At 40.7% G+C, this 71,936-nt stretch overlaps 3 protein-coding genes and 1 long non-coding RNA gene across 7 annotated transcripts; 2 read left to right on the forward strand and 2 right to left on the reverse strand.

Moving 5' to 3' along the window:
* Positions 1-545: 545 nt before the first annotated feature.
* On the forward strand, positions 546-6,000 carry LOC130417954 (uncharacterized). 2 transcript variants are annotated; one of them, XM_056743833.1, is made up of 7 exons: positions 546-673; positions 2,099-3,016; positions 3,219-3,315; positions 3,810-3,911; positions 4,375-4,550; positions 4,666-4,767; positions 5,229-6,000. In XM_056743833.1, the coding sequence occupies exons 2-7, from the start codon at positions 2,103-2,105 to the stop codon at positions 5,998-6,000; spliced, it is 2,163 nt and encodes a 720-aa protein (XP_056599811.1). In that variant the 5' UTR covers positions 546-673; positions 2,099-2,102. The 2 variants fall into 2 exon arrangements, with proteins under 2 accessions (XP_056599811.1, XP_056599812.1); XM_056743834.1 differs by having other exon boundaries at positions 4,375-4,505.
* Positions 6,001-6,498: 498 nt separating this feature from the next.
* On the reverse strand, positions 6,499-13,452 carry LOC130417956 (uncharacterized). The gene is made up of 17 exons (XM_056743835.1): positions 13,430-13,452; positions 11,174-11,201; positions 10,928-11,049; positions 10,765-10,797; positions 10,561-10,650; positions 10,319-10,390; positions 10,065-10,153; positions 9,876-9,978; positions 9,337-9,436; positions 9,198-9,247; positions 9,034-9,118; positions 8,897-8,947; positions 7,865-7,903; positions 7,524-7,578; positions 6,959-7,149; positions 6,750-6,879; positions 6,499-6,676 (listed from the first exon to the last, which is right to left on the reverse strand). The coding sequence occupies exons 2-17, from the start codon at positions 11,178-11,180 to the stop codon at positions 6,502-6,504; spliced, it is 1,392 nt and encodes a 463-aa protein (XP_056599813.1). The 5' UTR covers positions 11,181-11,201; positions 13,430-13,452; the 3' UTR covers positions 6,499-6,501.
* A 27,740-nt stretch (positions 13,453-41,192) lies between these two features.
* LOC130417804 (uncharacterized) lies at positions 41,193-43,473 on the reverse strand. Its single transcript, XR_008906222.1, has 2 exons — positions 42,821-43,473; positions 41,193-42,624 (listed from the first exon to the last, which is right to left on the reverse strand). It is a non-coding gene; the product is annotated as an uncharacterized LOC130417804 (long non-coding RNA).
* A 5,447-nt stretch (positions 43,474-48,920) lies between these two features.
* LOC130418047 (uncharacterized) lies at positions 48,921-70,321 on the forward strand. Of its 3 annotated transcripts, XM_056743986.1 has the most exons (11): positions 48,921-49,024; positions 49,784-49,864; positions 59,299-59,426; positions 61,001-61,303; positions 61,576-61,833; positions 61,937-62,065; positions 62,247-62,386; positions 64,289-64,331; positions 64,522-66,925; positions 67,469-67,509; positions 68,060-70,321. In XM_056743986.1, exons 3-9 carry the CDS (start codon positions 59,375-59,377, stop codon positions 64,614-64,616), a joined length of 1,020 nt encoding a protein of 339 aa, XP_056599964.1. In that variant the 5' UTR covers positions 48,921-49,024; positions 49,784-49,864; positions 59,299-59,374; the 3' UTR covers positions 64,617-66,925; positions 67,469-67,509; positions 68,060-70,321. The 3 variants fall into 3 exon arrangements, with proteins under 3 accessions (XP_056599964.1, XP_056599967.1, XP_056599965.1); XM_056743989.1 differs by lacking the exon at positions 62,247-62,386; XM_056743987.1 differs by lacking the exons at positions 62,247-62,386; positions 64,289-64,331; positions 64,522-66,925.
* The last annotated feature ends 1,615 nt before the right edge of the window (positions 70,322-71,936 follow it).

Below are 71,936 nucleotides of genomic sequence, written 5' to 3' on the forward strand. Positions count from 1 at the left end.
GAGGACGCCTCTTACGTCATCTCACTGGGAAACAGAAGTAAACAAAGCGACATCGCCGTTCATTTCACGTGATCTATTTGTCCTATTATGAAAATTATCGTCAAATTTCCACGATAGATGAAGGAAATGCAGCGGCTATGCAGCAGGTCTAGAGCGTGTAACTGTACCGTTTTAACTGTCCTACGGCGTATCCGCGGTGAAAAGCAAATGTTTCTGTAGCAAGTAGTAGCAAAGGATTTATACTTTATTGTAGCAAAACTGTAGCAAGGTGTGTAACATTCAATACTGGAATTCTGAGTCTTTGTCGCTCTGAATGATTCTCTGTCTGTCAGTCTAAAGCCGCGGGGTCGTATTTTGAGCAGATGGTGCTATATGATTTTTTATTAGGGCTGAAGTTATGACATGTGCTCTGGGCGAGCAGCTTACCCACCCAGCAAAAAGTCGTCGAAAAGACGTCGAAATGTGGTTGAAAAGTGAAAGGTGAAACGACGTCTTTTTCGCACATAGGAGTTTTACTTACTCAAAGGTGTTCTGAGGGCAGAAAGAAAAATCATTGGTTCGCGGAATCAACCAATGAAATCGCAGAGGAGGCGGGACCCAATATTTTGCGGGCATATTTGAAAAGAACCATCAACGGATATTAGCGATAGCGAGGCGGAAGACATTTGCAAAGGTAAGTACTGTATCTTTTGTTAATTGATTACAAAGATTATCAGTAGTTACATAACATGTTATATGATAATGATCACCTTTAAACTAGAAACGCCTTATTAACTAGCCAGTAGAGTTTATTATCTAAACTTTATTTGCTTTGTTTTGCACAACTCTGACACTTCCGCTATTGCGCGCCATTATTTCATCGAGTGCATTTATTAAACGATTGTTTTATCCGTCCGCCGCGCTTATGTTGATAATAGTAGTCATAGTCATAGTTTAACACTGCGAGCTCTGAAATCATACGAACCTGCGGTTTCATTTATCCGCAGAGAGCACGTGCGTTATTTCGTAAGCCCTGGCAAATCAGTCAGTTATCAGGACGGGTATTCCTGTAATGTCTAAATTTCTATGTTGATACGTGAATATAAAACAGTCTGCTGCTCTCAGGGCAGGAGGAGTCTATAGGCCAGTTTTACAGTACAGTGTGCTGCTCTCAGGTCAGGAGGAGTCTATAGGCCAGTTTTACAGTACAGTGTGCTCGCTCTCAGGTCAGGAGGAGTCTATAGGCCAGTTTTACAGTACAGTCTGCTGCTCTCAGGGCAGGAGGAGTCTATAGGCCAGTTTTACAGTACAGTCTGCTGCTCTCAGGGCAGGAGGAGTCTATAGGCCAGTTTTACAGTACAGTCTGCTGCTCTCAGGGCAGGAGGAGTCTATAGGCCAGTTTTACAGTACAGTGTGCTGCTCTCAGGTCAGGAGGAGTCTATAGGCCAGTTTTACAGTACAGTGTGCTCGCTCTCAGGTCAGGAGGAGTCTATAGGCCAGTTTTACAGTACAGTCTGCTGCTCTCAGGGCAGGAGGAGTCTATAGGCCAGTTTTACAGTACAGTCTGCTGCTCTCAGGGCAGGAGGAGTCTATAGGCCAGTTTTACAGTACAGTCTGCTGCTCTCAGGGCAGGAGGAGTCTATAGGCCAGTTTTACAGTACAGTCTGCTGCTCTCAGGGCAGGAGGAGTCTATAGGCCAGTTTTACAGTACAGTGTGCTGGTCTCAGGGCAGGAGGAGTCTATAGGCCAGTTTTACAGTACAGTCTGTTGCTCTCAGGTCAGGAGGAGTCTATAGGTCAGTTTTACAGTACAGTCTGCTGCTCTCAGGTCAGGAGGAGTCTATAGGCCAGTTTTAAAGGACAGTCTGCTGCTCTCAGGTCAGGAGGAGACTATAGGCCAGTTTTACAGTACAGTCTGCTGCTCTCAGGGCAGGAGGAGTCTCTAGGGCAGTTTTACAGTACAGTCTGCTGCTCTCAGGCAGGAGGAGTCTATAGGCCAGTTTTACAGTACAGTCTGCTGCTCTCAGGTCAGGACGAGTCTATAGGCCAGTCTTACAGTACAGTGCTCTTGTATGTGGAACATTTATGCATATCATATCTTATTTTTTTTACTTTTCCAGGGTAATGGAGAGTATTTGGCTTGAAGGTTTGAAAAGGAATTTAAAGAAAATAAAGGATGCCAGAGTCATTCAAGAGGTCATACCTTTTTCTGGAGAGGAGACTGATTTCATGCAGTGTTACATTAAGAAACTGGAAGAGGAAACAAAGAGCATCTTCAGGTCCCCTGTGTCTACTCATAAAGACTACTTTTATATTGCATGTGAAAGATCTTCCAAAGCAAGTGGGAAAAGCAAAGGCGAACCAACAAAGACAAGAGCTTATTCTTGCAATGCTTATGTGTCATTCAAAATAATCAAAGATGGAAGTTTCACAGGTGCCGTGGTCAACAAAATGCTTCATCACAACGGACATGATGTGTGCTTGAAAGAAGAGGGGGTAAAAAATCGCATTGACGCAGAGTTATTAACCTTCATTGAAATATGGCTTGATCAAGGAAAGTCAATTTCAGAAACGCTTTTAAAATGTGTTGAATGGGCAGAGCGCCATGGACATGTGGACAAATACAATCGGAGATATTACGTTACACCTGAAGATATAAGATTAATCAAGAAGACAAATATTGCTCTTAGTTTTCCTGATGCCAAAGACTGCATTAGTGTGGACAAGCTAGTCACATCAGAGCTGGAGGAAAACATTCGCTACTATCAGCCTTTGAGTGAAGTTCAACCACTAATAATTGTAGTTCAGACCCCCTGGCAAAAAGATATACTTAAAGAACACCCCCATACCATGGTATTCATGGACGCTACTTACAAGGCCATGACATCGTATGGTTATGCATTTTATGAACTTCTCTTGACCAACTCTATTGGAAGAGCAGTCCCATTCGCTTACTTCATTATTAGTGAAGAATCGGCAGACATACTTGCTCTTTGTTTGGAAAAGCTTGCAGAACACAACCCCGGATTTCTTCCCAGGTCAGAAGTTTAGGGTAGTAAAATTTTGGTGGCAAAGCTTTTCATGTTTGATTTATTTCTATGTACAATACAAACATGGCTGTTGAATGGAAAACGTTCATAAAGACAGTAAATTGTAAACTACCTTTTTACACAAGCTGTTCATTTTGACAAACTACAGATGTTGACCTATTTATTTCCTTCTCATTTCCTCATCCTGTAGGTCGATAATGATTGACCGTGACCTTAAGGAACTCAATGCCATCAGAAGAGTTTTTCCAACTGCCAAGGTTCTCCTTTGTTGGTTTCATGTACTCCAGGTGGGTCTAAGGGGATAGTTCACCCAAAAATGAATATTCTGTAATCTTTTACTGACCTTTGAGTTGTTCCAAATCCCTATACATTTCTGTTGAACACAAAAGAAGACATTTGAAGAATGTAAGACAGCAAACAGTTTTGGGGCACTTTTGACTTCCATTGTATTATCCTACTTTGAAAGTCAATGGATTGCAAAATCTGTCTGCTAATAAGCATTCTTACAAATATCTTTCTCTGTGTTAATCAGAACAAATAGATGTTTGTAGAGTTGGAATAACTATAAGGTGAATAAATGATTGCAGAATTTTCATTTTTGAGTGAAGTATAACTTTAATACATCTTTTGTTCTGTAAATATCTTGGGCCTTTAATTAGGAAAATGGAGTTAAAATTAAGCAATTCATCACTAGTCACAGACCTATTCATTTAAAAAATTTGATTTAAAATCTCATTATAAGCATCATAACATCATGGCTAGCTTTTGAATGTTTTCTTAGGCCGTGCATAGATGGATGGTTAGAAGAGATGGAGGGAACATGCCAGTGAATCAAAGAAATACTGTGATTCAAGCATTGGTGTCAATGAAATCATGTTTGACGGTAAATTTTTTTAATCATAAATAACTTTATTTCTTTAGAAATCACTTCAGTACATGGAAATAAATCCTTAGTTGTATACTAATATTTTTTGTTTCACTTTGTTGTGTAATTGAATATTGTGCTTTTTATCAATTGTCTATCAATCAATAATGTTCCCACAGAAATCACTCTTCACTAACAGTAATGTCATTCCAAATTCATGTTGTTTTTCCTTCCGTAATAGAATGTTTCATTTTCCCCAATAGAATATGGAAGTCAATAGGGTATGATGTTGTTTTGGACCCCATAAAGATTCATTACATGTAATTAAGAAAAATTATTCAAAATGTCTCAATATCTATGGTGTTCTACTGAAGTCATTGGTTTGGAGTGACATGGACAATTTAAGTACATTTTCCCACCTTTGAATGCGTGTTAACATAAGGTGGCATACCTTGACAATGTTTGACTGTTTTCTTCACAGGAAGAGGAGTTTAACAGCATGTCAGCCAAAAAGTGTGAAGAGCTTGATGCATGTCTGGGTACTTCACATGTATCGACCTACCTTAAGAATCACTGGATTTCTTTAGGAGATTTGTGGTCCAATTTTGGCAGGTCATTCTATCACGACAACAGCGAAACCAACAACAAGGCAGAGAGGTCACCTTTTAACAATTTTTTAACAACACAAGGGCCTCACATTACATTTTAATATATAGTATAAAATATATTTATGACAAATATTCATTAAGGATGTTCTAACATTTGTACACAGATTTTTTCTCACAATGAAGTACCAGTTTCTTAAGGGAAGGATGAACAGCAGGATTGATCAGCTTCTTCGCTTGCTTTGTGGTGATGTACAGAAATATTACAGGTAAATTGAAGTTCATGGTAATATTTTTGTCATGGTGCTAAATTGTAATTACCAATTGCAGAAATCAAATTGCGGTACCCTAATTATATATTGCGTGGATATTATTTCTGGCCACTACCTGTTACCATTACTTGTTTGAATACAGGAAGCTCTTAAGTAAACTTGAACTATTCTCTATGATGTTATCTGCATTAATTCCTTTAAACAGCACATACCACTCATAAACACATTTAGTAAAAAAGCTGTTAGCTTCTAGGACATTGTTTATAAAACTCGATCACATAATGCACAGTATATAGAGTTTCCCCCCTTTGTTCTATATAGTATAGGTTTTCCCAATGGTTTATTTTTTTTCGTTTATAAAATCTACATATTTCTAAAGATATTTTTGCTTTTTTAAGTCATTGCATTCTTACAACTGTGTACCATTCCCTAACTTTTTCTTTCATTTATTTGTTCAGTTACCTAGATGAACTGACAGAAAATGGACGGATCAAAGGAGCGAACACTGACGAGACCACTATTGCAGCCCATTCTATGATTGCAAAAGGCCTGGATGCAAAAGTGGAGATGTATGAAAATGGAGTGTGTTTGATTCCACCCGATACAAGGACACAATCTCACAGAGTTGACTTGGTGATGCATAAATGCGATTGCAAAAGATTCCAATGTGGATGTGTGTGCAAACACTTAATTTTCTCACGGAACATTGCAGAAAAACAAGGACTTATAATTCAAGATCTCAGGGCAGAAGTAGCAAGAAAAATTGTTGAGAGTGAATCCTACTTAACAGATGATGAAAACCTTACTGTCTATCACTTTGATGGGAGTGTAGGAATTGTAAGTCGTAAAGGGACAAACTTTTGCACATGCACTGCAAATAGCTATGGAGAGGTATGTGTATGTATATTAGTTCACAATTTTCTCTACAAAACATCTCGTGAAAACGAATCTGATAATTCACACCGTTTCAAATTCAGTGAGAAAAAAAAAGTTACACTGCAAGACATGCTCACAGATCTTCATGAATGGAGCAAATCGGAAAAATTTCACGAGGATAATGAAGTGTACAGTTTAGTACAGAGAGCACACAAATTAGTTTTTTCACAGTTTAGCAAACTGTCAAGAAAGCGTAAAGTGACTGCACTTCATAATTACCGTAAAAGTGTCAAAAAGGCAAAAAATGCAATCACTGTGACTTACACAGTCAAAAAGAAGAAAAAACGTGGTTGATCTTGTAGAAAGATAAATGTTTCATTCATGATTTATGATTATGAAATGATTCATGGTTAGACTTAAGCTATCCAAAATAGTATTTTTTTCACTTGCTCCAACTGTCTTTGTTGTCAACGAGTGTTTTACAGATGCTTTGTATAAAAACAAATTGAAGAAACAAATGTTGATTGTACATAATGCTTTTATTAAATGGTCTTTGGTTTTAACATAACAAAAATTATGACTATTTTCACTTTTTGTAATAAGGATCAAGGCCAAATTACAAAACAATTGACTAAAAGTGTATTATAGGTATTTAATATGAAACAGCAACATATTACAACACATAGGTATCTTATGGACCTTATATGTACCTTAACTAGTTAAGTGCTTGGAACAAAATCTAATTACAGATTCAAATATACATTTCAAAAATGATTGCAAAGTGCAGTTGAGAAGCTTTCTTTTCAACACAGCATACAACATTCTACCACAAAGGTATCAATAAACTGCTGTACCTTAAGTTGTTCTCATATGTGTTGTAGAGGATTTAAGTGCTTTAATTTTTTCTTTGAGGCACGAGTCAATAAAGTCAAATGTGCCCCCTATTAAACCAGGCCCAAGGCCATGGGTTGCCAGTCCAAATATCTCCCAGATTCTCCTTAAAGTTGCCAGAAGTGTTTGTAAGGTCTTCCTGAAATTGAATCACATGAACTTTTGGTTTTGGTTTACAAAGTCATTAAAAACAATCATAAAATATACTTTACCTGCAGGATTCAGCTTTGGAAATTGAATCATGAATATCCTCGTTTTCACACATTTCCTGGACCACTTTCTTTTGGGGCATAAACTTGGCTGCCAGGAACATCACATCACTGACAAGCTCACTGCATTCATCTGAAATTGAACATTGTAAACAGTGATTAGAAAAAAGATATTAAGTAAATTAAAAAGACACTTGTTTTAAAAATATTACCTTCACACAGTTTAGTGCACAGTGAGGTCAGTTTGGTCCGCTTTTTGGGTTGCACACCCAAACCAGTAAGCTTTTCCTCTATGTTTCTCTTCTTTGCCTTTGCTTTTCGCAAATAAGAAACCACAGTGTTGTTGGAATAACACTCAGGTGGTGAACATCTCCTCTGTAACTCACTTGTAGAGACTAGATATCTGTAATAATAAATGAGAAAATGCTCAAGTATTTTGATCAGGGCTACAGGACTAAAGCATAACTCAAACAAGTAAGCAATGCACCTAATCAGACATGCCAACACCGTTTTATTGAATGTACATTGTGAACCCACAACAGTTCATAATTCAGCCTCAGTTAGGTAACCTGTTCTCTACCGATTGAAGGTCCATCACCCTACAGTTGATAAAAAGCAAAGGAAGCCTTGCCAACATCTAAACATGTTACAATATTTCATTATCAGAAATTCTTTAGATATTTTAATCCGGTACAGTTTTATGACTGAAAGTAGTCTGCAAGACGTGATGTACAATGTTACGTTAATTTCAGCTATACACTAATCATTTCGCATTACCTCTTCGCCTGGTGAAAGTCTGAAACTTTCAGTACGCTTTCTACAAGGAAGCCATCTGTAAAAGATGACAAGAGCTACAAAAAAACTATTTCAGGGAATGTAGATGAACAACATTTCCTTTAAATAATTTAGATATTAGGTGTTGAAAATCTTCAAAACACATGGTAATCATTGTTATACAAGCATACAGAATATATCATAAGCCTAATATAAAATCAATGGGAGTCTAAGGAATGTCCCCATAAAACATGTAATACAGTGTGCGCATAGCCAAACAGCAAAAGAAAAAAATGTAACCGTGTCAAAAATAAATGAATAAAAGAAGAGACTATTTGCTTAACCTCTCTCCACCACTTCCTCATCTATGCATTTGGCAGTCTCTGCAAAGATAATTTAGAAAAAATACAAGTAACTCAATTTTTGGAATATATACTGTAAATAAATAGCCATGGAAACAATTAAGAGACCCTTTCAAAGCACCATTTCAGTTTTACTGAATTAACCATTTATAAATTTGTGTTTAGGTACAATTATAATTTTGTTTTGTTCTGTGAACTTCTAAAAATATTTCTCCCAAATTTCAAATGAAAATATTGTGTCTATATGCATTTATTTGCAGAATACACAAAGAAATGCTGATTTGAAATGGTCTCTTCTTTTTTTGCATGGCTGTGTATACAGTACATACATACAAATATACACAGTATGCATATGTTATGTCTATAACTGGGCTCTCAACTGCTTTCTTTAAAAGGTCAGATTATCTCAATGAAAATAATAGTGGGGTGTCGAGATTTTTACTTATTATTATATTTAATTCTGTAGGGAAATAGACCTTGTTATGAGCAGCGCCATAACAGGTATGAAAGCGTGGCTGTGACGAATAGACTTTTTTTCAATGGCATACGTTGCAGAATACTGTATATAGCACCTAGATCTCTTAGCATTTTCCAAAACTGATGTTGTCTGAAGATTTGTCACTAAAATGTATTGGAAATATTTTTTTTGCAGTGTTTCGTCCGCAGAACAGTCCAAAAACACATAAAATGTCAATACTGCCAACTGACGAGATGGATGTGTATCCCTTTAAAGCTTCAAAGATGGTACTGCTAGGAATATGGTCTATTATATTTATATATGGGATGTTCAACATTTCCGCTTAAACCAAAGGAGTTTTGCATACATCTACATACTGTGAAAGTGACCAGACATTTTAAACATTCTCACTTGTAAGAGTGAGTTTTAAGAAAAGATGGATAGAATTAAATGAATTTGAACCATGGCGGGTTGGTTGAGGAACACTTGTCTAAACACTGCTAAAAAATGCAACTTGACTTATAAGTAAAGTATAAGTATAATTTAATAAGACTCACCTGCTTGTTTGTTTCCTTCATGTTCTGATGTTGTTTCAGTTTGTACTAAAACTGTATAAACACATGCATTAGGGCTACACAAAATATAATTAAGTCAGTGTTCAAATTCAACTTTTACATAATGAAAGGTGCCTTACCTTTGCACAGAAAACAAATGGCAGTCTCCTGGTTGTTTTCCACACATTTCTGATGTATGCTCACGCCACATGTTAAACATTTGCCCTATATGTTTTTTTAAAAGAGACTCATTTGTAATGGTAATTTTTTTATACAAAACATAATTTGAGACTTGATAACTTGCCTTGCTCTTAGCAACAGCTTTATGGCAGACACCACAAATGCCTGACCTTTCTAAAGAAAGCAAGAACAATTTGTTGTACTTGCAGTTTTATAACCCAAACCAAAAGAAAAATGTAGCCATAAACTTGTATTGTACCTACCAAGGGAAGTGAAGAGCAGAATTGCTAGTCTTTCTCTTTCTTCATGAACTGAAGGGAAGTTAATATACCCCTGGTCCCCACGGAGAAAGGCATCTGCAAACTTACAAAAAGGTGACAAAAAGTTTTATGTTCGATTTAAAGGGTTAATCAGCCCCAAAATGAAAATTCTGTCATCATTAACTCACCCTCAAGTTGTTTCAAACCTGTATAGTTTTTGTTGTTCTGTAGAACACAAATTAATGTTTTGAAGAATGTTTGTAACCAAACAGTTGTATGGCACCATTGATTTAAATAGTATTTTTTTTCCTACAACGGAACTCAAAGGTTCCCAAAAACACTTGGTTACAAATATTCTTATAATCCTCTGTTCAACAAAGTTGGAACAACTTGGTTGAGAATTTGATGACAGAATTTCCATATTTATTTTTACAGACATGCACTTTAACAGGCTTTTTAAAATAGCAACAATATTTCTATACTATTGTACTACTATATATTACATATATAGTATAATATCCAAATATTTATAAATTTGGTACCACAGCTGTGAAGATGCCACAAGAAATGAGATCTCTCTGAATGTCATGCTCCCTTGTGCAAAGTTCCCATGTTCCCTGGCAACCCTTTGCTGTGGCAAATATCCTGTGAGGATGGTACGATATGTAGAGGACTGGTTAGATGAAATAGAGTTAAAAAGTTAAATAGAGAAGCCTTTCATATGTACATACCCCCAATTGTCAGCTATTTTCTGACAACTCTCTTTCCGCTCACCAAAAGAATTGAGGTAGGTTATGGTTCTACCAGCAATGTTGCAGTGCTAAACAAAAAAAAAAGGAAATAGATGGGAAAAAATTTGTATCAAACTCTGCAAGATGATGTTTGCATGTGTATCACTTTAAAGTTTGCAATGCTCTGGTATTTCAAACATTGCCACTCATGACTATAATACTTAATATTCTTAACTTAGAACAAGAGAACTTACAAAGAAAGTCCAGTGATTCCCTCCCTCCAGGTATGGACCAATTACCACTTCTGCTTTTTTAAGAATGTTATTCTTATGACAGAATGACAGAAAGGCTACAGGAATCACTGACATTATGGATAGGAAATATACATTTTTGTAAACCATGTGCACTTCAATTTAATGGAATTAAACATTGCTTTGTATATTTAGTAATAAATGCTAGATCCAATTCAAATTAACATTATAAAAGTAATTCTTACTTTGACAAAACTATGACTTCTTGCTCTGACCTTCCCATCAAGAATATTGTTCAAGGTGTGGTTGTTGATTGCCATTAAGCCTGGTGTCTTCTAAATTACAAATTAAATTTTTTGTTTTCCAAAACTGAGGTTAGGTCAAATATTTAACTTCATCAGTTTAATTAACTGAAATAATATATGTATAGTTAGATAATATTATATTACCGTGCTGAACAGGTGAAATATGGCATCCATGATCTGCCCAGGTTATAAATAATAATAATAAATAAAAAAATAAAAATGGTAAAATGGAAAACATTAATAAAGAAATGATTACATTTATAAATATGCATTATGTGAAATTTATAAAATATAATCGATTTTTGACCTCATCAGGAAGTTCCTGGTTTCCCAGAAGGGACTGAAAGCTGCTTACATATAGGGGATATGGCCCTATTTTCCCAATTTTGGTATCAGAGCTTAACTGTCCCGAAATTAAAAAGTGCAGAGCTATATGGGTACAGAATATAAACATAACATTATGTTTATTCCTCTACAGTACATACACACATCCAAACTGTTTATTAATTGTTTACAGTTTAAATACAGAAAGAAAATAATTGTATTTGCTTACCATTCATTGTGTTTGTACTCAGTGGTTCCTAGTTTGAAGAAAAAAAAGTATATTAGTCCAGTCCTACCCTAAGAGAAGCGGTACAGTAGAAATTCCACACTGATTTGATTATATTAAGTAATCCTGCCCCAACTGAATCACATAGCCTGTAGAACAAACCTATAGAATAGACGACTCCTGCCCTGAGAGCAGCAGACTGTACTGTAAAACTGGCCTATAGACTCCTCCTGACCTGAGAGCAGCACACTGTACTGTAAAACTGGCCTATAGACTCCTCCTGCCCTGAGAGCAGCACAATGTACTGTAAAACTGGCCTATAGACTCCTCCTGCCCTGAGAGCAGCAGACTGTACTGTAAAACTGACCTATAGACTCCTCCTGCCCTGAGAGCAGCACAATGTACTGTAAAACTGGCCTATAGACTCCTCCTGACCTGAGAGCAGCACAATGTACTGTAAAACTGGCCTTTAGACTCCTCCTGCCCTGAGAGCAGCAGACTGTACGGTAAAACTGGCCTATAGACTCCTACTGCCCTGAGAGCAGCACAATGTACTGTAAAACTGGCCTATAGACTCCTACTGCCTTGAGAGCAGCACAATGTACTGTAAAACTGGCCTATAGACTCCTACTGCCCTGAGAGCAGCACAATGTACTGTAAAACTGGCCTATAGACTCCTCCTGCCCTGAGAGCAGCACAATGTACTGTAAAACTGGCCTATAGACTCCTCCTGCCATGAGAGCAGCAGACTGCACTGTAAAACTGGCCTATACTCCTCCTGCCCTGAGAGCAGCAGACTGTACTGTAAAACTGGCCTATAGTCTCCTCCTGACCTGAGAGCAGCAGACTGTACTGTAAAACTGGCCTATAGACTCCTCCTGCCCTGAGAGCAGCACAATGTACTGTAAAACTGGCCTTTAGACTCCTCATGCCCTGAGAGCAGCAGACTGTACTGTAAAACTGGCCTATAGACTCCTACTGCCCTGAGAGCAGCACAATGTACTGTAAAACTGGCCTATAGACTCCTCCTGCCCTGAGAGCAGCACAATGTACTGTAAAACTGGCCTATAGACTCCTCCTGCCCTGAGAGCAGCACAATGTACTGTAAAACTGGCCTATAGACTCCTCCTGCCATGAGAGCAGCAGACTGTACTGTAAAACTGGCCTATAGTCTCCTCCTGACCTGAGAGCAGCAGACTGTACTGTAAAACTGACCTATAGACTCCTCCTGCCCTGAGAGCAGCACAATGTACTGTAAAACTGGCCTATAGACTCCTCCTGCCCTGAGAGCAGCAGACTGTACTGTAAAACTGGCCTATAGACTCCTCCTGACCTAAGAGCAGCACAATGTACTGTAAAACTGGCCTTTAGACTCCTCCTGCCCTGAGAGCAGCACACTGTCCTTTAAAACTGGCCTATAGACTCCTCCTGACCTGAGAGCAGCACAATGTACTGTAAAACTGGCCTATAGACTCCTCCTGCCCTGAGAGCAGCAGACTGTACTGTAAAACTGGCCTATAGTCTCCTCCTGACCTGAGAGCAGCACACTGTACTGTAAACTGGCCTAGACTCCTCCTGCCCTGAGCAGCACACTGTACTGTAAAACTGGCCTATAGACTCCTCCTGCCCTGAGAGCAGCACACTGTACTGTAAAACTGGCCTATAGACTCCTCCTGCCCTGAGAGCAGCACACTGTACTGTAAAACTGGCCTATAGACTCCTCCTGACCTGAGAGCAGCACACTGTACTGTAAAACTGGCCTATAGACTCCTCCTGACCTGAGAGCAGCACACTGTACTGTAAAACTGGCCTATAGACTCCTCCTGCCCTGAGAGCAGCAGACTGTTTTATATTCACGTATCAACATAGAAATTTAGACATTACAGGAATACCCGTCCTGATAACTGACTGATTTGCCAGGGCTTACGAAATAACGCACGTGCTCTCTGCGGATAAATGAAACCGCAGGTTCGTATGATTTCAGAGCTCGCAGTGTTAAACTATGACTATGACTACTATTATCAATATAATCGCGGCGGACGGATAAAACAATCGTTTAATAAATGCACTCGATGAAATAATGGCGCGCAATAGCGGAAGTGTCAGAGTTGTGCAAAACAAAGCAACTAAAGTTTAGATAATAAACTCTACTGGCTAGTTAATAAGGCATTTCTAGTTTAAAGGTGATCATTATCATATAACATGTTATGTAACTACTGATAATCTTGGTAATCAATTAACAAAAGATACAGTACTTACCTTTGCAAATGTCTTCCGCCTCGCTATCGCTAATATCCGTTGATGGTTCTTTTCAAATATGCCCGCAAAATATTGGGTCCCGCCTCCTCTGCGATTTCATTGGTTGATTCCGCGAACCAATGATTTTTCTTTCTGCCCTCAGAACACCTTTGAGTAAGTAAAACTCCTATCTGCAAATATTACTGGCTAGACATACTTTTAACTTGATAGCTAATGTAATTGACTTCTTATTTATTTTGCTTGTTTTTTAGAAATAATGCATATGGAATTTTTTGTGGATGTGTGCTGGAAGTTAGGTTTGGACCACTAAAGCCTGCATGTGCAGTAATGTTTGTTTATATTGTTGCTTTGAAACCGTCTATATAATACAATTACGGAGATCATTCAAAAATTTAGTTGAAATGTGTTGGAAAAATGTTTAAAAATGTATTTCATCTATGGTACTATAAACCAGTTCTTGTCTTTGCATTTTGAAATGAATATCTTAATGCTGTTATAATGACTGGTGACTAAATTCAACTGTTGCTTGTCTTGTCTGAATGGCAGCATCCTCAACCTCTCACTTTAAATAATGTTTTGAAGGTTTTAACTCATTCGCTGCCAGCCTCTTTAAAAAAAATTGCCAGCCTACGCCAGCGATTTTTAACATTTTCACCCATTTTCACATTTTCATGGCATTCTGTACTTTTTCCCAAAGGTGTGTAATAGCGCCACCTGCTGTAAAACAGTACTAACACTGATTGCCTTAAAAACTCGTCTTTGGCTGGGAATTGTTTTTTTTTAAATGACGAGATAACTACTCAATGACTGTGAAAGAGTCATCCAACACATGTACCTCACACAAATTCTTCTAATACTTTAGGTCTGATATTCGACGTAAATGACTTTGAAGAACTGGTGGGCTGTCAACTAATGTTCAGGATTTGCAAGAAATTCTTGTACCTCAATGTATTAATGCATTGAATTGCCCTTTCTATTTAGATTTTAATGGTTCGTGATACGCTCTTGAAAGACTTATTAGCGTCGGAATCACAGCCTGGTTTGAAACTTGTCTGTTTAACGGCTGTTGCTTGACTGTCCACAAAACAGCAATACAGATCGTTAAAATAAATCATATGAGTACATGAAAACTTTATATGAATGGCAGTGATGAGAAAAGCGAATATCAGAACAGATTCTGAACAAACCATTTTAGCGAGTACCAGCTGCTGCCATCAGGAAAGAGATTGACAATGCTGTTTAAAATAATAGACATAAATATTCGTTCCTGCCTTTATAAAATAGTGAATTTTATTAAGGACAAAGGGGTGTAAGATCTTACTATCTTAAATCACGATTGATCGATATTGAAGCATTGATCCTCAATCCACTTTTAACAGAATCACGAGGATCATGATCTTGTCCGTCGTCTAAACAAGTGATGTGTTCTTATCATTCGACGCATAGACCCATTGCGTATGACATTTAATCACCCCGAGGACTTTGTATGCTTTCAAATCACTCTCGCCGTGCTGCAGTTCTCACTAGTGCGATACAGTTTGCAAGAGCACTAGACAGAGCGGTTTGTTTGTGTGAAGTCTACTTGTCCTTCTGCTTGTTTGTGCGTGACGGCAATCGAAAGTGCACCGCCCATTCACTTAGTTTTAGTCTATTTTGTGATTGAAACTTGTTCTGGGCTGCATTGAGTTCACGTATCCAAAGGGCCACATGACGTCCTTGAGGCGGACTTGGAATCCTGCCTTTTCAAGGGGTCACATGGCACGCATATATGTTTTTTCTGTGTCTTTGGAGTGTTATAAGTTGCCCATGCATATATTGGACACAAAAAATTGAAGGAAATGCTCACCCAGACCTGCCTGAAACACCTTGTGTAACCACACCCCCACAAATCTACATCAGTTCGTGGTATGATTTGACTTAGACCGCCAAATGTAAATGCAAGTAAGGTGGGCATACCTGTCATTACAATTGCTTTGAAACCTAATGTTCCAAAAGGGTAAGAGCCGTTACCTTTCAGTCACAAGCTTGCAGTATTGCACCAATGACTACTTACTGGTTAACAGGCCAACCATAGCACTCCTTGCTTTTCAGAGCAATTAGCTTTGTAAAAAAAATCCATGCGTTTCAGGATTTTGCTCTCGTAACTGCTCAACACTTGCCCGCTCTTCGAGTTGACTTCTGAGACTTTGGAGCCGGGACAATGGCAGACTTTTCCGATCCTTTGATTGGTCACTTTTAACCAATTATGTCCTACATAGTGGCTGGTGTCTCGTTTCTTATTAATACTCTTCAATCGCAATCTTTTCCTAGTTACAGTAGTCTCCCGAAAGTGGTTACTAAGGCTTCATCTCCATGTCACGGCCTATCCAGACCTTCGTCTCAATATTGTGGCCTATCGAGGCCTTAATGTCAATGTTGTGGCCTATCAGACTCAGAAAGAGCTTAATCGCCAAGTGTCCTTGGTCACAAAAAAAATGGGTCTTAGTGACAGAAGCTTCCAGTGCAAATACAGGTTAAAAAAGTGACAAGACACAGGTAACAAAATGTAAAAAAAAATATATATGAGAGACAATACACATATTAGAGACAGGACAACATTAGACAGAAGGCCAATAGACAGTATATTGTATGTACAGATGTGCTATACAAATTATACTGTGTTATATACAAGTTTTGCTGGGGAATGTGAATAGCTGAATATTATATCAACAACATATGTTTAATAATTATGAGTATATAGTTGTGTATTGTACGTGTTTTTATTGTACAGTAGAACATATAACTGTTCATGAGTTAGATGGCCTGAGAAAAGAAACTTTTCCTATGTCTGCTGTTTTGGCACTCAGTGCCATGTAGCGCCAACCAGACAACAGCAGATAAAACTCATCTCTGACATTAGGACATGTGCCTAAAGCATTTAAGGTGGCTGTTATAAGGCCTCTTTTAAAAAAAAAAACTTGACCCTAAAGAACTAGGGAATTACAGGCCTATATCGAATTTACCTTTTATATCTAAAGTTCTGGAAAAAGTAGTTTCAACTCAATTATGCTCCTTCCTCCGAAGGAATGACATTAATGATGAATTCCAGTCTGGACTTCGAGCATGTCACAGTACAGAGACTGCTTTGATCAGAGTTACAAATTATCTGCTTTTAGTGTCTGACCGTGGCTGTATTTCGTTATTGGTGTTGCTAGACCTCAGTGCTGCACTTGACACCATTGACCACAGCATACTTCTACATAGACTCGAAAATTACGTCGGCATTAACGGAATAGCATTGAAATGGTTTAAGTATTATTTATCCGATCGTTTTCAATTTGTAGCAATAAACAATGAGGTGTCCCGCAAATCACAAGTCCAGTACGGTGTACCACAGGGCTCAGTCTTGGGGCCTCTGCTCTTCGCATTATACATGCTACCTCTAGGAGATATAATAAAGCGACACGGAATTAGCTTTCACTGTTATGCTGGAGATACTCAACTTTATATTTCCTCGAAGCCTCATGAAACCCAGCAGTTTCATGAATAAAGGATTGCATAGTTGACTTAGAAATGTGGATGAGTACCAATTTTTAACCACTAAACTCGGACAAAACAGAAGTGTTACTTACTGGACCGAAAACTGCTATGTGTAACAACCAAGAAAACTGCTTAACGATTGACGGATGCTCCATAAAATCCTCGTCATCAGCTAAGAATCTTGGCGTTCTATTCGATAGTACTCTGTCATTTGAAAGCCATGTCGCCAACACCTGTAAAATTGCATTTTTCCATTTTAAGAATATATCTAAATTACGTCATATGCTGTCACTGTTGGATGCAGAGAAATGAATTCTTGACATCAAGACCAGATTACTGTAATGCACTTCTAGGTGGTTGCCCGGCAGGTCTATTACAAAAACTGCAACTGGTTCAAAACGCGGCAGCTCGAGTTCTTACACGTACAAAAAAGCATATAACCCCGGTTATGTCAACCTTGCACTGGTTACCTATAAAGCATCGCATTAACTTTAAGATCTTGCTTATTACCTATAAAGCCCTCAAGTGCAGGTACAGATCCTTTTCTTATCTAGCGCCTAAACTTTGGAATATTCTTCCCTGCACGGTCCGGGAGGCAGACACACTCTGTCAGTTTAAATCTATACTAAAGTCCACAGGTTTTCGCGAGTCCACAGGTTTCGACTAAAAAGCGACGGGCCCCACAACCACCAAAGCCTCTGGGTCAACCTCAAAGAGCTCTCCGGCCTCTGCCACAACGAAAGGGATCACACAAACCCCCATCTGCTGGAGATGGACTAAACAAGACTGCAAAGAGCACTGGTAACTGATATGAATTGGGTCCCTGCTATGATAACAGCAACCATCTCAGATATTTACAGAACAAGTGGGAACCCAGTGTTCCTTTAGTTTTCCCTATATCTGTCCTGATAAGTGAACGCAAAACCAAGGCCCTTTCCAGTCGTATGGCAAAGCTATCTAATCTAATACCTTTTAGATGTCATTCTGAGAATGACAGGGGTAAAAATCCTAAAACAGTTACTATTCAATTAGCACTTTTAAACATCCGTTCACTAAAAAACAAATCCTATTTGGTCAATGACCTCATCACCAGTAACAAACTGGACTTCATGTTTCTAAATTAAACTTGGTTAGATGATAGTTGTAGTGCTACAATCCTCAATGAATCGGCCCCCCCAAACTTTACTTTTATAAATGTTTGCAGAGCTGTTAGGAGAGGTGGAGGAATAGCTGCTCTATTTAAAGATCTCTATGACTGCAAGCAAGTTTTACTTGGTGACTACCTGTCCTTTGAATACTTGAGTATTGCTTTAAAAGGTGCACCACGCATTCTGTTTACAATTATTTACAGACCTCCCAAATACTCCCCAGTCTCTGTTGATGATTTTTCAGAACTGCTATCAGCTATTTCCTCAGAATTTGACTGCTTTGTTATTGCTGGAGATTTTAATATTCATGTAGACAAGACAGAAAACAACACTGCAAATGAACTTTTAAATGTTTTTAACACTTTTGATCCAGCATGTACACGGTCCCACACACAATCGTGGACACTGTCATGGTCAATACACAGGCGAGACCCAATTCCGGGGTGAACAAAAGATTTTATTGGAGAGACAAAGTCAATAGCACAGGGAAAGTCCAAAAACTCGGGGCTTTATCACAGCGAGATGAGGCCGACTTCCGGGTACCGGTAGAATGGTAGTAGAGGCGCAGCTCAATTCCGTGCGAGACAGAATCCCGGGTACCGGTAGGTTGGTAGTAGAGGCGCAGCTCAATCCCGTGCGGGGTTTCGTGAAACACGGAAGAGTAGTCCCGGGGCGTCAGATCGAGCTGTAGGAAAAAGCCCCACAGATTAGACGAGGAAGGCAGATGCCACCGGTTGGTGTACTCACAGGCAGGCGTGGAAGCGTGGAGAGAAGCTCGAGAAAAACTGTGACAAGGTAGTACACGACAGACTAGGCAGGAACAAAATAAAGACTTCTTTAGACGAGCCGCAGCTACGTCTAGGGCAGTCTGAACTGGCAAGATACAATGCAACGGTCAGACAACGGACAACAGATACAGAGGGGTAATATAGGAAACTTAACGAGATAACATGGTTAACAGGTGCGATGGAGTTAATGAGCTAGAAGTGAGATTCTAAACAGGTGTGTGAGCATGAGTGGAAAATCACCCGTGTTGGGGAATCCTAAGGAAACACGGGGGCGGGGAGAGAGACGTAGACACTGAGCACGCGGTTAGCGGGTAGCCAGCCTCGTGCTCAACAAACAACAACACACCCACGTGCAGAAGAAGTCCCGATCCGACCTGGGTCGTGACAGTACCCCCCTCCCCACCAGCGCCACAGGGCGATCAGGGAGGGGGCTTACCTTGCCTCCGGTGGAACTCCACTATCAACGACCGGTCCAACACATCTCGCGAGGGAACCCACGACCTTTCTTCTGTGCCATAACCCTCCCAGTCCACTAGGTATTGGAAACCCCTACCCCGACGGCGGACATCAAGTAACTTCTTGACGGTATAAACGGGGACGCCATCCACCAGACGAGGCGGGGGGTGGGTGGGTTGGGAACTGGCCGGATTAAGGGGGGAGGTGACAAAAGGCTTGACCCTGGAAACGTGGAATACAGGGTGAACTCGACCAAGAGTCGGAGGGAGCTTGAGTCGTAAGGCTACCGGATTAACCACCTTGGTGATCCGGAATGGCCCTATGAACCTGGGCGCCAGCTTACGAGAAGGCGTCCGGAGAGGCAGATCCTTGGTAGAAAGCCATACCCGTTGACCACACACATAGGCAGGAGGAGAGATCCGGTGGCGATCGGCCGCTGACTTGGTTCTCAGATTGGTTTGGGCCAAAACCTCTCTGGCCCTCGTCCAGGTCCGATGGCAACGCCGGACGAACGCCAGAGCTGAGGGAACCGCAGCATCGAGTTCCTGGGAGGGAAACAGAGGTGGTTGATAACCGAGTGCACATTCAAAAGGGGACATACCTGAGGCAGAGGCAGGGAGGGAGTTGTGAGCGTATTCCACCCAAGAGAGCTGTTGACTCCAGGAATTAGGGTTGTTAGATGACAGACAGCGGAGTCTCCGTCCGAGATCCTGGTTGGCTCGCTCACATTGTCCATTGGTCTGATGATGAAAACCTGAAGACAGACTCGCTGAGGCCCCGATCTGTCGACAGAACTCCTTCCAAAACCGAGAGGTAAACTGAGGACCCCTATCGGAAACGACATCTACAGGAAGACCGTGTAGCCGGAAGATGTGATCCACCATCAGTTGAGCCATCTCTCGGGCCGAAGGAAGTTTGGGGAGAGGGACGAAATGAGCCGCTTTGGAGAAACGGTCCACCACCGTGAGAATCACAGTGCACCCTCTGGACGGGGGAAGACCAGTGACAAAATCCAGGGCTATGTGAGACCATGGCCGGGAGGGAATAGGAAGGGGGCGGAGCAGACCTGTGGGTGGACGACGGGTGGTCTTACTTTGTGCACAGACCGGGCAAGCCAACACGAACTGTCTGACATCGTTGGTGGTTGATGGCCACCAAAACCGCTGGAGTACGGAAGCCAGGGTCCCCTTAATTCCTGGATGGCCGACCAGCTTTGAAGAGTGACACCACTGGAGGACTGCAGAACGTAGTGGAGCGGGCACGAACAACCGACCCGCTGGGCAACCTTCCGGCACTTGCACCCCACGGCCGGCCTCCTCTACTCGCCGTTCGATGTCCCAGGCAAGAGCCCCGACGACCATCTCCCTAGGCAGGATGGGATCGACGGGATTCTCTCTACCTGGTTCCTCGAACAGGCGAGAGAGGGCGTCTGGCTTGATGTTTTTAGAGCCAGGCCGGTACGAGAGGGTGAAGTGGAATCTGCCAAAAAACAGTGCCCAGCGAGCCTGACGTGAATTCAACCTTTTGGCTGAACGGACGTATTCCAAATTCTTATGGTCCGTCCAGACCAAAAATGGTTGTGTTGCACCTTCCAGCCAGTGACGCCACTCCCCCAATGCTAGTCGAACCGCCAGCAGCTCTCTGTTACCGATATATATAATTCCGTTCGGCAGGGCTGAGGCGATGGGAGAAGAAGGCACAGGGGTGCACCTTCTCATCATGGCCGGCACGTTGGGACAAGACTGCGCCTACCCCGACGTCGGATGCATCGACCTCGACAATAAATTGGCGATCCGGGTCTGGAAAACAGAGCACAGGTGCAGAGACAAAACGGGACTTAAGTTTATCAAAGGCTACCTGAGCAAGAGAGTTCCAACCAAACGGGATCTTAGAGGAGGTTAATGCAGTGAGCGGTGCAGCCACTTGGCCGAAACCCCGGATGAAGCGCCTATAGAAATTGGCGAACCCCAGGAACCGCTGCAACGCTTTACGAGAGTCGGGAACTGGCCATGTAGCGACAGCCTTGACCTTGGAGTCGTCCGGTCCAATGCCCCGAGGAGAGATCACATGGCCGAGGAACGAAACCGTATCGGAGTGGAACTCGCACTTCTCCGCCTTGACAAATAATTGGTTCTCAAGAAGACGCCGGAGGACCTCACGAACATGCTGGGTGTGCTCCTGTAGAGAAGGGGAAAAAATCAAAATGTCGTCCAGGTAGACGAAGACGAATCGATTAATCATATCACCCAGCACGTCATTAATGAGACCCTGGAAGACGGCAGGAGCATTGGTTAGACCAAACGGAAGAACCAAGTACTCGTAGTGTCCCGATGGTGTATTAAACGCCGTCTTCCACTCATCCCCCTCGCGGATGCGAACCAGATGATACGCATTGCGGAGGTCTAGCTTGGTAAAGACCCGAGCCCCCTGTAACAATTCGAAGGCAGACGACATCAAAGGTAAGGGGAATTTATTCTTTACCGTAATCTCGTTCAAACCCCGATAGTCAATACAAGGGCGCAGGGAGCCGTCCTTCTTCTCTACGAAGAAGAAACCCGCACCGGCTGGCGAGGAGGAAGGGCGAATGAGCCCGGCATTGAGTGATGTACGTATATACTTCTCCATGGCCTCTCTTTCAGGAGCAGATAGAGAAAATAGTCGACCCCTGGGCGGAGAAGTGCCTGGGAGAAGATCAATGGCACAGTCGTAAGGTCGATGAGGAGGGAGAGACATGGCACGGGACTTGCAGAACACGGTACGAAGATCATGGTATTCCCCCGGGACCCCGGTAAGATCGGCAACATCAACCTGCAACACAGGAAACACAGAAACAGGCGAGGGAGCAGGACCAAGACAAGACACATGACATGCAGGGCTCCACGCTAAGACAGAAGTGTTTACCCAATCAATGTGAGGATTATGCTGTGTCAACCACGGATGCCCTAATACCAGTGGGGTTGTGGGGGAATCGAGGATGAACAGCCTAATCTTTTCACAATGATTTCCCGAAAGGAAGAGACTTACGTGAGGAGTGGTGTGAGTGACAGTGAACAGTGGCATGCCCGTCAGAGTCACGGCTGAGATGGGCGGGTGAAGAGGAACGGCAGGGATACCCCACTTCCGAGCCGTGGTAGCATCCAGGAAGTTTCCCTCAGCACCCGAGTCAATCAAAGCCTTCCCGATGTAGGTAGAGTGACCGAAGGTAAGACGAAAAGGTAGCATGGTGCGTAGGGATGGAGAGGTTCTTTCGATGACGCCCACCCGGACTCTCCTTTCTACGGGTGAGCGCTGGCTTTTACCGGACAGTGTGTAACGATGTGATCCGGTTTGCCACAATAGAAGCAGAGACCATCCACTAACCGCTGATGTTTCTGGGCGGGCGTCAGACGGGAACGGCCGACCTGCATAGGCTCTGCATCCGTCGACGGACGATGTATGACACTGGTCTCCCGGACGGGCTCCCGTCCGGACTCCCCGTCAGTCTGCTGGTGGTGGTCTCGACGTCGCCAGGAGGTGGGAGAAGGACGTCTTCGACGACGAGCATTGACCCGATTTTCGATTCTCAGACATAGGCATATCAGGTCCTCCAAGTCTCTGGGTGGGTCCAGTGCGGCGATCTCGTCAGCAATAGAGTGGTTGAGACCGTCCAAGAAACGTGCTCGTAGGGCTTCACTATTCCACTCACATTCCCTGCTAGGGTCTTGAATTGAATGGCATAATCTGTGATGGATAATTTACCCTGGGAAGTGCGAGAGAGTTGAGCCGCCGCCTCATCACCGCGAACGGACCTGTCGAACAGTCTGGTCATCTCCTCACGGAACTCCTGGAAAGAACGGCAGCAGGGGTCCTGGGACTCCCAGACCGCAACTCCCCACTGACGGGCTTTCCCGGTGAGCAAGGTGAGTATGTAGGCGATCCGAACTTCCTCAGAGCCATACCGACGGGGCTGGAGAGCGAATACCAGGGCGCACTGGGAGAGAAATGCTCGGCACGAATTGGGGTCTCCGTCGTACAGTGGAGGACTGTTGGCATGTGGCTCAGGGTGAAGCGGAGTTCCCTGGGTCGACGAGTGATGAGCTCCAGCCGACTGTAAGGAACCTTGCAGGACATCGGCGACCTGGTGTTTCAGTGCTGCCATCTGTCCTTGGAGTAAGTCCATCTCCTGAGCGGTTGCGGCGAGACGAGACGCTTGCTGTCCAAGCAGAATTCCTTGCTGCACTAACGCCGCTCGCAGTGGATCTTGTCCCGCTGGGTCATGAGTTTGGTCTGATCGTGACAGGACACACTCTGAATCTGCTCATTAGCAAAGGTCTAAACATTTCATCCACTATTATTAGAGATGTGGCACTTTCTGTTCATTTCTGTATTTTCTTTGATATATCAATCAGTCCTGCCACTGAAGACAGACCCGTCTCTATAGAAAAGAGATTTATAAATGAGAACACCAGTAAGCTATTTATGAATGCTATGTCTTTGTCACCAAGTATATCTGCAGACTCTATGGATGTTCTCCTCGATAGCTTTAATGCAAAAGTCAAAAATGCAATATATGCCATTGCTCCAGTAAAGGTCAAGGCGATAACTGGCAGGCGTAAAGCACCCTGGAGAAACACACCAGAAGTAAAAAGCATGAAAAGAACATGCAGAAAAGCAGAGCGTATGTGGCGAAAAACCAAACTTGAAGTTCACTATAACATCTATGAAGACAGTCTGCATGCCTTCAATGTTGACTTAGGCAAAGCTAGACAAACTTTTTTCTCTAACATTATAAACTCCAAAATAAATAACACTCGCACCCTTTTTGCTACTGTAGAGAGACTAACAAATCCCCCTAGTCAAGTTCCGAGGGAAATGCTGTCTGATGACAAATGCAATGAGTTTGCAACATTTTTCCTTCAAAAGATCAGTAATATCAGAATGGAAATTGCCAAAGCTACATGCGCCAGTCAGGTCAGTCTGACTTCAGTACATCAGAAATTAGTGACTCTGTCTGAATTTCAGACAATTGATCTCAAAACCCTGGAGGAAACGGTACAGCATCTTAAGGCATCAACTTGCAGCCTTGACACACTTCCCACATCCTTTTTCAAAAGAGTGTTTAACTGTTTGGAAGCAGATCTCCTAAAAATAGTTAATACCTCACTGCTCTCAGGAACTTTCCCAGAGTCCCTAAAAAATGCAGTTGTCAAACCTCTTCTAAAAAAGGGCAATCTAGACAAAACCTTTCTGTCTAACTACAGACCAATATCAAATCTTCCTTTTATAGGCAAGATCATTGAAAAGGTTGTCTTCAATCAGCTGACCAAATTCTTGAACTTAAATGGCTACCTGGACAATTATCAGTCTGGCTTCCGTCAGCATCATAGCACAGAGACAGTGCTCATAAAGATAATTAATGATATTCGATTGAATTCTGATTCAGGCAAAATATCAGTTCTGGTTTTACTAGATCTCAGTGCTGCTTTTGACACGGTATATCACACCATACTCCTACAAAGGCTGGAAAACTGGGTAGGGCTTTCTGGATTGGTACTTAAATGGTGTGGGTCATACCTTAAAGGGAGAGGTTACTATGTGAACATAGGCAACCATAAATCTGACTGGGCACCAATGACTTGTGGTGTTCCACAGGGCTCAATTCTTGCTCCGCTCCTCTTACACTTGTATATGCTCCCACTTGGCCAAATAATCAAAAAGTACCAAATTGCCTACCACAGCTATGCAGATGACACTCATATCTATCTAGCCCTCTCACCCAATGACTACAGGCCTATTGACTCTCTTTGCCAGTGCATTGATGAAATTAAAGGCTGGATGTGTCAAAACTTCCTTCAGTTAAATAAAAACAAAACTGAAGTCATTGTTTTTGGTAACAAGGATGAAACTAACAAGGTAAACACATACCTTGACTTAAGAGGTCTAAAGACACAAACTAAGGTAAAAAATCTTGGGGTCATTTTGGAGTCTGACCTTAGTTTCAGCAGTCATGTCAAAGCTATAAGCAGATCAGCCTACTACCATCTCAGAAACATAGCCAGAATCAGATGTTTTGTCTCAAGCCAAGATTTAGAGAAACTAGTCCATGCCTTCATCACCAGCAGGGTGGATTACTGTAATGGACTCCTTACAGGTCTTCCCAAAAAGACCATCAGACAGCTGCAGCTCATACAGAACGCTGCTGCCAGGATTCTGACCAGAACCAGAAAATCTGAGCATATCACTCCAATCCTCAGGTCCTTACACTGGTTACCAGTTACTTTTAGAATCAACTTCAAAGTATTATTAATTGTCTACAAATCACTTAATGATCTAGGACCTAAATACATCTCAGATATGCTCATTGAATATAAACCAAACAGACTTCTCAGATCATCAGGATCAAGTCAGTTATAGATAACAAGGGTTCACTAAAAAACAGAGCGAGTCAGCGTTTAGCCATTACGCCACCCGTAGCTGGAATCTGCTTCCAGAAGATATCAGACATTCACCAACAGCAGCTACTTTTAAATCCAGATTAAAAACACACTTGTTTAGCTGTGCATTCACAACCTGAGCACTGTGCTGGTTAACATCAATTGAACTTTTATTTCTTATTTATTTTTATTTAGCTCTTATTCTTTTAACATTTTTTTAATCAATTTTATTGCTGTTTTACTGTTTCTTAAAAATCTAAAGTTTGCCTTGCCTTGCCTTGCCTTGCCTAAAGAATCATCTTTTTAATCTTGCATACACTACACTTCCATAATATTAATCCTCAGAGGATTTAGGCTGCATTATTTAGATCAACCGGAACACATCCAACAACAAATGATGTTCTTGTTGCATCAAAGAGTGCAGAACAGTACTCTACTCTCAGCCAGTCTTTTCTCTTTGTTCCAAGGTTACCGCAGGATGCAGTTCATGCCCAGACCTGATGGCAGAACTGAGAATGGGAAGCGGTGACCTGACAAGAGCTAAGAGGATAGAGCTGGATAAAGGACGCGACAACTTTGTTTTTCCTACAACATTTCAAATGCTATTAGATTGTTAATGATAATCTTAAATCCTTAATTTTTATACTTTTATTAAGCCTTGTTGTGCAAGCACTGTTGAGCTTGTGCAGAGGCAGCAGCTTTTGACAGAGGGGAACTGGAATCCCCTGGTTGGGCCTGGGTTCCCCTGAGGTTTTTTATCTCGATGGGAGTTTTGGGTTCCTCACCTCCGTTTGCATATTGTTTTGCACTATCTGCCTGGCCGGGGGGGCTGCTTTAGAATTCATACTTGTATTCAATGTGTCTCATGTACAGCTGCTTTGTAACAATGAAAATTGTAAAAAGCGCTATATAAATAAACTTGAGTTGAGTTAAAAGAAGAAGTTTGCAGGACGTAAGGGGTCCAGAGTGATTTTGCGTGATATTTTACTCATTCTGGATGAGTATTGTTCTTGTAGATTGGGTAGGTGTAATGAAAGTCATTATGGTAATCATTGCACGTCATGTACTGCCCGTTTAAGACGGGGACTATGGTAGTAGTACAGGGGTTCGCCTGTAATGCCATTGCATGAGAGATGCTAATAAAGACGACTAAGAGTTAACACAGACGTGCAGGTGTATAGTCCTTATTCACACACAGTAGGGTTGTGCCAGTGATTCGCTAATAATGCAGTAATTTTTAACTGCTGAGCCGAACCAGACAGTTATGGAAGTGCAGAGGACGGATTCATGAGCAGAAGACTACCGGCATGTCAACACAACACACGTGTAGTACTTCCATGGCAATGGTTTAGCTAAATTATATTTCCTGAACTCCTCTGCGGTTAGTTTTGTTTTAATCGTCTCAAATCATTTGTTCGCAGACTAAAAAATCAGTCACAGCAAACAGCGCTCACGTTGTGCGTGTATGATTGCCTTAAATCCACGGAATGCACAGTCTTGGTCCTGTCCTTCTTGCCTCGAAATTTCTAGTTTTGTGGACAGGGTACCATGTCTTGTTTGTGTTATGTCTTGTGTGGAGATACATGGCTGTTTGTTACGACATTGCGCCACGTGTCTTGTCTTGTGCCTTGGCCCTGCCTCCTTGTTTTCCCGGTATTCTCCCTATTAGTGTTCATTCCTCTCACCTGCGTAATGCAATCTTCCTGCTAGTGTTTCATTCCCTTGACCTGCCCCATGTAATCTTCCTGTTAGTGTTTCATTCTCCTCATCTGCCCGATTCTAACTTCAATTGTTAATGTTCCCCTATATCTAGCCCCAGTTACCTCTGTCCTTTATCGTTTCGTTAATCATGATTGATTCTTCAGCTTTGCGCCATCATCTGTTTAGCACCGAGAGTTCCCCTTCGTCGAGTTATAGTCTTGTCTGCCTTTTTGGATTATTTGTTCATCTTTTGGACTTCCGCTGTTTTGTATCCCCCCAGTGGAAAGTGTTTGTTTTGATCTCATTTAGTAAGAAGTTTTTCCCCATCGTGGGTTTTTGTTTCTGTTTTATAAATAAAGTATTTTGTGTTCCCTGACTCTGTCTGCACTTGGATTATGCATGCGCACCTGCAGATCTCAGTGTATTCCTTTTTTTTTACCACTTGTCCTTGACAAGTTATAATGTTACACACCTAACGTGAAAGCATAACTAGTATGCTTTGACATATTTTTGAGCGTAAGGACCAACAATTTGAGATGTTTAAAATTAAACTAACCGCAGTGTTTGTTTAATAATCCCCTGTTCTTTTGAAAAATTAAACAAATATGCAAACAAAAATGCTACCTCTAGGAGATATAATAAAGCGACACGGAATTAGCCTTCACTGTTATGCTGATGATACTCAACTTTATATTTCCTCGAAGCCTGCGAATACTGCTGTAGCTGAACATATTAACGCACATAATGTATTAACATTCAAATAGCTAAACTTATAGTGCCCACTTGCCAAATAACATACAAATATAGAGTAAATTAAACACTGGCTTTGAATGTACTATTTAGCCTATCATTGACTTAGCTCCATCTGCTATCATATGCTAATGTTATCATCCTATATATATGGTACATGTACCCAGGGATGGGCAGTATTTCAAATACATGTATTTAAAATACGTATTTGAAATACAAAATTGTATTTTGTATTTTGTATTTTAAAGCCTTTGGAAAAATCTAATGTAATTTGTATTTAAATACATTTAAGATGAGTATTTTTGTATTTTCAAAATACTCAAAATACTTTGAGCCAGTCAAGCTTTTTTTTAGGGTGTTTTCGTGCATCAACCAACATAATTCAGGCCAGACACGCCCTTCCCCCAACATTCATGCACGTGAGCTTCAGCTGTAGCTACAACCCAGTATTGGATCTGCGACTTTTCTGGAATAATGTGAGGATTTCATGGTCAATTTTATTTGTGTTTAAAATATTAACGTTACTGCGTGTTAGGTATGGGTGATGTCATGTGCAGTGTTGGGTGTAACTAGTTACTAAGTAATTAGTTACTGTATTTTAATTACTTTCCCCTTGAAAAAGTAAAGTAAGGGATTACTCATAGGTTTTCTGTAATTTAATTACAGTTACTTTTGATATACTTAAACTAAATACTTTGTGAAATATATGCGTGTGCAATAGCGTAATTGACATCAAAATTCAAAGTCTTACTTTAAAATCTGTGCTCAAATTTGTAATACTTTGGTCAGTTGATAATATGATTTATTTGAATGAATTAAATAAGCCGTTTCATGTCTATCCTTGAATCACTTATCTAATCAAGGTTGATGTAGGATAAAGAAAGTAATTAGTAATGAGTAACTAAATACTTTTTGGACAGAGTAATTTGGACAGTAATCTAATTACACTATTGAATATGTAATGAGTAACTAGTAATTAATTACTTTTTCAGAGTAACTTACCCAACACTGGTCATGTGTTGGACATAAGCTGTCCTGCGTGTCCAAAAATTGGACTCAAGGACTTCGGTTGAACAAAAGTTGAAGTTTATTAATCTGAAATACAGCGCGCTGGGCCTCCTCAGTCTACAGAGTCTACACAGAGAGTCAGCCCCGCCTCAGTGGTTTACAACAATTTTATATGTGTATGTGTGGGTGTGTCTTCAAGCTTGCTTCAGACAGTGGCCAACCCCTGAGCGCCTTGACCTCTGCTACTTTCTTTGTGTCCAATGGAGTGATGCTTCATCTCATATTTTCGTAGACTACGTCCTTCTTCTTTTACTATCTGCAACACAAAATACTTCCCCCACCTGCCTCCACATAAACTTAGGACCCCGCACTATTAGGGTATGTGTGTTTGGATGTGCAGCACACATCTCTTATCTTCTCCCCTGAATGGAATGCTGCCCACACATACTCAACCCCCACATCCTGTTGAAAATACCTCTTTGCCCTCTAATATTCTCTCTTAACTCTGAGGCCCTTCTCAACACAGTAAAATAATGTAATGTTATATAAGGTAAGCAGTAATAAGTAATAATCATATAAAAACACACACAGAAAATGTAATTGATATAAACCCTTAGATAAAACATATAGAACCCAGATAAAATATATAAAACCCTTCACATGACAACATCAACATGTCGTAGATTCGTAGCGATTATATAAATTGATTTAACTTTTTTTAAATAGTTTATAGAGCAATAGGGGTAAGTAAATATATATGGGCACCTTTTAGTGGGCAGGAATAATTGGAACATGAGAATGGAAAAAGAAACAAGTGTGAATGAGTAATTGTGATTTGTTATTATAACTGCCGCTAAAGGAAATTCAATTCTCACTTTGCACGTTGTCAGGCAGTTTTTTTTGTGCACGTGCCGAGACGGAGTGTCACGTGTGACGCGGTAAGTGTTGGAATAAGCGCACAGTTGCCGCTTTCTCTTGTTGCTTTTTTTGCAGTTGAAGCCTTGTTTATACTTTACAATTCACATAGATACGCCTCGAAACTGTTTACTGTCATTTGTTTGCCGAATAATTTGTGAAACACTCCTCTCGTGATTAATGGATTTCTTCACATATAAATTGATTAGGTTTCGGGTCAATTTTAGGTCATTATGTGAAAAAGGTTTTGAGTACACTTCTTAAACCCTCAGTAAAACCCAGTTAACTTCAAATTGTGACATTATAACAAAACATATCAATATATGATAACATTAAACACACTAAATTGAAAAATACTGTCTTATACATTTTTTAAAGCATTAATTTCTTTTAATGGACGATTGTATTAAACAAAATAATCTCCATCAGTTTAGTGTATTGATTGTGTGCATCTGTGATGACACTGATGAATGATACACCACACAAAATCTTTAGCTTTTAGTAGAAAAAAAAACAACCTTTGGGTGAATAATGCCAAATTCTAATTTTATTTATTTTTTATTTTAGACAAACTTTCTATTTTCTATATTTGAAGCAAATGACTTTACATTAAATTAATATAAAAAATGCTATTCTTAAAAGGCATTGGACCACTTGCCTAAAAAAACATCAAAATTGTTTGAATTTCTTTTCTTTGCTGTGGTATCATAACGTATTGATAATTGTGAAACCGTTATATACATTCTTACTGTGAAGTAAAATTAAGATTTTGGTCATATCACCCATCCTTTTTCTTAGCTATAGCCTTAAACCCAATCTTTTTTAAAAGCTGGTGGTGCTAAAGGGTTATCGAATAGATGGATGTCTGAAACGCACAAGTACACCACCTGGAGGAGTATACCATCAGTTATTTAAAATATAATTGACTGTTATTGAGTTTTTGTTACTGAGTTCGAAGTTATGATGGTGATAAAACATAATAAGATAAAAAAAAAATTATAAAGTTTCTTTTTTGTAGTTGTATATTTCCTACCGGGCAGGGGAAGGGAAGCATTAAATAAAATGAAAACGAAAGTTTCATAGCAGTTAAACACATCATACCTTTTGGCATTTAGAATAGGCCCAGATAGATTTCAGCCTAATAGGGGTACCTGCACTGAATCACCAATTTCACATGTATTTTGTGTATTTTCAAAATACAAAATACTGTATTTGTATTTAAATACATTTTTCCACACAGCATTTTGTATTTGTATTTAAATACACTTTTCCACACAGTATTTTGTATTTGTATTTTAAATACATTTACATGTATTTATGCCCATCCCTGCATGTACGTCAATTTAGACTGTTGATAAATATTACTTACATCGGCAGCTTTGTCTCATTCAGTTGGTCTCAATCCCTCTTTATGAACAACTTTACATTTACATTTAGACATTTAGCAGACGCTTTTATCCAAAGCGACTTACAAAGAGTTTAGGAGCAATACGCGATAGTTCATACAGGAGCCATAATACATTAGGTGCCAATACAAAGTTACTGGTTTCAACAAAAGCTAGACCACTACCTGTTGAGAGAAAGGGTAAGTGTTTTTTTTTTCATATGTTTGTCAATTATTCACTGAAGAGATGGGTTTTAAGTAGTTTTTTAAATGTTGTGAGAGATGTGGTTGAACGGACAGAGTTAGGAAGAATGTTCCACTAGGAAGGAGGAACTTTGAAGCTAATCCTGCTTTTACTGAAAAGTGAAAGTGACCTATTTGTCAGATATGGTGACCCATATCCTAAATATACCTCTGCTTTTAACCCATCCAGTGGGTAGTTAACACACGGAGAGCAAGTGAGGAACACACGTACACCCAGAGCAGTGGGCAGCTATCACTGCAGCGCCCCGGGAGCAAGTAGGGGTAAGATGCCTTGCTCAAGGACACCTCAATCGGTACCCGCCAGCCCTGAGGATCGAACCGGCAACCATCTGGTCACGAGTCCAACTCTCTAACCATTAGGCCACGCAGGTTGATAAAGCACTCTGGCTTGAAGTAATTCGTGCAAACAAGCAGGTTTTTACTTATGGTTTCTGAGGGAGTCCACTAAAAGTAAACTAAATCCACTCCGGTCTCTTCCGAGGTTAAGACTCCGTGCAGTGACTACTTTGCATGTTGTCCATGAACTTTAGCCATGGCGTCACATACAGCGCTGTCGCTTGTGAAAACAACAATTACTCTAATCAGCTTATTAACTCAAAACAACGACCATCCTTGTAACAGAAGTGGAATCCTCTCAGCAGTGTGCTCTGTATATGATCTTTTGGGATACATTGCACCCTTCACTCTTACAGCAAAACTTATCTTACAAGAACTGTGCAGAATTAAGTGTGAAAACAATGGTCTCAATGGTTGAGAGAACTGGAAAGTATCTCAGACTTTAAAGTAACCAGATGCTGGAAACCAAATGAATTTGGCCAAATCACAACTGCATAATTTTTCTAATGCAAGCTCCAATTGATATGGTACTGTAACATATCTCAAATTGGAGAATGACAATGATGTTCATGTTACTTTTGTGCTTGGCAAGGCAACAGTTGCGCCACTGAAGCATGTAACAATTCCCCGGCTTGAACTACGATCTACTGCACTTGCAGTAGTTAAAAACAGAGCTACATCTTCCATTGAAAGACTCAATGTTCTGGACTGATACTACAGTGTTTTTTCTTTATTATAACATATTACTGACATTTCTTATATTCTGAATATATAAATGAGTTTTCTTACATAAAAGAATACATTTAAATGTAGTTATTGAGTTTGTTTACTTCTCTGAGGGCTGTGGGCCCTATGTACACAAAATATCTATCACACTAAAACATGACCGGCAAGTAGACCACACACACTTTGTAGGGTTTTATTTAGATGCTTAATTAAGAATGCACGGTTGTAAAATGTAAATGTAACATCAAAAGTATTGCACAAAAGTCCTGTTTAAATTAACATGTTTTAATACATTAACATGCACAAAAACTGTACTGCACTTGTGAAAACAGATAACAACACCAACCTGACAGAAGTAGCACAACAAACTCTTGTCCAACACTGCATGCTCATCTGATCAATCTACAATTCATCAAATGTTATTCAGTAAAAATTAGACAACTTACAGTTTAAAACAATTGTTAACTATTTTTAAGCTTTGACTTAACTTCTTTTACGTTGTCTTTAAAATCACATTATCAATGAAATATCTGCCAAATGAAGAAATGTTAATAAACTGAAAAATGTCAGTGTTATCTACCAACTGAACTGCCCGCAAAACTGCAGCGATTGTCACACCTAACGCCACCCAATCTGACCTTATGATTTAAAGGCTATGACATATTTGCCGTGCAAGTGTTTGTAAATTGAGTCATTTGCTCGGATTTGAAAGTTAATTTCATGACTTTTTTAAAGATATCATCTCTATTATAGTTGTAATTCCTGATTTACACCCTTTGCTGAAACACGAACGGTACATGGAAACATAGCAAACATTGTTATTTAATACATATTAAATGGCAAACAATTCTAAAATCACAACATTCCTTTTATTTGCATGTCACTCTCACGATTGTGGCAAATGTTATTGAATGTTGTAGTCCTAAGTACTTTAACACATTGGACTTACATTATAGTTTTCCGTCTTGAAAAGTTTTCTTTCATTTAAACATACTGTGTAGACTAAAAGCTTGCATGCATATTATCAATCAAACTAAACATGCTGATTCCAATGATTCTGTCTTTCAGAAGTATAGCTTGAATCGGTAAAGAATGTTACATTTAGGCATTTGGCAGACGCTTTTATCCAAAGCGACTTGACAATGTTGGACTTGAGTTAAAAACTAATACAACCTCGTCAGGTGTTTTTGAGGACAAAGCAGATGGTATTTATTTCTAATGATCACTTGATTTTCTCATTCAAATATTTTATTATCTGGGGCACTGTTTTGGCACATCATATCATGATAATGGTCACTATAGGTTTGGTGTATTCAAATATTTTGTTACCGATAGGCACGTTTTTGCATCAAGCACAGAAAACAACTAAGGAGAGATTTTTCACACATGAATTGGCAACCACAGAACTCTGATCATATACTTAGTGACGTTTCAAAATTAATGCATCTTTTGGCCTTTCAGCAAAACATAAGAGCATGCAACTTGTTTTTTGGCCAGACAATGTATTCATGACACATGTGGCTGATTCCTTATGGCTTTGAACTAGGCCTATGTTGTGGGTAGGTAGTTAGCAGTCTTTTAGGGGTTGATGGAATGTCACTCTCAAGCAGACTTAGTGATGAGTGGACTTTTTATTTTCCCAATCAAGCCAGATGCACAGCAGCAATTAGGGATGCACAGAATGTTCGGCCACCGAAAATGTGTGTGCGTAAATAGCAAAAAACGCATGTTCAGAATTCGGTAATATGAGAAATGGCTGTGTGTGCGTGTAGCATTTAAAAGTGCAACCCCCAGTTCACACTGCTTGCGTGAGCAGAGCGTGAGCTGCACCGTCAGTGTAACATCTTGGGTTACTTGGCAGTAACCCAGTTCCCTGAAATAGCGGGAACAAGTTGCTGCGTTTCAAACACTATGGGAGAACAGTCTTTGTTCGACCAGTTGTGAAGCACGTGTGTCAAACACGGCAAAAATTATTTTGGCTTTAAATAACCTCGGCAGGTGACGTGGCTTGGGATATCTGGGATGTAGACTCCAGGAAACGTGAGCCTGGAATGGCATGGACATCCAGACTATAAAATCTGACAAATGTGTGCGGAAAGGACCAACCCGCCGCATCACACACTTGCTGCAAGAGGACACCTCTTGCTAAGGCCATAGAAGACGAAACCCCCCTTGTGGAATGAGCACTGACTCCTAGATGTGAAGCTTGACCGTGCCTCATAGGCCAGAGCAAAAGCCTCCCTTACCCAATGCTTGGTGGCAGCTGCCCATTTGTTGCGGCCCCCAAAGCATATCAAAAGTTGCTCTGATTTACAAATTGTATGGACCCCTTCTCTGGGGGGGACACCCCCACGGTCCCGGGCACACATGTCTCAGGATCTCTTCTTAGAAGAGATGAAGCGCCTCAGGTCCGGCCCTCCTGCGGCGGCCTGAGGAGCACAGTGGGCAGCTCCCCTGCCTCTGCAAGGGGGGGCGTGACTCGCAACTCTCTCCCTGAGGACCTCTAGCCTCAAGTAGACTGGACCCAACCGGGACTGGACTGGGGAACTGGTTATCAATCACCTCGCCTGTGCTCACAACATCCAGCAGGTCAGCCTGGTACGCCTACAGAACCGCCATTGTGTGCAATGCAGCACCAGCCTGACCTGTTGCCTGAAAAGCCTTCCTCAAAAGTGCAGATGTAAGTCTGCAAGGCTTGTTGGGGAGAGAGGGCTTTTTAAGGGACGATGATGTCCCAGGGGAGAGATCGCTCGTAAGCGTCTCTTCCAGCCGAGGCATCATCGTATACCCCAGTGGTCTCACGCCAACGATTGTCAAAAAAATAGACGACGATGGCACAAACACATGGGAAGAATGAGATCTCTGCCAGGACCGAGATAACTCGACGAGGAGATCCTCGAAAAAAAGGGGAGGGCCCGACTACTGGGCTGCAGATTCGCGAGGGTATTCACACCGGAAGCATTAGCATAGCGTGACAGCAACTGCATCAAATTCAAGGCAAGCAAGCCAACCACACAGCATACATTCGTTCACTACGTTTAAACATTATTTTAAAATACTCCTAGGATACTTTGCAATGCTGCTTGCGATTGATCGTTGGAACGATGGTTTTGTGAAACGCACCCCTGCCTGTTTATATGACGGTCACATTGACACATATCTGATTTATTCCCACGTATGAATGAGGCCTGAAACTGCCGGATCTCGAAATATCCGAATGCATGTGCTTTTTTCCTGTTTTACACTATGGTGGGTCATCGATCTCTTTCATATTGGATGAAAAAATCGGAATAACCTTACCAAACAACTTATCAAAGTATGTTCTGTGCACCCCGGCCACGAGTGCAGCTTCTGAGAGAAAAGTCAGCTTTTTTGTGCGGAGTTTGGAGGAGAGACGTGACCTGATATGGTTGTCAGTCAGCATCAGTCAGAATTCCGTGAATTGGATGGTTTTTTTTCTTAAAATCATTTTATAATTTAGCCTATACTTATCCAACAGATTTCGTTTATTCATATTTTTGTTTATAGTCCTAATGTGTGATGATACTTTTTTATGAAGTGTTTTGTTGTAGGGGAACACAGTATCTTCGTTACATTCTTTTAGCAGTCAATTAAAGGCTTAATTAATATAGGATTCAATGAAGGGAGAGGTCTAAATTTATGTTTTAATTTACTTTGTTTGGCTCAATTTTATATCAAGTTGTATTTAATTTTATTTTATTGAAAAGCCTCACAATTTTGACTATTCAGTTCGTGCTAAAGTGAAAAAATGGCTTAATAAATAGAAGAAATGCACTAAACATGTTCGGTATTATTTGGCCTTCAGCCAAGTGTTTCACATCATCTTCGGCTTTTGCCAAGAATTTTCGTTTCGGTGCATCCCATCAGAAATATATCTTTATAAGCATAAAATAAACAAAAAAACAAAACTGACATGTAAGTTAAAAACATCCACTTCAATAATGGCGAATTTTCAAGTTTGGCATCTAAAACTTACATCGCATAAGTGACCACAATCAAGACCCGAGTGTCCTCACCTCTGAAACAAAAAAGCAGCCTCACACTGTAAAAAAATCCGGAAAAATACCGGAAAAAGTACTGGCAGCAAATTACACAGACTTTATACCGTAATTTTAAAACGGAAATTTTCTGTTTAAAAAAATCCGTAAAAAACAGAAATATTCTGTTAATTGACTGAGTGGCCACATTAAAATAACAAACAAAAATATCTTTTTAAAGGTATAACTACTGTAAAAACACGAAATATTTTCTATTATTTAAAATGTTTATGTATATTAAAAAAATATTATTTTCTTTTTTTTAATGGAATACCTACAGTAGAAAAGTGGACAATCTCTGTGTTTTAATCATATATCTACCATAAAAAACTGAACATTTTCAATCATTTACTGGTATACCAACAGTATAAAAATGGCAAATGTATATTTGTTAAGTAACATTATATCTGTAAAGTAATGGAAAAATTACTGGCAGCTCACTGACTTTCCGCTGTAATTAAAATGGAAAATACTCTTAATTTATGGTTTGTCTGCAGTAAAACTGTGAGAATTTGGATTTCGTCCTATCCTCTACAAATATTGCATCTGTGTACAATACAGAATTCATATATCACATGTATTCATTCATATATATTCATATTAGTATTAGCTTCTATTCACATAATATATGCCTTACTGTCCTGTTGTTTAACATCATTGAGAGTTGTATCTTATCTTATGCTGTCTTATGCTGATATAAGTATCTGTTGGTCTCCATCTCAAGGTTCCTAATGATGTCTAGGGACAATTGTTTTGATGCTGTAATATTGAGTATGTATATTGAATACGTACTTTGTGAACATATCTGATTGTTCCCAGGAGGAATAAGACTAAACAGAAAGTCTGGTGATTTTCCACTCTGGTGGTTTTATATGACTCCTCCTGTTTCAAGCTTATAAATATTAGTCCTTAACACAATAAACATTGGACTCTGATTGAACAAGCACCTGGTGTCTGTGTCAAACTTTGTCTCCAGGCCTGAAACTCTGTGTGTTCCTTCGACTAGACTCTTCAACCGTAGAATATTGTTTAGACAAGGGGACATAAGAAGTTTACATTTTCACAAAAACAAAACCTGTTTTTCTACTGTATACCAGTACATACGTGTAAGGAAGCCGTTAAGAATTGTTAGTTATCTTTGAACTTACAGGGATTATATTAATTATTATTAAAAAACAACAAATTTGTAATAAAAACAGATTCTTTAATTAATACAAATCATGTATAATTCCAAATACTGTAATTAATAAACAGTAGTAAGAGGTCTTGAAAAAATAACTTAATTTCAAATTGTTTAATGTAAATTCTAAATGTTATATATGTTAGAGATGCAAAAAGTGAGTTTGTGTGTGTGTGTGTGTGTGTGTTAGAGATGCAGAAAGTGTGTCAATATGTACTCAAAATGTACTCTAAGAGGTCTTGAACAGGTAACTTAATATCAAACTGAAAGTCATTTTGCTCATTCAGGAATCGAAGGAGTTTAGAACCAATGTTGTAGTGCTTGGCTCCCTTCTTTTCAGCTTTGGACCCACGTTGTGGATTAATACCCAATAGGCTCCAGTTAAAAACACAACAAAAAAGTATCACCTTACTTGGCTTGGAAAAAGGAACTAAATGTTAAATGGTCACAACACCTTTGGATAAATTCCAGAGTCAGGGCCACTCCCTATGGAGACGTGAAGTTCAGCACATAAGAGGCTGAACATGTAGCTGAGAGCAGTCAGAGGAGCGCCAATGTTTTTGATTACTGTAACTTCGTCAACAGCTTTCCTGTAGCTCAGTGGTAAGAGCATTGCGTTAACAAGCAAGGTTGTGGTTTCGATCCCAGGGGATTGCAGGATTGCAAATACCTAAGTATAAATGTGTAGGATAAAGCATGTAAGTCACTTTGAATAAAAGGCTCTGCTAAATGCATGAATGTAAATATTTGAAACATAAACACCACAATGAAATATCATAGTGGAAGCAAGCAAGTCCCAAACAGCGCCAGATTTGAAGGGAATCAAGACTGGATGGGTTCTCTATGTGTCATCAGGGCATCCAAAAGTGGGTGCTGGTATGATTCTGAAAATAACAGTAAAATAAATTATGAAATGTGTTACATATTTTCTTATTTACTGACTGAAATGCATGTACATTTACTCTTACTCCAATATATCACACATTATTTAACACATTCTCACTCCCGACTAGTCACATGTTGACGCGCGGTCAGCGCCCCTCGGGGTCTTTTATTAACGCGCAGCGTACCCCTTTGGCATCGCTTTTCGACGTGCAGGGCATGCACATTTTTACCGTCATTATGAAAATGTTTATTTGATATAATTTGCAATGATGCTGCTTTGGGGTTTAATTCAAGTTTAATAGCCAGTATAATTGCGTTTACATGACGCTTTTCAGGCAGTTTTAATAGATAATGTAACAGTTTGTTTATCGTTATTAAAAGCAGAAGATCTACAATGTACAAGCATGTACAATGTAGTTCAAAAATACAGATATTCCAAGAGTACCACCGATTTATATGCGGAACATATCAGATGTAAAAGCGATCACTGCCCGTTGTAAATCTCTGATTCTGGTGATAGAAAACGACGTTCAAAAATTGCCGCCAGAAGAACAGTTAGTTACCTTCGATGACATTGGCTCTCCCGTATCTCGTGACTGATCGCGTCATTTCGTTGGCTTTAAACGAGAAACGGTGTTGGCTCCCGCGACTGACTGCATCATCTAGCTTTTGCAAGTTATCTTTCGAACGGGAGCAAACTTTATTCATTCAAACCACGGACGCCTTCATGCAAGCCGTAAGGTTAGCTATCGCACGGCTTTGGTTCAAAAAGGTCTGCGACACGAGTTGTTTTTAATGCTTTTGTCAGTTTATTCAATAAATACCTGTGACTACTTTATTCGCGTGTTGTGTTTTATATGGCTTAAGGGCTGGTTATACTCGACGCAGTCGCTAGTTCGCCTGGGTGCGCGCGCCAAATATGACGTCATCGCAGAGTTCGCTGTGGGTGACTCGAGCGAACAGTTCGCGCGGCGCCGCAGTCAACATGAAAGCTTTGAAGAGATTTTGGCTGAACATGTACGCCTGTACAGACATCTTTTATCATCAAGTGTGTCTGTTTTATATTGTATTCAGAATAAAACAATATTTATAAACATTGCTCTTTTTTGAACTGTTCATATATCTTCTCATTTTATATAACAAAGCGATCCAATGAGTTAATCTATGGCAATGTACATTTAGCAGTCCCTAACCAACAATATGTAGAATTTTGTCTGCATTATGCACAGAAATGAAAGAGTGAACAAAAAGTTTGATATAAAAATTTATTAAATCAACAAACAATAGTTCGAAATGTATTTCCCCGTCCAGCACATACATCTGCTTCACAAGAGCGATGTATTCTACATCTCCACGTTTTGTGGCATGCAGTGGGTGAACATTCCATCTCCGTTTTAGCCCTTTTTTGATAGTAGCAACAATACAAAATCTACGTTTCCTTGTCGAGCAGCTGCTCCTAAGACGCCATTCTGGATGATCTGACGTAATTCCGGTAAAAGTCCTACTTTTCTTCTACTTCCTGCGGATTTACAGAACGATTTCGTTTGTGCGCCCCCTGTCGTTTCAAAGAATATCTCAACGCCGAACGCGTCAAGTATAAACGTCTTGTCCGTTTGGGGAGTTGCGTGCACGGACAGCGGAGGCTCCCGAAGCGGAGCAAGGCTCGTGTATAAACAGGCCTTTAGAAGTGTTTGAGGTCAGGTTTAGGTTAGGGTAACGTACAGAATATTTCAACCACAAATAATAATGAAACGCTAAAAATGTCACGCATCTCGGGCTGGAGCATTTAGTGGACAGCAACGTAGTTGCCTGTTCGTCTAAAAACTACGTCAAAGGGGTCAAAAGTGCCGCCGATGTTCGCTGACCGAGCGTCAATGAGTGACGAGTCGGGAGTAAGAAAGGGTTGGTATGATTTTACTCCGCTGCCATGTTGAAATCGAAAAGGAGACAAGGAAGAAAACAAAACAAATTGTCTACAATTCACTCCAGTCCCTACTGAAAAAAAAAAATCACCATGGTTTTCAAACTGGAACTTTGCCTCACAGACTTTAGTTAGATAGAGGGACTTCTAAAGTGAACAGTAGATTATGTAATTGTAACCAAAAGCCTTTGGCTGATCTCCAAAAGGCAACTGGCAGACTACGCCACTCCAATTTGACAGGAAGGAGAACCTGAATAACTTAAAAACGCAGGTTGTTCAATTCAATGAACCAAGAGTCACAGAACACCAACTTGAAATATTTAAATCTTCACAATTTATTATAAATAGAAAAAAGGGTCTAACATTTAAGAGGCAATAGACACGACTGTAGTCCACTAGAGGTTACATCAACAGTCAACATGTATAAGGGACCAAAAGTAAAAGAAATACATCCAATAACCCCAGTACAGAACAACTAATTTAAACACGACAAAACCGAGCAAACTTAAATGCACTCAAAGGAAATAATCAACCAAATAAGAAACTCAACCACCTAGGCAAAGAAAACTTCTGTACGTGGAAAAAGAAATATAAAACAATTAATACTCTGGATGATCCCCGCAATGTGACTATACGTTGATAAGTAAGGTTCTACCTCACAGGACTGATAAAGAAAAGAAACTAACAAAACAAAAACAGTGAAAATAAAGTGGGAAAGAAAACAGTGGCTCTCGGATACGACAATCTAGCCAGAGTCTGCAAATAGACAACATTCAATATTTAAAATGTCCATGCATACATCAAAACAATATCTTTGTAACCATTATCATTTACATAAAATGCTTATACCTCTTGAGAATCTAATTGAATGAACTTCTAGAGCCAGCCACTTCACAGAGAGCAGAAACGTTGTAACAGCCACAAGACGAGCTGCCTCGTGAAGGGGGAGAGACCTTGTGTTGCTGGGCTATGAAAGCCAACCACCTCACTAAAGAGGAAAGTGATAAATATAAAACCAAAATAATCACCTAAAATGTTGCCCAATCCCTTTATGCTCAACACGATTAAGGTCATTAACAGTGTTGGGGGTAACGCGTTACAAGTAACGTGCATTACGTAATATTACTTTTCTGGAGTAACGAGTAAAGTAATGCATTACTTTATAAATTAATGTCACAGGTCGGGGGGGTCAAGCCAGACTGCACCCACCCCTGAAACCCAGGACCACCTCGAGGAGCGTACCAGGAAAACCAGACAGACGAGAGAGTAAAAGTTTGACAAGGTTTATTTAGTTAAAATCAATTAAAAGTCTCAGTGCTAATTCTGTGTCTCCCAACCAGAACGGGATCGGACCTCGGACGCCGGGAGGGCGTGGAGTTCTCTTCGGCAGCTCGTGCCTGTACGTGGCCGGTAAGGGAGAAGAGGAGTCGGCCACCCGTCCACTGAGTGGGGGAGTATCCTGGTAAGTAGAATTTATAGATGCTTTGGTCCAGACGATGCAAGGAATATTTCTTAATGTCCACCTCTCGTTACAGCCAACTTCACATACGACACTTGGTCCGGAGGATCCTTCGATCTGCACAACAGAGTAAGTAGTCAACAACAAGTATATGTTCTTCGAATGAGTGATGAGGCTTACGGCTGGGAGATGCTTCGGTCAAGACGAGGAAAGGAATATTTCTGATGTCCACCTCCCTTCACAGCGACATCACATACGGCGCTTGGCCAGGAGGATCCTTCAATCTGCACAGCAGAGTAAGTAGTTCAACAACAGGTATATGTTCTTTGAACGAGTGTGGCATTCGAGGTGGTGAGCGTACGGCATTAACTCTGTATATATTCCCCACACTCTGTAACTTCACTTCAAGCAATTATTGTGCAAACACACCACTTCAGGCACTGCATATCCACTCTCAGTGCAAATAGAGCCAGCACTCACCCAACGCTTGCTCCTTCCACTGTCGGGCTGGATCGGGTCTCACCAAATAACGAGGAAGCGTGAATGCCTCCTTACTGACCCCGGGACAGAGCGCTTCTCGCCCACACTCGAAGGAGAAGACAGGAGTTCAAATGATCACTTAATCCACGCACTCTCCAGTGACACAACCCTCGTGATCAATCCACTTCAGAACTTTATATCAGTCTCAGTGCAGGTGCATGCATTCAATCGAATTCCAAGACCATATTACTTATCTTCCCTCCGATGATGATGGCGCGGCTTGGTCTTCACTTGGTCCTCATAACTCACTCTCTTTCCGTCCTCAATATCTCCACTCGATGGCCGTTATATCTGTCGCACAGCCGAACCCCGCAACAATCTTCAGATACCTTCGCGCGCCAGCCCAACCGTCAAAGGAATCCACTTCTCTCAGGGGAACACATCCGAAGAATGGACAACCAGGAAGAACAACCGGGAGAACGAACAACCAGTAGGAATCACCCCCTTCATGGTCTCTGTACTTCCTTTTTATATGGTTACTCCGCCTCCACAATCCTCTCACAGATCCCAACATCAAACTCTCCGCACCAGATGTCAATCCGTCATTAGCGTTGTTATGGTGACATAATGCGCAACCCGGAAGTGGACCGGTGTTACAGCGACACCGTCCCGGGGGGAACACAATTCCAGCGGGACTTAGTTCCGCTTCCCTTTCGTCACCCCGTGACATTTACATATTAATATTTGAGTTACTTCTTTAAAAATGTAATGCGAGTTACTTTTAAGTTTAATTAATTGTATAAAAAAGAAGAAAAAAGTACTGAATTAAAATGAACGTAGTCACGTAGAACACTGATATGTGCGCGCCCTGCGCGGGAACAAACTCTAGTCAGGAACGGAGATGGCAGGCCAGAGCGTTACATTACTGCGATGGAAGTATTCTCATTATTTTGAAATCGTCGAAGAAAAGGAGAAGGGAATAATCGTTAAGTGCAAATTATGTGTTGGTGAAAAGCTCTTGTCAACTGCAAAAAACACCACCTCAAATAAAAAAAAACTTCTGAATGCAAAGCACAGCACTACAGAATTGGAAGAGAGAGCGCCGGATGATACCTCCACCCCGCCTCAAGCTAAACAACAAAAGCTTGATTTCAGTTCATCATCACCAGGTAAAACAATTAGTTCCTCTGAACTCAACAAATTGTTTGCTGCTTTTATTGTTGAGGAGATGCAGCTGCTGTCCACTGTGGAGGCGCCAACATTTAGAAATATCATCAGCAAAATCTGGGGGGCACGGTGGCTTAGTGGTTAGCATGTTCGCCTCACACCTCCAGGGTTGGGGGTTCGATTCCCGCTTCCGACTTGTGTGTGTGGAGTTTGCATGTTCTCCCCGTTCCTCGGGGGTTTCCTCCGGGTACTCCGGTTTCCTCCCCTGGTCCAAAGACATGCATGGTAGGTTGATTGGCATCTCTGGAAAAATTGTCCGTAGGGCGTGAGTGAGTGAATGAGTGAGTGAGTGTGCCCTGCGATGGGTTGGCACTCCATTCAGGGTGTATCCTGCCTTGATGCCCGATGACTCCTGAGATAGGCGCAGGCTTCCCGTGACCTGAGGTAGTTCGGATAAGCGGTAGAAAATGGATGGATGGATGGATCAGCAAAATCTCTGTGACAGGGAAAAGGCCGGGAGGCGTGCTGCCCGATCGTAAAACCTTTGCAAGCTTTTTGGATAATGCATATATGGAAATGGAGACCGAACTAAAGAAAACTTTTGCCGACTTGGAATATGTTTCAACCACTGCAGATCTATGGACTGCTCAGAATAAAAGTTTTCTGGCAATTACAGTACACTGGATAGATCCTGCCACTCTGCATCGGAAAAAAGCTGCAATCGCCTGCAGACGATTTCGTGGGAGACACGCATACGATACCATCGCAGCGGAGTTAGAGCAAATTCATAGCTCATATGCTCTTTGTGGTAAGATAACTGCCACGGTCACTGACAATGGCTCGAACTTTGTCAAAGCTTTCAGAATGTTTCAAGCTGACGATGATAATGAAACCGAGAATGATGAAGACGAGGTCATATTTACGGACTTGCACGCAGTTTTACGAGATGACATTGAGTCTAGCGAACGGTATGTTCTCCCTCCACATCACCGGTGTGCATCGCACACCCTTAACCTTATATGCTCGAACAACATAGTTCAATTTTTGACGGCGAAGGCAGATTACAAAGCAGTGTACAGAAGTGCAACTGGAAAATGTTCAGCCTTGTGGTCAAAAGTTAGTCGATCAACTGTGGTGGAATTCGTTTTATGATGCACCTAGCAGAGTCACAGACATGCCCTTAGTGGACCTCAATCAACTTTGCACTCGCCTGGACATCAGATGCATTACAGAGAGAGAGTATCAGTTCATTAAAGAATACTGAAAGGTTCTGAAGCCTGTCTGTATGGCACTGGATATACTTCAAGGTGAAGATCAATGTTTCTATGGCACCCTTCAACCTACCCTTGAAATCCTGATGACAAAAATCTTGGCACTGAAAGAGGGCCTCTCTCATATGATGGCTGACCTCCCAGACCTCATAGTTCAGGTAATTCAGTTCAATATGGTCTTATTATTATTATTATTATTTATTGTAGTTTTATTTGATGTCAAGTCACTTTTATTTGTATAGCACTTTATACAGTATAGATTGTTTCAAAGCAGATTAACAGGGATAACAGGAAAATAATGATTCAATAATGCAAACAGAATTCAATTTAGCTGCAAAGCATTTTGTTTGGTTCAGTATAATAGTGTAGTTCATCAACTATGAAATGAGTTCAATATACTGTAGCTATAAAGCAGTTCTGGAAAAAAACTGTGACGTCATCATTCAGCTCAGCTCAGTTCAGTTCAGATAGAATAGTGTCTGTCAATGCTTTCAAGTTAATATGTTTGCATGTTGTTAAGTTTAATTCTACTTTTAACTCTATTTTTTCCTGACATAAAATGTATTATTCTGGTATGAATTCATGTCTATTAGTGTATTAACTGTGTAACCTATCTAAAATTCTCTTGCAGGCTATCAAGACACGGTTTAGCTGAATCCTTGATAGCGATGAAGCTTTGATTGCTGCGGTAACCCTGCCGAAATTCAAGCTGCGGTGGCTGAGGGATGAAACAAGAAAAGACAACATCAAGATGATTCTGGCAGCACAGTGTCGTGCTCTCACTATTGAGATACCAAAGAAAGAGCAACTGCAGTCTCCTGAAAGCAGAGATCATGAAAATGACTTCTTTGCATTTCCTGAAGAGGAGAATCAACATGACGAACAAGCAATTACTGTGGACGTGGAAATATGTGAATACCTGAAATCAGCAAATATGGAAAATTTACATGATTTCCCCAGGATTTTGAAGATCTTCTTAAAAGCCAACACAGCAACACCTTCCAGTGCACCAGTTGAGAGGCTGTTTAGTATTGGAAGTCTCATCCTCACCCCAAAAAGGAACCGTCTCACAGACCAGCGTTTTGAGAAACTACTCCTGCTGCGCTACAATCGTCACTTTGAAAATAAAACCCAGATGAAGTAGTGGACTCTTATTAAGATAATACTCTAACATTACATTGACAATACATTTTTTTGCAATGTATTGCAGAAGTGATCTGGACTCTTTTTTTTTGCATAAAATAATTTTGTTTTGAGGACACTTAATAGAAAGCTGACAGATCTGTTTAATTGGTGATGTTTGTTCATTAGTATCATCTTATTGTTCTCTAATAAGTTAATGAAACCGTCTCACAGACCAGCGTTTTGAGAAACTACTCCTGCTGTGCTTCAATCGATACTTTGAAAATAAAACCCAGATGAAGTAGTGAACTCTTATTAAGATAATGCTCTAACATTACATTGACAATAAAAAATTTTGCATTGTATTGCAGAAGTGATCTTGACTTTTTTTGGCATGAAATAATTTTGTTTTTTTGTGAAAGATCTGTTTAATTGGTGGTGATGTTTGTTCTCAAGTATCATCTTATTGTCCTCTAATAAGTTAATAAAACATTTTAAATGTTTTACCCTGATATAACTTATTTCATAATGGCAACAAGTATTAGACTCATTATTACAATGGATAGTGAACTCACTTTATATAGTTTACTCGACCCACACAATAAGTACAAAAGTAAAAAACACATTACTTTCCATAATCTGTAATGTTTATTGTTCTTTTATATAGCATGCATACCTATGGGATTAGGAAGTTCTCTGAATATAATATTATTCTATATTATTATTCAATGTATAGCCTATGTGTTTTTAAAAGAAAATGAAGGTGCTTGACTTGTATAGGCTGTTGTTGAATATATTACGGCTTTAGACACTAGTACAATAACTTCTCAGTCAAAAAAAACACCTGTAAGACCCGAGAGCGATCAAGCCTCAGCCAGGTAAGAAAAAGTAACGCAAAAGTAACGTAGCATTACTTTCCATAATAAGTAACTAAGTAACACAATTAGTTACTTTTTGGGGGAGTAACTAAATATTGTAATGCATTACTTAACTAACTTTTACTTAGTAACTTTCCCCAACACTGTCTATGACATCTGTAGTGAAGAACTGTTCCAAGGCCTCTGCAGCTTCATCATCCTCCATGCACATTATAAGTGGAAGCTGAACTGAGCCAAGAAGATCCCCAGAGTTCTCCAAGTACCACTGACTGGCAGTTTGTAAAATCCGTCATGACACGCTCCTAAGAAACAACAATGCAGAAGATGATAAATAAAAATATGCTGAACAATAACGGCCACAACCTCTCTAATAAAACCTACTTTTCGTGGAGACTGAACCACCTGCCTCTTTGATGCAAACTCACAGATGAAAAGATTGGTTTCATCTACCTAAGAAGCAAATATAAATTTTACTTACCTTTACGACTACCTTTTTAAGGTTGCTGGTACTTTTCCTGAGGAGTTACCTGTCCGTCAAAAGGCTCTTCCTGTTAGTTGAGAAAATACAGCACAAGTTTACCAAGTTAGTCATGACAACCGTTAAAGACATATTTCAAATTTTCCTCTCATATATGCAATCGAACTCTCTCTCATACACCACTTCTATACTATCACTCACACACGATCAAAGCATTCACATGCATGCTATCAAACTCATTAACACAACCACTATAAAACTCTCAGACATACACAAATATTGGATAATTTTTTGTTTTTTATTCAGGGGTAAAAGTATATATAAACAACTTAATAATTAAATTAGAAAGAAAATGATCTTATGCCTTAAAAAATGCCTTAAAAAATGCCTTAAAATCCAAGAAAGGCCCAGACAGTATTAGTTTGTGTATATAAAAATAATTGTTCTAATATTAATTTGTTTTAAAATTGCAGGTTAGTTTTGTTGTTTGAAATAAAACATAATTTATTATACAAAGAAATGTGAAGCATTTAAGAAATAATACAAGGGAAGTTGTTAATTTTGTAAATAAATATTTAATCGCATTTTGTAAATAAAAAATAAATTGCATCGTGAGCTGAGTGAATCGTTACATCCCTATATTTGATAGATTTCAACGTCATATTAAATAATGTTGAGTAACACATTGTCTAAAAAATAACTATATAGTGCAGGTCACCTACAAACTTTCCTGTGAGTTTTCAAGCAACGCTACAAAATTAATTTAGATAACGTTAGTTCTTCAATAAATTACTGTATGAAGAACATGTATCGTTAACCAAGTATCATAGATGCGATATATCTACCATTGATTATAAGGATTAAGTTAGGTTTCGAAAACATTATCTTATATATTAAAACGATACTTTACATCTATCTAATACTGTACGAATGAAATCAATATACTTTCCAACATTCGTCTGATAATGTTAAAGAACGTTTTTGATTACATTTGTCAAATAATTCATAATAACACTTTTACTTGGACTTAATCTTGTATGAGAATAAAGAAATAAATGGAATGTTTAATAAATATACTTATAATTGGCCTGTAGGTCAATTTAATTCACCACGTGTCTGACAGTGCGTTTGTTTGAGTGCGCATGCGCGACTGAGACTGCATGTGTCGGAGTGCGCATGCGCCGCTGACAGTGCATCTGGCCTGAGAGTGCATCTGGTCTGCAGCCAGACCCTTCTCGAAAAAAGCGAATGGACGCGGGGAATGCATGCGGCATAAAACGCAAAACAAGTAAATAATGATCTAAGGCTACATACATTTATGTTAACAATAACTCAATTATAAATTTAAATATTTTAAATTCAATGCATGAAAGACGGATTTATATTAGTTGATGGCAGAAAAACTGTAAATGCTGCGAATGCATCTTAATCACACAAAATAAAGCTGAGAGAAGAATGTCTGCCCTATTTAAATTCACATAATTTTGAATTTATAAAATTATTGAGATTACAGTGTTAATCACAAAAAAGCGCTTGAACGTTATTGTTATCTGTGTGTCCTTGCAGAGTTTGGGCAGATTCTTCGGACGGAGTTATTGTTCATAAACATTGAGCCGACTTTCTTTTGAGCATTTCATGCCTTTCCTCAACAAGAACCTAACCTAATTATAACGTGTTTTTAAATTGCGACAGAGTTTAAAAACAATGATTTTTTTCATTCAAATAAACAAATAAGGAAACATTCGTTTTTAAGCTTTTAATTTAATATTTTAAGTTTCATGATTTCAGTGTAATAGACACATTTTTACTACAATGTTATTCAATTTAATTGCTACAACAAGATAGTCAGGGTTGCCTCATCAGCAAATGCAGTAATATTACTGATAATGATGTAAGGAAAGTGGAACACATATGCCTGTTATAGCTACATTAAATATTGGATTTGACAGTTCGATGTAAGTTCGATGATTTGACATTCTTTACATTCCTTAGTTAGGTTAACAATACATAACATTTCCTGATAGCTCTGACTTTTGTTTCAAATTAGGAAGTATTGCGGAAGTATTGAAGAGGTGCGAGAAACCTGCGATCCACGCTTATGTTAAATAGTGTGCCTGCATCAAACGAAGTGAGTATTTTATTATAAATATACACTCAATAGTTTGTTAATGTGATACAATAAATCCCCGTTAGGGTGATTCATATTTTCTTTATTAACAGCATCTGTCGAGTGTTATTAAATGCGCATTTTTCCGTGTTTTTCTCGTCAGCGTGGTTGATCGCCTTATGTTTTTCCTATGTTCGGTTTAAAAGTAGCGTTTCTTATCATGTATCTTTTCGTATCATGCTTGAATCTGTCTCACATTGTTGTTGATATGAAAGTTTAAGGTTTGAACAGTTATTTCAATACAGGCGGATTTAATACCCCATGCTACGCTGCTCAGTGCTAATGGTATTTTCTGGAGATAGTATATCACGTTCTAACTGCATTTACAAGCTATTATACTACATGTCACATCGTTGTATAGTATGTTATACTTTACTTCAGTGTTGTTATACTGTTTTTCTTGATGTATACTTTATTGTTACCTATACATGTATGTTGTGTTATTTGACCCCACATATTTACAGTAAATAATCTGCAAGATCAGAACGGTGTTTGACAGTTCTTTGGCTCTAAACGGTCCTCCAGGATAAAGTGTGCCATCTCCTACAGTCCTTAAGTCGTGTTTTCTAGTTCCAAACCTTCAACAACATTAATTAAAATCATAGAATGTGCATACAAATATATTCTAACTTAATAAGCAAAGCAAAGAAGCAAAGATTATCAACATAGTATAAAATTAAAACCACAAAGTTTATCATACCTGCAAAATTGAGACAGAAAGTTGCATTGTGTGAAGTTCTGGTCACAGATGCTTCCAAATCGAGACACACAGCTGCAATGTGGGAAGTTCTGGTTACAGAAGCTACCTTGAGTCTTTTGCAAATGCACCTTTTATAACCAAATGTAACAAATAATCATGAATTCAATGGTCATTGTGAAAGAATCATAAATACAATGGTCATTGTGAAATTTTGTTTAACTCGTGGCTTACGAGATCAACAAATGGGATGCCAATTTATCTGTGAACAGGATTCCCAGATAAAGCCAATCCTCTAGAGGAGTGCAGGGAATGTCCTAAAGTTAAACAAGCTCTAATACACTCTTTATTAGGTTTGAAAGAAATAGACCCTTTCACCCATCGCACCAAGATCTTTAAAACAATACCAGACATGATTTTTAAATCTTCATAACATAACAAAACATTACAAACACAATATGGAATGTGTAAGCACTTTTCCAATGATCAAGGCATGAAGAGATGAAGGGGAGGAGAGAGGTGTGATAAGAAGAGGGCTTCAGTTCATGGACATCAACCCTGATGGGAGGGAATTATATCATTCCTCAGGATCAGGCAGCAAATGGGGTTTGGTTGTTTTGTGTCCCAGCATCACAAACAACCTTAATTCTTAGGACTTTTCCCGCTGCCTTACAATCGTTACTAGAAAGCTCTCGCCTGGCTCTTGAGAGGCACCAATAATCTTCAAAGCAGTCATAGTTTCCTATTTGAAGATATATTTCCTTAACCATCTGCTACCAAAACTGAAAAAAGCATTATTTCTCAGAATCGAAGGAAAAATTATTTAAAGCAATGGACTTAACATTTTCATTGTTGAGATAACACGTTTTTCTGTGGGTAAGTTAAATGTTTAAGATATTTAAAAAGCTGGTGTCTGTGCAGAAAATACTTCCGGATGGAAGAACGAAATTAAAGTTACGTGTCAAAGTGATATCAGCATAATATAAACTACCATAGCAAAGAGCTAAAGATTAAATACAGTCAATGGGAAGAGAAAAAAAATGTTGCTCATTGAACATTGCATAGCCTGGATTTGGACTATTTCAAGCCTAGCCAATAACGCCTATAGACTTACCTTATGTGGGACACTAACTGACCATTTAAGACTATAAATTCATTGTTATTTATTAAATAAATAACCTATTTGTAACAAATCTCAATAAAATGGAAGGAAGGAGGCGGGAACCGGCAAACATTTAAACATTTAATAAAGTAATATAACAGCCGGCGGCCCCTCACGGACGACCGCCGGCGAACAAAACATAATATAAATACAAACATAACATAAGTTCGGGCCCGGTCCTCTCTCTTCGACGGTCCGGTCGCTCGTTCCTTTTATATTCTCCCATCTCCTACGTGATTCGAGGCCGGTGTGCGCACAGCTGGCGCTAATTCACAATTACTCACCGGACTCGAACCACGGTCTCGCCCCGCCTACTCTACTACATACCCCCATCACCCCTCACAGGCCGGGGGGTCCGGAGCTCCCTCCCCCTCCCTCGGGGGGGGTGGGGTGGGGGGTATGCAGCGACGAGATGAGACAACGGAGACGGGAGCCCTCGGAGCGACCGGAAAGAGAGAGGGGAGAGAGGAAAAAAAAAATCCGGTTCCCCGACATGCTGCCGCTCGTTCCTCAACCAGTCGGAGTACTCTCCTTCGCGGTGCCTTGCGGTGGCCCTGGGGCTTCGGTGGACGGCTCGACCGTCCGCCCCCTGGCGGCCGGCGGTGGCTCCTCCTTTATCCGGGAGTCGGGGCGGGTTCCCCGTCCCCTGTTCCTCCCCCTTGGGCGGACGGACGCAGGCTCCGGCCTCTGGCAGGCGGTGGCTCACCCGGCACTTCCGCCCCCTGCTCCTCCCCCTCGGGGGACGGACACAGGCTCCGGCCTCTGGCGGACGGCGGCAACCCCCCCGCTCCCACTTGGATGAAAGCCACCCCACCTCGACCCAGGGGCGCGGCAGCAAAGGTCGCCGTTCCACCGAAGTTTTGAGCCACCGCTTCGGGCAGCCACTGGCGGACGCCCTTCGTCCGCGCCGCCCGAACTCTCCGGCACCGCGAGGCCACTCGGCGGCGAGGACTCTCCGACAGCATGTCTCTCCTTCCTCCCGGGTTTCGGCATCAATGTAACAAATCTCAATAAAATGGAAGGAAGGAGGCGGGAACCGGCAAACATTTAAACATTTAATAAAATAATATAACAGCCGGCGGCCCCTCACGGACGACCGCCGGCGAAAAAAACATAATATAAATACAAACATAACATAAGTTCGGGCCCGGTCCTCTCTCTTCGACGGTCCGGTCGCTTGTTCCTTTTATATTCTCCCATCTCCTACGTGATTCGAGGCCGGTGTGCGCACAGCTGGCGCTAATTCACAATTACTCACCGGACTCGAACCACGGTCTCGCCCCGCCTACTCTACTACACTATTATTGACTTCTCATGTGTTTTGTGAATAGCAGATATGACCAGGGGCTGGTCCAGGGTTTTATGGGGTGGCAAAGGGGGACAAGTGCACATTGAGGGGTGGCAACCTAAACATATACTTCTTCATTTTCGCTGTTGCATTGTCAGGATGAGGAATATTATAGATTAGTAATTATTGATCCCTATTATAGTCTGGTTATAAGCATTTCTGAAAAAAAAACGTTTCATTTAACTTTTACCAGTTTTTGCCTACATTAAACATGCTGCGCGTTAGGTGATGATTAAGATGATGACTTCTTTCTTACAATAGTAAAGGAATAAATAGTTTTCCCCTTTTTTTTTTCAGGGAACATGATAAGTCTTACCTCAAAGGATTTGTACATGATGTTTTAAAGCAGTTTTACAAAGGTCTCAAATAGTTCCTTAAAAACAGTAACATCTCTGGTCTGTTTCCCAGTACAATTCATTCCAAACTTGTTGTTTCTGAATGACAACTGCAGAAACTTGATATATACCTAACCAAGGCCGAACATTTTATTTTGACATTGTTGGGGACATAAATAAAATTGGTCTGCAGAGCCGTATTATCACAACAGTTTAGTGCAGTTTCCTTGACTTACCTAATCAATATAATATTTTAGTTTTTTTTTAATATTTAACCTTATTAATGTTACACACGTCAAAAACAAGAAATATACAACATGTCCATTTTTAAAAAAAAATCTTTTTTTGATCCCATGAACATTCTGGCAGGGTAAATAAAAACTGAACCAGCAGATTTCCTCCAGGTCAGTAGAAAAAAATATAACACATTATACTTATTTTACGGTCACCACAAACCACATGGAATGTTCCATCCTTAGCTTCACTTCAAAAAGCCTAGTAATCAAACATACACACGTCCAGTTTTTATATCAGGTTCATGATCCATATTATGTTGTTTCCTAAAACAAAACTCTCACACAGAAAACATGAGCAAATAATGTCTTGGTTACCTCAGTTCCCTTTCTGTCGGTCTCTAGACATTGTGTTGAACAGACGGATGGGGTTCGCCCTTGAGAACCTATCAGCTCTGACTACTTTAGAAGAGCCCAATGAAATTTGCCTAATGAAATTTGCATGCCGGTCTTCGCCCCCGGATATCCGGTATAAAAGGAAAACGGCGTGCAGCATTCATTTACCTTTTGTTCTTCAGAGCTATCGCTCATGATTTACAGTTTAAAACTTTATATATATTGCCGGATCTACGACGTGAAGGAGTGGATCATCCCAATCCTGCAGCGTCCTTCCCCTGGGCGTCTCTGCGGTTCCAGAGTCCTTTCCAGGGCTGAGCATTTCTCCAGCGCGGCATGTCCAGCTGTTCTATTGGGTGCGGCACCCTCATCGAGGAGGGCGACGGACATGATAGCTGCATCAAGTGTCTGGGCGTCCAGCACGCTGAGCCAGCATTTGTGGACACATCTTGCCTGCACTGCGGACGGATGGTCATTCAGATATTGAGGTCACGGGTGCCTGTCTTCTTCCGAGAACCAGCCACCACCTCGTTAGCTACCCAGGCAATGACGATAGTGGCCAAGGCCCTGCCGTCCGGTAGTGCGAGCAGCGAGGGTGACATGGAGACTTCTGTGAGCGTAAATCCATCAGCCAAGCGCTTCCGGACCGCTCACACCCCGTCGTTTGACCATTCCCCAGAAGCCGTCTGGATCCTCAGTTACGTATCCGGAAATGGTGCGTGAAGATGATGATGAGATGTCCATTGCAGCATCTGCTGACATACGATCCCGATGAATCCTTGCAGCTACCTCCCACGGGAGGATGAGCTCAGGAGGAAGCGGATGTTAAGATGTCAGCCATGCTATCCCGGGCTGCCATGAGCATTGGGTTGCAGTGCACCGCACTGCCTCTCCCCAACGCTCGCGGTAGGATACATGGTACTTGGAGTCTGAGCGCGAATCCAAGCCGCGCCCGGCCCCGGTTCCATTCTTCCTGGAGGCTCATGACGAACTGAGTAAGACCAGGAACGCCTCCTTTTCGGCTCTTCACGTCAAACCGGTTCGAGCGTCCTTTCTTCTCGATGGTGGGGCAGCTAGAGGTTACGTGCCCCAGGTGGAACGTGCTGTTGCGGTGCATCTGTGCCCGCAGATGCCGGCCACCTGGAGAGGTCGACCTAGAATCCCGTCCCAGGCATGTAGGACTTCGGCATCTCTGGTGTTGAAGGCTTATAATGCTGTGGGTCAAGCTGCCTCCTCTTTCCATGCCATGGTCATCCTGCAGGTCCAGCAGACCAAGGCGTTGAAAGAGCTCCACGAGGGCAATACTGACCCAGGGTTAATACAGGAACTCTGCACCGCCACTGACCAAGCCTTATGGGCGACTAAGGTGACCGCGCGGGCTCTTGGTCGGACGATGTTCACACTCGTGGTCCTGAACAGACACCTCTGGCTCAACCTTGCGCAGATGCGGGATGCTGAGAAGGTTCGCTTTTGATGACACTGTCGAGGACTTCTCCCAGCAGTTCTCGATGGTAAAGAAGCAGACGGATGGCAATAAGTCACTTTCTACCCCGCCGCGACTCGGCCGCCAACAGCCCTTCGAGATCCTGTGCAGCGTCTGCTTCCCAGCAGCCCCAGTCCTCTGTGACGTCAGAAGCGGTACTGACGGGAAAACACCAGGGGGATTACCACTATCGGGCCCGACCCCAGCCATGACAACACTGGCCGGTCGACCAGGGATGTTCCGGCCCCGTCTAAACATCAGCCATGTCGCTCCGGGACCCAAGGGGCCACATTCTCACAAAAAAAGTTTCCAATCTCACTGTGTGTCTTACCGCCGCTCTCATCCTCCTCGCAATTGTGTTCGGCAAACCGACGTTGCATCAAGGTGAAACGCAATTTCGATTATACTCGGCAGTCCTCATTACCCTCGACAGTGCGTTGAGCTGCTTCGCCAGGCAGGAACAGCAGAGCCGATCTCCTCTCTGGGGGCCTTCCCACAGCAAGGGATTCACACTGCTGGCCATCGAACTACCTCCCGCGGGTGAGATGAAGCAGATCGTACCCCTAGTCCTCTTGTCAATCTCCCTGGGCGCTTGGCTTGAGCTTCCCACACAGTCACGGTGGCTACGGCAAAGGATCCGTCTCGGTTACTCGATCCAATTCGCCAGACCTCCGCCCAAGTTTCGGGTTATTCTCTCAACCTCGGTCAGAGGCAGGGATGCTCCCGTACTACGGGTCGAGGCCGCCACCCTTCTGGCGAACGGAGCAATTGAGCTCGTCCCTCTATCCGAGATGTACAACGGGTTTTAAAGCCTGTACGTCACTGTCCCCAAAAAAGACGGGGGAATGCTCTCTATCCTAGATCTGCGTACCATGAACAGGCACCTACAGAAGCTGCCTTTAGGGATACTCACGCAGAAGCGCATCCTAGCATCTATCAGATGTCAGGATTGGTTCATGGCAATCAAACTAAAGGACGCTAACTTTCATGTCTCGATTCTGCCTCGTGATCGCCCGTTCCTACTGGCTTCAGAGTCGAGTTCACTGGAGAGCGTGGCAGGGATGCTCTAGCACACAGCTGGCTGGGGAACAAGCAGAAGTACGCCATTCCCCAAGTGAGCCTCCTTGCACAGACTCTGTGCATGTCAGGGAATAGGAATGTAAAGTGTTACCAGTTGCGCCACACTGGCCCAACCAGACTTGGTTTTCAGAGCTAATGATTCTGACAACAACTTCCCCCTGGCCGATTACCCAGGCGAAGGACCTGCTTTCTCAGGAGAAGGGCATGTTGTGGATGGGACGAGGAGATCCTGAGTGGCCTATCCCCAGCAGTGGTTGAGACCATGGTATGCAAGGGCCCCAATGCAATGAGACCACTCCTTTTCGGGACCAGTCGGTGAATTTCAGGCGCTCCCCACTGTGAAGGAAGACCCAACCCCATCCGTGTTGTGTCCAGCACGCGCACTGCGCCTCTACTTGGACCGCATGCAGAGCTTCAGGACCTCTGATCAGCTCTTTGTCTGTTTTGGAGGTCAGCAGAAGGGGAGAGCTGTCTCCAAACAGAGAGAAGCGCAATGGATTATGGATGCCGTCACACGGCGTACCAGTCTCAGAATCGCCCGTGCCCACTGTCAGTGAGAGATCACTGGCAGCAATCTGCAGAGCTGCGGGTTGGGCCAAGCCCAACACCTTCGCAAGTTTTGCAACCTCCGTGTTGAACCGGTGTCAGCCCGCGTCTTTCATGACAACATGTAGGACTGGCACCCGGTAGACAATATGCCTGCGAAAGCACCTTCCCCCCTTTCCATAGGTGGGTCAGTCTGCTACCTAGCCTCCATTATTTTCCCCAGGGGGCTAAGAACAGGCATTCCATCCATCACTAAGCAAGCACCTCCTCTGGGTGGACTGGGCAGAGCAGCCCTGGCCCTTAGGCCGGGTACCTGTTGAGTTATCCACACATAGCTCTAACCGGACCTAGTGCTACCGGACGTTGTAGCTCCCCCACTCAGGTGGTTCTGTCCGATGTATCGTCATGTTGGTTCCTACCTTGGAAACCCATGACCTCCCCAGGTGGACCTCCACCTCGCGGATAACTACCTCAGTCCGCATATTTTCTCCCATGAGCTCCCCCCTGATGTTGAGACCATGAGGGTGTCTCCACTAGAACTCCTCCCGATGGTAGGACGTTGTCTCTGTAGTGCGTTCCCCATTCGAGTAGTGCACTTCCCAGTGGCCTTGCGGCACAGTAGTTTCTCTAACAGCGAGAAGCCGCCGCCCGTGAGGACCAAAGGTAGAGGCTTCCCACCTTTTCTAAAAAGCACTGATACTTTGCCCACCTATCCACTGGAAGGTTATACATTTCACGATAGCGACACGTCTGACTAGCCCAGGCTTGTCACCGTCGTTTCGCTGAGATTGTAATACCGCACAGCATTGTGGCGAGTTTTAATAGGAGCCCCATCTGTCGGATGGACACAACGTCGAGAGACCGACAGAAAGGGAACGTCTTGGTTACGGATGTAACCTCAGTTCCCTGATGGAGGGAACAATACATTGTGTCCTTCTTGCCACAGACACGTGCCGACCGCTGGAGCTGTCGTGAGGCTCTCAGACTTCTCAGAACTAAAGGTGAGTAAATGCGGCACGCCCTCTCCCTTTTATACCCGGATATCAAGGGGCGGAGTCCGACATGCAAATTTAATTTGCCAATTTCATTGGCCTGTTTCAAAACCAGTCGAAACGATAGGTTCTGAAGGGCAAACCCCATCTGAAAGAGGCATCCCCTCTCCATTCTTCGAGTATTATTGCTTCAGGATTGTGCATTTTATTTTACAGAAATCCAACAAAGAAAATGTCCAACATTTTTTGTCACATCGCATGTTTATTTGCCTTTTTGTAATATATGTAATAAGGTTCTTTAGAAAGGAACGAAGGAGACAGGAACCGGCAAACATTCAAACATTTAATAAAACAATAGAAAATAGACAGCCGGCAGCCCCTCAAAGACGACTACCGGCGACACACACTAACCACAACTAAAACCCAGGCCTGGTCCTCTCTCCTTGACGGTCCGTTTATTCGTCCTCTTATGCTCCCGATCTCCTCCGTGATATGAGACGTGTAAGTGTACAGCTGACGCTCGTTATCACTCACGCACCGGCCTCGACTCAAGGTCTCGTCCCGCCTGTTGAACGTTCCCTGTTGGACAACGAAAGCGGAAGTTACCCCATTGAATTGAGTGGATAGTGGGCGGTGTCACCCTATTTGTGGATTGTACGCACTTCTTGATGTTAGAAATGTTTCAAAATCCACAAATGCACAGAGAGGCATCCACAACTGTGTGCTATGGTCCACAAATGCGTGCAGCAATTCCCAAATGCACAGAAAGCAATCCACAAACATGCAGAAAGCGATCCACAAATAAATGCCTTTAAAATAAATTTGTAAATATTTTTATCTGCAATGTAAATTTATGTTTTTTTTGTGCATATGTCGATTTGAAAAATGTTTGTGAAACTTGGATCATAGTTTATTTATTCAGAATATTGCAGCAATTCTGATCCCATGGACATTAGATTTCAGCAGAAAGCTGTCAGCATTTTTTCAATTGCCAGAAACAACCCTTAGTATGATTTATGTTCAAACATATATGGACATTGCCATCTTTGTGAGGACATTTTGCATAATGTACTAATGTGTGTTTGTCAAAATGTTGACACCCCTTAACTTCCTCTCTTCTCAGGAAGTTCGCTGTCATCATGCCAGACGAGCAATTTTGATGTTATAATCATTTTAAGGCTATTATATAACCTTTAACAATGGCAGCAAGTTACTTTTTTGCATTATCGATACTCCTGATCTCCAAAACAGGTAATAAACTGTATTATTACTGTGTTAATAGTTCAAAGTGTTGACTGTGTTGTGTGGGTTGTTTTATTAGAGGTTGAGTTAAAGCAAATATTGGAAATATTATTATAACAACTCATGACTTTTGTCATGACTTTACCTAGGTTGATTATGATTATAAACTTATCATCTAGTGCATTTGAAGAAATAAGTGAAGGAAAGATCAGAAACCAGCCTGTTTTTTAATTGAAGAAGCTACAGTAGTGGCATGTTAAAGGAAAAAAACTGCATAAAATCACTCAAAATATCAAGGTAACAAGATCACAATGTGGTTAATTTTCGTACATTCATACATAGTCACAAACTTCACTGTTTGTGTCAGTGAAAATGTGTAATCATAGGACCACCACTAGTCCAGCAGTGTGACAGATGCTTTATTAAAAGTATTTAAAGTGTCATAAAATTGTACGTTTTGATTCATCTTAAATATTACAAAAGTACACATTAAGTTCATAGAAGACCTCCTTATTTATTTAAGGGTCGATTTGCTAAGTTTTAATTCCAGGTGTTTATTAATACATTAACTAACAAACATGTAGTTAACCTGGTCAGTATTAACACATGCATCCTCATCATTCCAGTATTAGCTGAGGTTAGCCCTTCATTAATTCATTAGTTCATGTGAAATATGTTATTGTTAAAAGGTTGTTTCAGGAAAGGTGCTGCAGCTTCATGTGGAAGAAAGTATTAAATCAGATATTAGTACATAATTATTCATGGACCCATCCCATCTTGTAAAGTGTGAGGGTCCTTCATGTAGCTTCTGCTGTGAACCCTTGTTCATCGTGTTATTGCTCTATTTACATGTGTTTTTTTGTAAGGCATTTTATTTAGCCCAGTTTGAGCTGCTTGTGTTTCTCATCAGTTTTGCCTGCTGGACAGGTATAAATATGGGCAATTCAAGCATTATTTATGTGACATTTTGTGTTCTGGATGTAACATAAAAATGTATTTGTTACCACCAATATGCTGAACCATTTGTTTATATTTTACTAAACCCTTGTCAATAGATTTTAAACATCAGAGAAATTTCAGAAAAATACTCTGCTCTCTGCAAAAAAAGGATTTCTGTGAATTAAACGCAATTAAATGCACACACCTGAAGCAATTATACCCAACATATGGAAAAGGGAACATAAAATGGTTACTATATTATATTTTTTGTGTGCCCATTTATGAGAAATTTGTACCGTTATGGATGTGACAATCCTGAAAATGACAAAAAAAATAATGCACTAAAAATAAAACAAATGCTTTTAAAAACATTGAGAGACATTACATGGGTAGTAGAACCACCAACATCTGTGCGGTTAGTATTGTAAAACCCTTTAGTAAAAACTTTATTTTTCATGGCAAGGTTGAAATTTTCGTAGAATTGCCTATATCATATGAATATGAATATTTCATTTACCTCCTAAAATTGGTCATTTATTTAAATTTTATTAAATTCAAATGATAGGATCCTGACAGATGGATTAAAAAAGAAGTGTGTTTATGAAAAATAAGACTAACAACTACACATTTCTCTCTCTCCTCAGGGTCCAGTGCTGAAGACATCGTGTTTGTGCAAACAGGAGATTCAGTTCAGCTGGATATACAGAGAGATGTGCCTGCTCATTTCTCTGAGCTATCCTGGGAGAATGACAAATCAAGCACTATAGTGAAATTTTATAAAGAATTTAATAACCTAAAGAATTATTATCCTGACAAGGCAGGTTTTAATAATAAAACCCTTTCTCTAACACTGAAGAACATGCAGGAGAATGACAGTGGGGTTTATACAGCAGATATACCTGGAAGACAAAGCATAAATGTTGCTGTATATACAGTAAATGTTTTGGGTGAGTATAAAAGTGAATTAATATTATCAGACGTTCATGTAAAAAACCTTTTCCTATTAGACAAATGGTATTTTTCTTCTTATGTCTGCTGTTTGCTAAATGGTACAAATGGCTCAGTTATGCTCAGTTAAGATTTGTTATTTGTTAATTGCTTTTGACAATAAGTCAAACCTGTCTATCAAAGTGATTGGTCACAGCATTGTTTATTATTATTGTTACAGCACACAGTTTGTTAATCTGTGTAATGTGTCTTTCTTGAATGTGTGTTTCAGATGCAGTGAAGGCTCCTGTTCTTACTGTCATCTCAAACTCATCCAGCAGTGACTCCTGCACTGTGAACTTTACCTGTACAGGTCATGACCTCACACTCAACTCCATATACACCAACAGCTGCTGCTCTCCAGAGGATGTGACATCAGTGAAGAAGTACACGCTCATTCTGATCTGCAGTGAGAACACCATCATCTGTAACCATAGCAACCCTGTCAGCTGGAAAACGGAGTCAACAGACACTAAACAGTTTTGTGAAGGTAAATCTCTGCTGGTAAACATACCTAACATGTACAATACAGTGATATCCATCGGACTGATAATTTTAAACCTCTTTATGAATTGACTGTTACTATATTCCAGAGAAACCAGCAACACATCAAGAGTCCAGCAAACATCTTAACTTAGTGATTGGCTGTGTTGTCGGCTTTCTGGTTTTGGTGATGGCTGGGTTTGTTTTGGACAGCTCTTACTATTGGAAAAGACGTAAAGGTATACTTTTTTTGTAGATTTCATATCAATCTTATCAAAAGTGTAAACAAAAACTTATAATTCAATAACTTAACCACTCACACTTCTGAAGAACCTCTAGGTACCCTCCACAATATTTTATTAGTTTACAGTGTTCCCTGGAAATTAAGCTTATAATTTTCTTTTATAATGGAAATCCAAGCACGTTCGCCTCACACCTCCAGGGTTGGGGGTTCGATTCCCACTTCCGACATGCGTGTGTGGAGTTTGCATGTTCTCCCCATGCCTCGGGGGTTTCCTCCGGGTACTCCGGTTTCCTCCCCTGGTCCAAAGACATGCATGGTAGGTTGATTGGCATCTCTGGAAAAATTGTCCATAGGGTGTGAGTGCGTGAGTGAATGAGTGAGTGTGTGTGCCCTGCGATGGGTTGGCACTCCATCCAGGGTGTATCCTGCCTTGATGCCCGATGACTCCTGAGATAGGCGCAGGCTCCCCGTGACCCGAGGTAGTTCGGATAAGCGGTAGAAAATGGAATGGAATGGAAATCCATTGATTTTTGACATAAGAGCAGGATCTACTATATTCAGCTATTTAGTCATCAAAATAATTTATGTTTCAATTTATCTAGAACTAGAAGTGTTAAGTTAGCACGTCCTATTACGGATAGTAGTAAAATGAAGTTAAACTCTAGATAGATCTAAAAAGCTATAATACAAATGTTTTACTAAGCGGTCATCTCACAGTGTCCAAACACTAGCTTGGCTAGGTTGAAGAAGAGTGACTCCTGATTCACTTTGTACACAGCGAATTAAACTAATGGGATACCTTAATCCCAGTTTCCACCCTTATCCATGCAGTACTTTCGCAGCAAAGACTTTAATGTTTGGTGAAAGCAAAGACTTTAATGTTTGGTGAAAGCAAAGACTTTAATGTTTGGTGAAAGCAAAGACTTTAATGTTTGGTGAAAGCAAAGACTTTAATGTTTGGTGAAAGCAAAGACTTTAATGTTTGGTGAAAGCAAAGACTTTAATGTTTGACTCTCAGGGTGATAGGCAGTTGAGACTCTGTGGGTAACGAAAAGAGATTTTAAAACCTGCGTGAAAAGCTTGGACAAGAAATGTGTGGCTCTGTCAGTTTGTACCATCGAGGTAAACCGAAAGTAGAGAAAAATATAATGAATGCCTTCATAATGACAGGAGCTGTTATCTTGCGGATTGGGATGGCTTCAGAAAAATGAGTATCAATGCACATCATTGTTAAAAAAGAACTGACTACCTTCCTTTGTTTTTAGTAATGGGCCGAGTAATTTCATGCTCCAATGAGTCACCAATAACCGGAATAAGAGAGAAGGGAGCTGGTGGGATTACCTGGTTTGGTTTTCCCATGTATTGGCGTATATTGCATGTACGACCATGAAAAGATACATCACTCTTAAGTCCAGCCCAAAAAAACAATGTCTCAGTGTTGCCTAGATGAGCTGACATCACATTTTCATGCGTTAAAAAATATGTGTGGTTGGTTATCATACGGAACCACAACCTGGTATGTCAGTATTCGGCTATCATTTGCACATAAGCAAATCATTCGAAAAAAAATAGGCTAAAATTTTCAACTAATCAAGACACAAAAACTTCTCCTTCTAATATCTAATGCCAAGAACAGATCGTCATTAGTTTGACCAGGGCGAAATGTTCGAAATCAAGAACGATTGAGTACCAGTCTACAAAATTACAAAATTAGTTTTTCTCATATGTACTTCAACCAGTATTCAAAAAATAAAGTCAGAGAGATGTCGGTTTTGCAGGTAGTTGATAAAAACCAGCTGTGAAGTACAACAAGGCACTTAATCAGTCACATCACAGGAAAATAAGTGAACGATGGCTCAATGAGAAGGGAGAAAGGGTCCTTACCAGTGCACATGATACTCTGATTCACTATCTCGGGAGCAAGGGAGCTGATCGAGATACAGGACTAGCCTCGCTGTGCGTCCGAAATTGTCATGATTCCATCTCTTCTTGTTAGGTAATTCTAGGTCTTGAGGTGGAATCAAGCAGGATCCTTTGTTTCTATTCTTCATCCTCGTTCCTACCCTCCTGTGTCCTAGTTTGTGTTAATTAGTTTTCCTTGATTGTTAATCCCCTGCACCTGTTCCCTCTTGATTTGCTCCCCTTTAAAACATCCTTGTGTTCCTTGTCCTGTGCTGGTTCATTGTACGTCTTACCTCGTGTGTTTGATGTTTTACAGTTCCTCAGCTTTATGCTTGTTCCTGGTGTCCTCGAGTTGTCTAGTAAGTGTAAGTTTAGTGTTTCAAGTGTTTGTTTTTGTAGTTTAGTTAGTCCTTGTTCTTGTTTTGTTTAAATATATTATCTTGTCTTGTTTTCCCCCTTGTGGGTTTTGTTTTGCCTTTTTTGTCCTGTTTCTTATATATAATAAATACCCCTGTTAACCCTTACGTCTGCCTGCCTGTCTCCATTTAGTTTCTCCCGCACTGTCTTTAGTGTCCCTACTGTGGCCTAGTGGTGGAGTCGGGATCTCGTCAAACCGGAGACCCGAGTTCGATTCCTGCTCCTGACAGAAATTTTCCTACTTCCATATTATATAGTAGGCGAAAAATGAGTATGACTCATGAGTAGTATGTCTGGAACCTCTGTATGCACAAAACAGAGAGAAATACCCCGATGGTCTACTGCTTCGGTCTACTGCTTCCACCGAGATTTGTGACTGTGTCAGATGGACACTTCGCTATCCCATGATACAACGGGAGCTTAGCAGCGGTCAAATTTAAAATGTAGTCAAATAAAAATGGAAGAAAACTTCAGATCGAGTATCTATTTTTTACATGTAACTACAGATTAATACATTTCTTATGAATGAATTGTTTGTACCGACACCTACATACACGTTCATGTTAATTCGTCATATATGAAATCTATTCTTACTACTCACACACACATTCTATCAAACATACTATTTTAACTGTCGATACTTAGTTACTTAATTTAAATCAGTACATACTGTCATAGTATGCAATTTTCGGACGCCCTCACTAAATCCTTGGTGTGACTTGTCTTTAGAAACCCTAACTCAGACCCTAACCTAAACCTAACCCAAACCACCTATGATTCTTAAACTTGACATAAAACACGGCTACGTGATGATATCAGACTCGATACACCAAGGATTTAGTGAGAGCCATTAGTCTTTCGTAGTCAAGACCTGCCCAAGAGGCCCTATGACTGACAGGTAAAGAAACCAATCATGTTTCATTTTGTGCCGCGTCATGTTAAGAGGCATGGAAATTTCCCCACAGGAACAACCGGTGTATATTCACAAACATGTCAAAAAAAGTTTCAGTGTATTTTCCTGGTTGCCAACTCTCACACACTTAAGAGTGGGACACACGCTTCCAGGCTTTATCACGCCATAACAACAAGCGAACGTCGAACGCCACATTCACATGCAACTTTACCTGGGTTTGGAGGCCGTCAAGTCAGCAGTCTATAATTTATAATTACAATGATATCAGGACAACTAGATGCCTAGTGAGTTTTGAGGAGATAGGCTACAATAAAGTGTTTTCAGTTCATATCTATAGATTATAATCGTGGTGGAATCTTATGTATTGTTTCTACCTTTAAATTATTGTTTATAGTTTAAGAAGTCTTTCTTCTGCTTTTCTTTAACCTGGTTTATGTGTGCTTTCCTGTGGCTCAGTGGTTAGAGTCACCCTCAGGTACATTAATGTAACCGTGATAATACAATTGGTAAAAGTTTTTATTTATGTATTGTTTGCTGCATGGTTTTCAGTTAGCCATGTCATTTTTCACACCCACTTATCTGTAACTTGTCTTCTTATTGAATGTTATTATGCTAGTTGTTCGTTTCTGTATAAGAAAATAGTAAAAAATTATAACTGACAAAAAATATAAAACACAATGAACAAGCTAAAACAGAATTGCTATTGCACAGGAATAGAACTTTTTGCAGTTCTCTTTATTATCTGAATTACATTCTATTACCTGAGGGTTAACATGATGACAATGAGGAAGACGCTCCGATGACTAACCAACTTCAAATACCAATTACTAACTAATACACCAACTAAATGAGAAATACATTTTAAGTACAAACACTAAAATCAATACAAAACAATAAAGATAACAACATGCAGATCGCTCTTTAAAATCCATCAATCTGTCTTCAGTATCGACTTCCTTGTAAGGGAGCTGTCAATCAGGCGGGGACTACATGTAGTGACATAAATCCGCAGCGTTTGTGTGATTCAGAGTCAACTCCCTTTCTTCAAGCCAATAACTATGTTATTCATCCACCTTTGGCAGACTGCTTTCATTCACACACGGCAGCATTACACACTGCATGACATGTAATTCACATGATCTGGTAAAATATACTCTTTAAGAAAAATGCTGTTTATTCGAAAATCATGTCACATTCTTGCAGCTTATTGTTTTCATTATGAAGCAGTTTTTTCCTTTCTCATTGCATTTTTCGTTCACGTTTTTTTTAAGGTTGTGTAATTTTTTTTGCACAAATAAAATAATCCCATTTCTTCACCAAGGTTAAGGCAGTAGAAACAACTGGAGTGTCATGCACACAAACATTGGCATATCGCACGCATGCAAAATTGAGTTTGCCTTACATATTACACCATTTTGCAACAGTACACTGTATTTATGATTATTGATTATTATATTGGGGGGCAAGGTGGCTTAGTGGTTAATACGTTCGCCTCACACCTCCAGGGTTGGGGCTTCGATTCCCGCTTCCAACTTGTGTGTGTGGAGTTTGTATGTTCTCCCCGTGCCTCGGGGGTTTCCTCCGGGTACTCCGGTTTCCTCCCCTGGTCCAAAGACATGCATGGTAGGTTGATTGGCATCTCTGGAAAAATTGTCCGTAGGGTGTGAGTGCGTGAGTGAATGAGTGAGTGTGTGTGCCCTGCGATGGGTTGGCACTCCATCCAGGGTGTATCCTGCCTTGATGCCCAATGACTCCTGAGATAGGCACAGGATTCCCGTGACCCGAGGTAGTTCGGATAAGCGGTAGAAAATGGAATGGAATGGAATGGATTATTATATTATATTATTCTATATTATATTATTCTATTACATGATTATTCTTCTGTCCCATTACTTTTGGTCCCTTAACAAGTGGGAGGCACATATGCAAACTGTTCTTATTCCTACACCGTTCACCTGATTTGGATGTAAATATCCTCAAATTAAAGCTAACAGTCTGCAGTTAAAGCAGTTTGTTTCATTTGAAATACATTGTGGTGGTGTATAGAGCCAAAAATGTTAGTATTGTGTCGATGTCCCAATATTTATGGACCTGACTGTATATGCAGGTCAATGAGAATGGATAGCAATGTAATATCATGAAGTAATAATACATTCAACATCTTAGGTGGCCGACAGGACCTTAATACAGACTATGACGGAGTTGGGGTAAGTTCTCATTTACTCTGCATTGTTTTGTTTAATAACTGTTGATAATTTTTGTTTATCATTACAATAATTACATTATATTTAATTTTGCATCATTTTGGGTAACAGAAAATATTTTGGGAGGATCTGCAAACAGTGCCATGTATCTTTCTGAAACATGCAGTTTAGGGGAAAATAACTGCTGCAGAGTTTAAGAAATTCATTCACGTGTTCGCTTCACAGATAATACGTTGGGACGGATAGCATAAGTATTTTGCGTGCCGACCGGGGCGAGGGCTCCGAGTTCGGTAATTCTCCCCGAACTCGGAGCACCTGCCCCGTGGCCTGGGAGGGGGCCCCGGAGGATGGTAGAATGGTGGCAAGACAGCTCGACTATTTAAAGCACTGATAGGAACGGGGTTTGACAAATGATGCTGTTATTTTAAAAGATAATTTGATGTTGATCTAAAACCGCTTGTATGCATTTACCCCATAACTGTTACAGGCTGGAACATTAGCTTTAGAGTAACTGTTCAGGAAAGCATTTTAATTTTAAAACACTTTTTTTAAGACTCCAGGTCAGACACGACAGGAAAAAGAATCCAGTACAGTCTACTATGCGGTTGCGCAACCCTGAATCAGCCGGTGACTGCTGTAACAGAACATACAATTTATTCACAAGTCTGCAAACAACCGCCAGCTAATAGACCAGACGCCACTTCATCCAACAACATCAGAAAACAAACAAAGGACTGTGGATAGTTACAAACATGAAGAATATGACACACTGTCATTTGGCCAAGTGCTTGTATTCTTTAGCAGTTCTTTTTGATGATTTGTTATAAAAAACTTGGGTTCTAATATATTTTCATTAGAAATATTAGTTGGGAGTAAAAAAAGTGTGTTCAAATCAGCTGGTACTGTGAATGTCAATGTAAAAATGCTGGCATATCTTTAGCCTAACACTGTATATTAACTTTCTTGCCTCACATTCCATGTTTTATAAACATTTAATTCATTCTGTGACATGCCAAATTCAAAGGGTGATTCATTTTCTTGAGTCCACTGGCTGTCTCTTGTCTGAGTTGTTTCACCTGTATACATCTATAATGGACAGTTTGTTTAGATTGTATATAATAGAATTTGTAATTTTTCATAACTTAACATTAATGCTCAAATGTAAATTCGTAATTTAGGACAGTGTATTATTTTAAAATTGTGACGGGCGAGGCGGGACGAGATAATGATAATGAGTGTCAGCTACGCGTTGTACTGGCTGGTATCTCTCACCAGAGATAAAGCATAAAAGCATAAAAGGAAAAGGGACAGAATGTACGACCAGAGAGGACCGGGCCCGGATATATTAAGTTTGTATTATTTTCTTGTGGCCAGCAGTCGACCGTGAGGTGGCTGCCGGTCTTTCACTTCCTTATTGTTTGTTTATTTTTTATTAAACTTTATTGATTGTTCGCTGGTTCCCGCCTCCGCCCTTTCCTACTTTGAACTGTATTACACAAATATATTGTGGTTGAAATGTTTTTAATCTGCTAACATCTGATTTTCAGTGTCTCTTTTTAACTCCATATTCTTACACTTCATTGACCCTGAGGAGTGGGCATGTGTGGAGGACTGAGTAATCAAACAGAAAGTGTGGGCGTGTTTACGGGAAGTGATGTGGGTTAGGGGATGTGAAGGGGGAACACAGCAAAGACAGAAGACAGACCCCTGAAGACTTTATAAAACATTTAAAAAGCTTATTTTCAAATCTAGCAATCCAACTATTACAAATCCTGCTATCTAATAGACTTAGTTTTTAGGCCTAAGTGACATCTATAAAGGTTGTGATAAATGGTTTACTTAAAATAATGTCAATAGCAATAATATTTTACAATATTCATTCACCTTTTGGGCTGAGGAACCTGAGAAGCATTGGCAATGGCAATTTATTTTTATAGCACTATTAATTTCAACCAGAGGTTGAACAATGTGCTTGAACATCACAAGAGACAAAAAAGAGCATAAGAAGAAAAATACAGAAAATATAAAGAATACATAGATAACTATTAAATTCCATAGAAATTTGTAGAAATATACAAAAGCTACAAAGATAAAAATAAAAAATAAAAAGCCTTATCAAAGAAATAGGTCTTAAAAGCCCAGTCTTAAAAGAAGACACAGATGTAGCCTTTTTTATTGTAATGGGAAGTGCATTTCAAAGTTGAGGGGCAACAAAAGAAAAGGCTCAGAAACCCCTGCGCTTTTGATTAATTTTAATAAGGGTTTATATCAATAACATTTTCTGTGTGTGTTTTTATATGATTATTACTTATTACTGCTTACCTTATATAACATTACATTATTTTACTGTGTTGAGTAGGGCCTCAGAGTTAAGAGAGAATATTAGAGGGCAAAGAGGTATTTTCAACAGGATGTGGGGGTTGAGTATGTGTGGGCAGCATTCCATGCAGGGGAGAAGATAAGAGATGTGTGCTGCACATCCAAACACACATACCCTAATAGTGCGGGGTCCTAAGTTTATGTGGAGGCAGGTGGGGGAAGTATTTTGTGTTGCAGATAGTAAAAGAAGAAGGATGTAGTCTACGAAAATATGAGATGAAGCATCACTCCATTGGACACAAAGAAAGTAGCAGAGGTCAAGGCGCTCAGGGGTTGGCCACTGTCCGAAGCAAGCTTGAAGACACACCCACACATACACATATAAAATTGTTGTAAACCACTGAGGCGGGGCTGATTTTTCCTTGAAGACTCTGTAGTCACAAGAAAGGAAGCCCAGCGCTGTATTTCAGATTAATAAACTTCAACTTTTGTTCAACCGAATCCCTTAGTCCAATTTTTGGATACGCAGGACAGTTGATGTCCAACAGAAGACCGAAGAGATCTACAAGCCTTTCGCTCAACCAGTAGATCAGAAATGTATGCGGGACCCAGACCATTTAGCGATTTTAAAACATTAAGCAACATTTTAAAATCTACTATGTAGTGCACAGGCAACCTATGCAGAGGTCTTAAAACAGGAGTGACATGAGCACGTTTATGAGTCCCAGTTAAAAATCTAGATGCAGCATTTTGGACCAGTTGTAGTCGGCACATGGAAGATTGAATAATCCCAAAAAATAGTGAGTTACAATAGTCAAGTCTTGACATAATGAAAGGATGAATGACAGGAGTCTCAGCTGGAAAAAGGATGAATTTACCACTACATTTATCTGCCTATCAAACTTCAAGTGTTCATCAGAGATAACACCCAGATTTTTTACATGGTTCTTAACACAAGTGGACAGCCCACCAAGATTTAAGTCAGGATGCAGCCACAGAACCTGAAGGTCCGAATAAAGTTATTTCGGTCTTAGTTTCATTGAAATTTTGAAAGTTTAGCGATAGCCATGCCCTCACATCACTCAGACAGGCAAGGAGGGCATCAACACCTTCAGAGTTTTGCTTAATAGGCAGATCAATTTGCGTATCATCCGCATAACAGTGAAAGACAGTACATATTTTCTAAAAATACAACCCAATGGGATGCTAAATAAAGAGAATAAATGGGAGCCAAATCGATCCTTGGGGAACCCCACCTGTTAAGACAGCACCTTTAGAGGAATACTCACCTATATTGATTGAAAATGTTCTATTAGCTAGGTACGATATAAACCAATTCAGAGCTCTGCCTGTAATGCCTGCACACTGTTCCAGACGACCAACAAGAATAGCTTGATCAACCGTATCGAAGGTGGCAATAAGATCTAACAGCACCAGCGCAGCACAGTCACCTGAGTCACATATTACAAGCAAATCATTTAAAACCTTTAACAGAGCATTTTCAGTGAAATGATGTTTCCTGAAACCTGATTGAAACTTCAAAGATCTTATTATCAGCTAAATAAGTTTGGAATTGTCCGAGAACAGTTTTCTCCATAATTTTGTAATAAAAGACAGATTTTAAAAAGGTCTAAAGTTTGCTAATATATTGGGATCTATACTTTTGAGTAATGGCCGCTTTGTTGCATGTTTTTAACGGATCTTTAATAATAGCAGTTTCTAGACTGCAATTTGTTATAGACAGAATATAGGGAGCTACTACATCAAAAAACTTGTATTAAAAGTTTAGGGGGAATTACATCAATTGCCTTGCGAGAAGGCTTGAGCAGAGTCACTAATTCAATTAAATGACTGTCGGAGACCGAGGTAAAATTACACAATGATAATGATAGAACAGCAGGGCATTCTCGGTTGCTGCAGCGGACAGCGAAGCATTGTGGCATGACTGACACAATGTCTCGTTCCCGCAATCAGGGAACTGAGTTTACTCAAAGTGCTTAGTGATGATTAGAATGCTTATACTTCGTCCAGTGGAGGAAGTCGGGAAGCTGTACTAGAGCACTGACTCACCTGATGAGGGGGAGAAGCAGCTTTGCAGGCGTACGCCCAGC

This window comes from Triplophysa dalaica, chromosome 3 (assembly GCF_015846415.1).
Source record: "Triplophysa dalaica isolate WHDGS20190420 chromosome 3, ASM1584641v1, whole genome shotgun sequence".
Taxonomy (NCBI): domain Eukaryota; kingdom Metazoa; phylum Chordata; class Actinopteri; order Cypriniformes; family Nemacheilidae; genus Triplophysa; species Triplophysa dalaica.

What these genes read in the sequence shown, in the direction of transcription:
- LOC130417956 (XM_056743835.1), bottom strand. An exon ending in AAGCTGTTGCTAAGAGCAAG is followed by an intron (nt 9,119 to 9,197) that starts GCAAGTTATCAA and finishes AAAAACATATAG; the next exon opens with GGCAAATGTTTAACATGTGG. An exon ending in TGAGGAAGTGGTGGAGAGAG is followed by an intron (nt 7,579 to 7,864) that starts GTTAAGCAAATA and finishes CATCTTTTACAG; the next exon opens with ATGGCTTCCTTGTAGAAAGC.
- LOC130417954 (XM_056743833.1), top strand. Translation starts at nt 2,103, where the DNA reads ATGGAGAGTATTTGGCTTGAAGGTTTGAAAAGGAATTTAAAGAAAATA. An exon ending in AACCCCGGATTTCTTCCCAG is followed by an intron (nt 3,017 to 3,218) that starts GTCAGAAGTTTA and finishes CTCATCCTGTAG; the next exon opens with GTCGATAATGATTGACCGTG. An exon ending in ACCAACAACAAGGCAGAGAG is followed by an intron (nt 4,551 to 4,665) that starts GTCACCTTTTAA and finishes ATTTGTACACAG; the next exon opens with ATTTTTTCTCACAATGAAGT.
- LOC130418047 (XM_056743986.1), top strand. Translation starts at nt 59,375, where the DNA reads ATGGCAGCAAGTTACTTTTTTGCATTATCGATACTCCTGATCTCCAAA. An exon ending in ATATACAGTAAATGTTTTGG is followed by an intron (nt 61,304 to 61,575) that starts GTGAGTATAAAA and finishes TGTGTGTTTCAG; the next exon opens with ATGCAGTGAAGGCTCCTGTT. An exon ending in TGGTGTCCTCGAGTTGTCTA is followed by an intron (nt 64,332 to 64,521) that starts GTAAGTGTAAGT and finishes GTCTCCATTTAG; the next exon opens with TTTCTCCCGCACTGTCTTTA.